General features: G+C 48.0%; 2 protein-coding genes across 2 annotated transcripts in view; one reads left to right on the top strand and one right to left on the bottom strand.

Moving 5' to 3' along the window:
- Positions 1-5,344: 5,344 nt before the first annotated feature.
- On the bottom strand, positions 5,345-34,929 carry LOC119114738 (ATP-dependent translocase ABCB1-like). Its single transcript, XM_037238753.1, is given in 27 exon segments — positions 5,345-6,623; positions 7,856-7,983; positions 8,293-8,490; positions 8,736-8,892; positions 9,437-9,548; positions 10,124-10,253; positions 12,484-12,687; positions 12,889-13,050; positions 13,292-13,396; positions 14,861-15,022; positions 15,735-15,910; positions 16,571-16,660; positions 16,663-16,756; positions 16,758-16,790; positions 17,316-17,534; positions 17,965-18,120; positions 18,981-19,106; positions 20,148-20,263; positions 20,969-21,077; positions 23,339-23,528; positions 25,076-25,200; positions 26,500-26,671; positions 30,450-30,550; positions 30,976-31,090; positions 31,196-31,423; positions 32,162-32,306; positions 34,861-34,929. Coding segments are annotated over 26 exon segments (3,936 nt in total). The 5' UTR covers positions 32,269-32,306; positions 34,861-34,929; the 3' UTR covers positions 5,345-6,202.
- Positions 34,930-46,302: 11,373 nt separating this feature from the next.
- Positions 46,303-52,500, top strand: part of LOC119114896 (ATP-dependent translocase ABCB1) — a 37,014-nt gene continuing 30,816 nt past the window's right edge. Inside the window, exon 1 of the mRNA XM_037238953.1 lies at positions 46,303-46,400. The gene's annotated coding sequence lies outside the window, so the exon portion shown is untranslated. The remainder of the gene's footprint in view (positions 46,401-52,500) is intronic.

The raw sequence follows: 52,500 nt of genomic DNA, 5'->3' as shown, positions 1-52,500 counted from the left end.
GATCGCTGTCTGGGTCGGGCTGCTGGGACACGGGAAGCGAGATCAGAGCAGCGGAGGCGGATGGGTGCTGGCGTGCCTTACCCAGACGCCCAGCGGAGCGTGGAGCTGAGGGCTCAAGTGTCAACACATCACCAGACATGCATCGCGGCCGACTTTGGCCACGGATACATGTGTTTTGAGCCCGGGACCCCTTCATCCGAATACAAGATTCAAGGACGTCTCACGCCCAACAACGTTGCACCAGTGATTCTGCCCCTGATTAGAACCGCATAAATATACATGAAAGGGTGATTCAAAGCCTTTTAGGTGCCCGTAGTATGGAATGCACATCAACTATGCCTTATTTTACGTATTCCAGACAGGGCCCAGTCCGACATTCCGACATGGGCTCCCTACCATGAGCAGGGGATCTTGTTTCTGTTATTTCAGAAAGGAGTGCGATGCGCGGCACGCCCCGGTTATGGGACGCCAGCGACTACGTTGGCCATATTAATGCTCGGGGGCCATGACGTGGCCGGTATTCGAACCTGAGTTCCCATGCGGAAGTCCGACGCGCTTAACCACTCGGCCATTATTATTATTTTATTATCATTACGCCTCTGAGCAGTGAATCTCCGTCCGTGCGCGTCCACAGCAAACAAGCATCATTTGGTCAGTGTGCTGCGCTATGAGTTGGTTGGTGAACACACGCATCTCGTCTCATACGCAGACTGTGTCAGAGCAATATCCACCGATGTCAGAGCATCCGATCCACCAGCCCTTCGCGTATTGCTGCCCTGCTGTACTGCCCATCTTCTTTGCCACGACATCCCTTTTACAACGCTGTGGCCCATGACCTATCGCAGAAACATACAACTCTTGCGACAGACTGATGCACTGTTGCTACATGTATCCCAACGAAATCCTTAAACACTACTTTGAGTCCAAACCGAACAATTTTTTTTCGGAACACGTCCGCACAAAATAGACTTTTCCTCCTTCAAAGATGCTTGAAAACACCCTAAAGCACGCGCTTAGGGCTTTTGCGATTCAGTGATTTTTGCATGGTTTGTTATTTCCTTCATCTTCCAACTAATTCCAGTGATTTGGTGCCGTGCTATTAAAGCCACTCGGTCTCTGCATGCCCATCGTTTGAACTCCGCTACGTGGCTAAAACTGTCCTTCCCTGGCCCGGAGTGCGATGCATGTGCAGGGGCGGAGATCGCTCTCGGGTGGTGGGTCTCCAGGATCCTGGGCTCCAGACCCCAGCTCTCACGCCGAGGGGTGACGGAGCGCGCGTCCTGTCGCAGGTCAGACTCGCAGGCTTGCTGTGAGCCGGCGGCGCCCCTCTCGCATGACCGGGTTACATGGCCACTACCTGCTGTTTTCCGTCGTTCTTCCCAGGAAAAGCTTTTCATTTCTTTGACCAGTTGCGCTGTAAACCGTCCGGTTTTCTAAGAACTCACGGAATCCCTGTCCCTGGACGCTGTCACGGTGTCATTCCGTAGATCCGCTGTAGGACGAGGAGTGTCAGCCGCTGTCTAATCTGACACCGCCTGTACTTTCAGGAGAGCGAACGTGCAGTTACAGAACAGCGATATGTGGGACGTTTGGCTCCTTCTTGGAGGTTTATCGTCCCCAGCCCTTGCAGCGGGGAGGGTGATGGGAGTGTTTATTCATCATGCTCGGTGACGGTGGCGCTCCGGAAGTTCACAGGTCAGCACTGCCGTACACAAACTGAGCTCGAGACGGCGGAGGAGGAGGCCTGCGTGAATGCTAGCTCGCTGACCTTTGTTGGTGACTCAGTATAGTGCCCGCCCCGCTGACACCTAACCGCTTCTTGTCTGGCGACAGTGGAGGACTCCAGTCCAGGGTCAGTGGTGATCCGACCCACAAATAGCAGACTCGTCTCGAATGTTGTTGTGTTGTCTTGAATGTTGCTAAAAAGGGACTTCCTTCTACTTCGTTTACCCACGCACTCCAGTAGCTCATTACTCTTTGACTAAATGACTTTGCCTCTTCATAGTTCTACTCCTACCTTTTGCTAAATGACACTGATATCTTCTGATCTGATATGTCCCAGGCTAATTTCAAGCGCTCCAAGTAGATTTATCTTATCTATCCCTTTCATAATCTTATATACCTCGATGAGATCCCCTCTAAGCATACGATATTGCAGTGAATACAAATTCAAGCCCCTAAGTCTATCTTTGTATTCTGAGTCGCCAGTTCCATTAATCATTTTAGTTGCTTTTCGCTGCTAGTTGCCCTTTCCAGTCGATCTATATCTTTTTGAGAACATTGGGACCAAACCTGTGCATTAAACTCTAGGTGTGGTTTGACGCATGCTATGTAAAACGTTTTGAAAACATCCCTACTCTTGTAATGGACATTCCTGTTAACAAGTCCCAGCATCCGAGGTGCTTTGCTCCTAGCAGCCCCTCCCCCAAAAAACTGCTTTCATTCAGATTTTGCCTACCTTCAGGGAGATCGCACACAGTCTCCTTTGTAAAAGCTGAAGACAACTGCCTACGAAAAGCATCTACAATGTCCAGGTCCTCCACTAACGGCTGTCCATCTTCCTCGAGGGGGCCGGCAGAGGATCCCCTAGATTTCAATCCGTAATAACCATAATTTTTAACGTCTCCAAAGCAAATGTCTGCTAGCCGTATTTCTGACAATCTTTTGGCTGCCCTGATTCCTTGCTTACGCTTTTTTTGTTGAAATCCTATAGACTGTCTTGTTGCTTTCCGTGTCCTGCACTTGTTGCCAATCATATGCCCCCTTCACCGCCATCAAACTGCGCACTGTCTGCGTCAGTCATGGGAGCTTCCTACAAATATTTTGTCGCATTTTCCTTCAGGGAACAAACCTTTTCTATCCTTTTAAACTATCTTTGAACACCTTCCACATCCGATGTTCCGTGAGACCAGTTAGAATATCTTCCCACTGGATGCTAGCAAGAAAGACTGTATGTTCTTCAAATCTACCTCAAGGAAAATTCAGAATAAGAGCATGATTAGCCTACATCTGAATGTACTGGCTAATGGAAATGTGATTACATACACCTGGTAGCATGTGGCTTGCACTTGACAGGTGCAAACTGCCATATGCCAGCTTAAGCGTAACCTCGTCCACATTGCAAGCTATAGAACTATTGGGCCTGGGTCGTAGGTACCAGGCAGAATATGCTAGCCTTAAAGGTAAGACTTGAGAGCTGGTTGATAGCAGGTCACAGGAAATGTATTGTTTGCTGCAATGTATTTTGTACGCTCAAACTGGATCATTTGTACCTATTTCTCATGCTATTTCCCATGTTATATATATATATATATATATATATATATATATATATACACATATATATATATATATATATATATATGTATGTATGTGTGCGTGTGTGTGTATATATATAAACGAGCCAGACCTAAATCGGGTCATTGATGTGCAAGCTGTGTGGGTCGCGAGTCAAATGACTCAATACAAGCAACTAGTCTGAAGTGAGTCGAAAAAAGTGGAACGGTTTGAGTTATGGGCCGAATCAGATTCCAAAAACTGTGAGCCAGTCCTGGGCCGGCTAACAAAATGAATCGAACACAAGTCCGGCGTTAAGAGAGTGCGGATGTCACTGACCGCAGGGCCAGACAGGTTAATCTTTAAAGGAAGTGTTCCATATTTGTATGGGGTTTCGAACTGAAATGGCCGTCTTGAAGATAATTCGGTGCAGTTCACAGTCCTACCCTTCTAAACGAACAAGGCGAGGCAGGGCCTTCTCTTTGGGAATGCTTTACATTCGAAGATATTGAGGCGAGCATCAGATATGATCAAAACAAGCTCACTTGTAACTACTGGAATAATTTTTAAGTGGAAAGACTGCTCCAGACGGCACAGTTGTCTGTTTAGTCGATATGCTCCTCAACGCGTCAAGGTTTGATTACGTCATCGTACCCTGCACAACACTGATTGAAAGCCAATTGACGGTCGTTGTATTTGAATTTTGTTTGCGAACGTCAGATGTGAACGTCTCGACAATTGTATTTTTCTTAGCCTTGGTCACCGCATGGTATATAGAATAGCAGGGTTTGAATGACATTATCATGACGTCATGAATGCCAAGTGAATTTGGGATGATCTCCCCGATATACCCCTCCCCATTTTTGCGGGCGTGTAGATCAGAAACTAGAGGAGCTTAGATATTAAGAAGGGCAGGATTGTGAACAGCACCGAAAGGCCTTCAAGATGGCTGGTTCAGTTCAAACCCCCACATAACTGTGAACACTCCCTTTAAGAACTAAACTCCTCTAGTTTCTGAACTAAATTCCCTTAAAAATGTGCAGGCTATTTCGGGGAGACTATTTAAATATTACCCAGGCATCCATGATGCCAAAATAACGTCATGAAAATCCCGCCATTCCACTAGTCATGCGGTAATCCCGGCCAAAAGGCATAATTGTCGAATCGCTCATACCTGGCGTTGTGATCATGATGTCCAGATAAAACGGACGTCAGTATGGCTCTCAATCAATGCTGTGCAAGGTACGATAACGCAATCAAACAATGACGTGTTGAGAAACATCTTTACTAAGTAAGGAACTTATGTCGTCTAAAGCAACCTATTCCACTTCAAAGTGCATTAATAGCTATAAGTTAGCTTATTTCATCATACATTGTGGTTGCTTCAACATCCTCAAATGGGGAAGATTCCTGAAATAAGCTTATTACCGCATCAATAGCCCCCTGAATAGGCATTCTTCCATACAGGTTACGAACTTCTGGGGGGAATATGATGCTGCCCTCGCGAAGTTTGGTGAAAAGCATTTATTTGATTCACGCTCAACAGGACTCCATATTAGGCAGACGTGCGGCAACGAAAGCGAGAATCTGCACCGGGACATATTTCAAGATCTCAGCAAAAAACTTATCGGGCTGGCAGCCACAAACCGATGCAATGAGGCTTAATGGACTGTCCAGTTTGTAAGCCTTATTGGGTCCGTCACACTTAGCTGTTGTGAAAGGAGACGAGTTTGGTGATTCTCATAATTCTTGTCTTTCCGGGTGGTTTTCATAAGCTTTCATGAGTCCTTCCTTCTAGCTACGAAGTGGGTTTTTTTCTGCTTTTTATTGGTGCTGGTATTTCAAGCCTTGAGGGCGAATTCTACCCTGTCCATAAGCATCAGGTTCTTGTATTTGCCCGATGCCTTCACAATGACCGTCTCATCCTTTTTAAAACCCGTCCATTCGTGATTCTGGATAGTGAAGATGTTGGGCGCGTTTTCTACCCCCCAACCTCTGGAAATAGCCACACTCTATAGTTCATCCCTTCGGGCTTTCTGTCTGATTCACGAGACACTTCAGATGGCTTTCATGATTGAAATATATTGGACGTCAAAATCATGTGCAACACGAGACCGTTAAACACTACTACAGACAGATGGACCACTTTGCAGGAACAAACCCCGACACGGTAGATATTACACTAGGATCACTTAGCTAAGGCACGACAAAGGACAGAGCAAGATACGAACGAGCGGTATTGCTCTGTGACACAATTCCTCGCGCCAGTAAGGCAATCTTCCATCACGTCCGCTTCATTTGAGCTCCGTTACAAGCGCCTCGGCTTGTTTGGAGCTGAGGATGGGAGGAACATTGAGAAATGGGGTGACCCTGTCGCCAGCACAATAAACTTCAGACTCGGGACAACACACTCGGGAGACATCGCGCTGTAAGCTGTGAGTCAGTGCTTGTGCTCAGCTGGGCTGAGAGCAGGGCAGGTTCAACGCCGCTCCCCGCCAGAAGCTGCTGAAGAAAAACTCCGCTTCCGCGAGGCGCGCAGCAACGCAGAACGCTACACTAAGATCATAATAGACTAACAACGTACGCTGGTCGGACGACGCATCATGGCAATTCAGTCCTGTCTTGTTGAATTGCGGCCCCCTCGGCCAGCCCCGACCACTGTGCAGTTATGGCATTTGACAACATATGCTAAGACATGAACAGAGACGATACTGCAGCCATACAGACACGAATGCAGAACCCACAACGTCCTCTACGCTGAGCTCCGTTGCACAGCAGGCAGGACTGTGCGTGCTCTCCGGTACATGGCTGTTCTAAGCTTGGTGTCGGGATGCGTGCAAAAATCAACACATGACAGCAACACGACGGGAGAGCTGAATTCGACAACACCTTGATTCGAAAATCGAGAATAGGGAACAACGCAAAGCTACGCCATCGTCTTATACAGTTTATAATACATGCCCTTTTTCGTCAACAGCTCCTGGTGCGTTCCCTGTTCCACTACCCTCCCGTGGTGAATCACAGCTATCTTGTCAGCGCCTTGAATCGTCGACAGCCTGTGGGCTATCACCAGACACGTTCGGCCACTGGCCGCGTGCTCTAACGCCTCCTGCACGCACTTCTCACTCTCCGCGTCAAGCGCAGATGTCGCTTCGTCGAGCAGTAGTATGGCCGGTCGCCGAACGAGGGCGCGCGCAATGGCGATGCGCTGCTTCTGGCCGCCACTGAGCTGTGTGCTGCTGCTGTTGCCCAGCTGAGTCTCGTAGCCGGCGGGAAGGCTGGTCACGAAGCTGTGTATGTTGGCGTCCCGGGCGGCTGCCATGACCTCCTCCATCGGCACCTCTCGGCTGCAGCAGCGTAACGACGGTGTCGGGCCACACGGAAAGAAAAAGCAGTATGGCGCAACGCATCTACACTTTTTCCTCATTCTCGCTTTATCCTACATCCCCCGTTTCCACAACATGGCCATTGAACACCTCACCATGAAATAATACGGGAGCGCACTGTGTCTACGCGGTTGCATATATTGAAATGGACAGTGATGCACGCAAAACATCTCATGTCATCTTCATCTCATACCGCTGGAAATGTCATTGCTGGACAAAAACCTCCAAATGGAAAAACGGACTATACGGTTTTTTCAAGGATCTTTAAGCTCCTGAGCACTTCGCCATGCAAAGCGGCGTTAGCTGTATAGTCGAACGTATAGTATAGTCGAACGTATTGAAATAAGCACCGATCCAACTAAAGCGTTTTATGTGGCGTTCTGTCGACGCGCACACAAAAAAGGTTCGTCTTGCACACGTCATTTCACAATCCGATGTACCGACGCTCTTATGACCATATGACCGATAATGACCAATGACCACTTGATCGATGATGACCAATGACCAAATGACCGATAAAGATAAATGGTCAATGACCATCAGGTAGGTACAGTTGTTTGCACACGACAGTCATTCCGAACATCATTTAAAAAACGACTCGAAATGAGTAACTGTCAAACACGCTCCAGTAGGGTCAACAAAAAATTCCATTCGCTGACAGCACGGTAGTATAAAACATCCAGGTCCTAAAATCTAGGTGCAGAGATGTTGGTATACGAGGTACGTATTCGTCTTCCTGTTGAAGCTATGAAACCTGTACGATAATACCGCGGGCACGATCATCGCTTCCACCCTACGGAAGTTGCATAATCTTTGGAGAAAACATCTTCAAATTTCATGGGCAAACGTGGCGTGGCCCTTCGACTTAGTGCTGTCACTGCAGTGAGACGGTCCTTTCACTGAACAAGTCAATCACAAATACGCGTTTTTGATCATAAGTCATTTTGACGTTGCTGAAACTTGGTGAAGATTTGACACGTGACAAGTCGATGTTTGGAAAATGTCAGCGCGTGAGCAAAACAGGGTGGGTTTATAGTCACCCCAAACTATGGAATGCATTACCAAGCGCGACGAAAACAGGTTATGTGAGTGACAAGCGGAACGCTGCGACGTCCGCACCGGTCCACACCGGTCCCATCCGCACCGGTCCACACCGGTCCCATCCGCACCGGTCCACCAAGAGCGAGACTGACCTGTTGTCGCCGTACGCTATGTTTTCGCGGATGGTCTTGTCGAACAGCACGGGCTCTTGCGAGACGATACCGATGTTGGAGCGGAGCCAGCTCAGGTTAAGAGCAGACACGCTCTGGCCGTCCACCGTCTGCGGGCCACGACACAGAGCTTGACGCCGGCATCGACGGACAGAAGGACATTGCCAAAGCTGTGCTGCATTGCCACCACTGCGCTGTCCTCACACTAAGTCAGGCAATGAGGATGTGGTCTGAGACTTACCAATAGCAGAGCCCTTCAAGGAGCAATGGTCACGCCATTTCCTAACATCGTAAGTGCTGATGAACACAGCATGTCATAATACGCATATTGACGGATCTGCAAAAGATATCCGACTTCGTAACATTCACAATCGTCGAAGATCTTTGACTAGTCCCATGCAGCTGTCTGCGTATCTCACCACATCGCCTCCCTCAGGGTCGTAGAACCTCTCCAGCAGCTGGATACAGGTGGACTTGCCGCAGCCGGAGGAGCCGACCAGAGCCACCTGCTGACCTGGACTGATCTCCAAACTAAGGTCACGCAGAACGGTGACCTCCGGTCGCGTCGGGTAACGGAACCTAACCCGTTGCAGGCTAATCGTGCCAGTGACCTTCGGCTGAAAAGCATGACTTCGAGTTAGACAGCACGTGTCCATATTATTCATCGCCCACTGAACGGCATACCACGCACTACACATTCCAATACATTGCCACCATTCACGCGGTCGTCATCTTTTCTGCTGGATAAAAACGGAAACCTATACTACACGACTACCTGAATACGTATGCCTCGCAACTGAACACAACGATGAACCGAACAACCTGTCATGGTGACAACACTATCACAGCTTTCGATCAGTACCAGCTTCAGTCCTGCAGCGTGCGAACTGTCGATGGCCGGCTTTCTCTCCAGCAGGGCGAAGATTCGCTTGGCGGCGACGAACGCCTTGTTCATGTCGGGTGAGAAGGCGACCGCCGCTCCCACCACCATCGTGCCGTAGATGAGGCTCTCGGTCACCCTGCGCGGCGTAAGGGTCACCTCAACGCAGACCATATGGCAAGCGATGAGGTCCGTGGACACCAGCCAACAGCCTCGGCTCGAAACCTGGAAAGATTCTTTCAGGCGATGTCACCGACAGATTACGCAAAATAACCCATGGGAGCAAAATAGTGCCACAATTACGCAAGCTGTTCAGGGCATTCGCGAGGAGCATCATTCATATAGATAAAACAGTACCGATAGTATTACGCCTTGGAGAAAACCAGGAGAATGGAGAAATAGATTGGTTGATATTTCGGCAGCATGTCTTTATCGAAACAAGAGCCAAAGTGCCACTTCTGCCTACCTTGTACCTACCCATGGCAGGCTACCTACATTGCGTACCCACCCGGTGCGCAACCAGTTTGTTTACAAAAAAGGTTGGGTATTCACTATGCCTGATTTCTATTCCCTCACAGCATGGACTTCCGAAGTTTATACATTCACCTACCAACAAATAAAGGCCCGGCCATCACAAGACAGGCACGCGTTAAACCCACCACCTGAGACGCACGGACACTCACATGAACAGCTTAGCGTAAGGCAGGGACCCGTCGAGAACCATGGGCTTCCCAATGCCGAAGACAGCTGCGTACGCCAATGTGGGTACACACTGGGCCGCTCCAAACACCAGACCTGCAACAGAAAACAGCTGGGATGCGCACGGATTTCCCGAAGCCACAGCGGCCCATTCGGCCGTCCTTCGAACTGCGGCGAGATATAACAGCGGAACGACATACATACCATCTCTAAACGAGACACCGTCCTTTAAACATCTTAACGTGTCCTTATAACAATATGTGAGCTCCGTTTCATTTGACTTGCCCGTCTCATCACATGTTTTTGTCACTGAATAATGCCATAAGTATGATAATTGAAAAAGCAATATGCTGAAAATATGCTGAGCCCTTGCGAGTAAAACCGAAATCCATTATCATTACGATGATTGTTGGTTTGTAATACACGATCAAGTATTGTTCATTTTTTCACGACCCAATACGACCAAGAATACAGGCATGGCATTGGGGTGCTTCAACAACATGTTTATGATATGACCCAACTCGTCGCGGAAATTGTGAAATTTTGTAATTTCAAGGCAAACCTAAGAGCAATATGGCAACACTTACGGCAATTTTCTATGTCCCCAGATTTCGTTATTCGTGAATACTAATCAAGAAGCGAATATTGTTTTTAATGTATGCACTGGGTACCTCTGAGGAAAGCCTTCTTGATGTACTTGCGATGAGTACTCAGCAGGCGTTTTTCGTACTGATCAGCAAACATTTCTTCCAGACCAAGACTGGCAACAGTTCGAATGTTTGAGATTGCCTCCACAGCGATCTGAAAAATACACATTCGTGACAAATAACACACCAAAATCACTGGTAAGAAGACAGGAAAAGCCACAAACTTGGTCGTGAAGTCGCAACCAACCAGCGCTGTTAAATCGTTTCATCTGAACACTTCATAGCGCCCCAGCCTTGCGGATCTATCATTACGTGACCTGAGATTAGCTGATGCTCCCGTGCATATGGCGGCGCCCATTGCACATTTGCGCTAGCGCCGCCCATTGGCAGCCTTGCCATTTCACCCCGAGACCGTGCTAAAATCTCAGATGAAACGCACCACGCTGCCAAGTCGTTCCACCGCCAAAACGCCCATCAGCCGTGCTTGGACCGTCTCCACCGACGGATCGCCCAAATTTGTAGGCTCATGCAAAACTTTATTTTGATGAAAAGTAATTAAACGTTAGCAGGTCAATTTTTAAAGCCAAACATCCATGCCCGGTAAAACGACACATTTTTAACCATTCACTTAACCACCGTTACCAGTGCTCGACTGTGAAGACGTGTGTATAAAAATTTTGAAAACCCGATATATATATATATATATATACATATATGTATGTATATATACGTACACACATGCATATATATCTACATATCTATATATACATACATGTATGTATATATACGTACACACATGCATATATATCTACATATCTATATACACATAAATATATACACATATACATACAGTGTATGTGCCGTACAGCCTGTGCGTGCTCCCATCACAAAAAGAAAGCTAATATGGCGCTAAAAAAAAAATCATGAAGAAATAATCTTCATAAGATTGCATCTTAAAAACAGCAAATTTACATTAAATGTCGCTCAAAAAACAAAAAAGAGAAATATTTACCCGTTTCAAACTGCAAATAGTCACTCATGCAATTCTTGGGAGCTCACATTTCGTGACGTGCAATCCGCATATAAGACAAGACGACCTTGCCACTACTGCTGTTGATTTTATAAAGCATCGGCAATAGCATGCTTACAATAGTTCAAGTAGTGAATGCGAGGTCAGGTACGTTTAGCTCATTATTATGAAATTTGGCAAAGGAAAATATGACATGGCCTTGATTTTATAGGTAGCAGGCAACATTTCACCGATTTTGCCACAGGATTTAGAAACGTAAGATGCAAGTACCATGTAATATCCCCTGCTTCCTGGATAACATATGACAAACTTAAGATCCGGATCTACGAAAGTTACAGTTACAGTTACTTTATTTAAGGCACGTCCACGTGGTGGTTGGTCTGCACCTAGTCGTACGAGAAAAAATACATACACAGTACAGAGATACACACATACGCATGAACACACAGCTCAGTCAATGGGTCAGCAATTTAAAAGTCAAGAATGCTTGGCGCGAGGGGGCGCGGACGGCCGCCGCAAGCAGCCGGTTCCACGCGCCGAAAGCTTGGGGGGGAGGCGACCAAAAACTTGGGGGGCAAGTCGGATATATCGAAGAGAAACCTTTAGAAAATCTTAGAGGGGTCATCAATCCACTTATCAGGGCGAGGGTCAGTGCTTCAGATTTTATTCTGCAATAGGAATGCTGAGCAAAATTCAGTTCCTTTGGGACTTGAGTTGAGACTAGATTGACTTTTGCAGTATTTTCGACCCCATACATCTCTCACGCACAGTACCATGTCGACATCAGTCGCGCTCCTACAATGCTGAGGTTGTTTATTCACATGACTTCTGCTAAGCTCTGACATTAATCTGCAGCGATGTGCCACACCATGCAGCTTTATTTTTGACCACTGTGAGCCATCAGCCACGTGTTCAAAATATATACTTAGGTCACATGACCGGCTGGATGCAGTTGGAAGACTGCTAAGCGTTCTACGTAAGTTCTATATAAGCACACGAAGTTATAAGGTGATTGGCTCACAACGCCTTGAACAAACTTCAAATTAACATTTTAACATTTTTTCTCCGCACTTTTACAAACTTTCATTTCAAAATATTCTAAACGGCCGCAGATTTGACCAATGATCAACTGAAAATAGATTTGGTCTACAGAGGGTTTCGGTTGAAAAAAGTGCGTCCGAATGACATCACTAGCATGCACACACACCTCAGAGGGGAGCAAAAGGCTGTTTCAATATTCCATCGTGGCACTCCGTTCCGCTGGGGGCCATCTCCACCCTGTCCACTGCTAACCAAGCTATGCAGTGCCTGAGCTCTGGTCATCCGGCCGTGTTGCCCAGCCGCGCCCAGTTACCTGGTTGCCGCTCTCCTGGTCCGACTGATCTTTCACTATGTTGCCCTGTGCCTGGCGGCTCTCCACGTACGTGGCCAGCGCACAGAGCGGCACGAACGGCACCGTAGCCAGCGCGATCTTCCAGTTCACCACGAACGCCAGCACCATGCCCAGCAGCACCGTAAACAGCGCCTGTGTTATGTTGCCCAGCCGCGTGCCGGTGGCCTGGAAAAATCCCAGCGGCGAATGGTGAGCTGGGGCTTGAAGCAGTCACAAATAATATGCAACTTCGCTGCTACATACCGATAAAAGGCTGTTGAGCTACGCACTTGCGCTACGTTCTTCTATCACCATCTAGTCAGCAACAACGCCGTGGCAAACTCAGCAATGGAGTGGACACATAGGCAGGGAATTCCCTGCACTCACCCCCTGGAGGCTTGAGGCGTCGCCGGATAATCTGGCGCACAGCGCTCCCACTGTATTTTTCGCTTTATCAAAGAACGAGACCTCCTGCCGCAGCAGTGCTGCAAACGTCAGCTTCCGCACGCGCGTCGTAAGCCGCTCCCCGGCTATGCCGAACATGAAAACCTGAAACGTTTGATATTTGATAAAGACATTCTCTTAGCTTACAAATCAGACACTAGCATCAATATAACTGTCAGATATCAGGCAGCAGATGGACTCTCTAAAATCTGGGAAAACCAAATCCTCTGGGAATTTGAAAACCAACCACACCAATATAAGCCAGATTTCAAGAAAAGGAACAATCTGTGACGTTCAGGTACGTACCAAAGCTAGGCCGTACAGTCTATGGAACCCAAAGGATTACCTGACAGAAAGATGCGATGAAGGAAACAACGCCAACCGCAATGAATAGTAGGCTATAGAGACGGGCGTTACTCATTGCTTTATCCGGATCCTCAACAGCCAGGTTCTGAAAAGAAAACAAAGGGACTGGTTTGTCAAAAGCTGCCAGCGTTACTATTGGAATGGTTAGGATGCGTGTCAATGAGCACAATTTCATCGTTTACTAATGTACTAGAAACTAGGATGGAGCCGATACAGTGCTTGTGTTATCAACACTCCTTCATTAAACAGCATGCTCCACAGTTGAGAATATCGAAGCAAACATCATAAATGATGAAATAAGCTCGCTTGTAACTATTGTCACACTTTTAAGTGGAACAGACTGTAAAAGACAACATAGCTTCTCTATGTAGTAGCTATAATCCCACACTACATCACTGATCGTGTAGTGAAATGTTTGTAAGATATTGCGGTGCTGCCAACCTATCCGTACGAAATTGACATCCTTGTAATCGCTATCAGCATTGCAAATTCACAGGGAGAAGGTAAGTGCGGTGCCGAACTGATGTTTTCTGGCCTAAACATCGTCGTGTTCATGCCCCGGCACTTACCCGCGGTGCTCTTGCGTATCAATCGCGAATTGAGAACACTGTTTTCATTGCCACGCCCGGACACAGCGCTAATCGTGACCTTTCCGACCACGAATGTTACTTTCGTAATACATCAATACTGTCCGCATCCCTGCACCACTGAATTCCCACCACGACCCGAGAAGGAACCGCACGGCTTGTGCAGAATTTTGAACGGAAGTTGAACACACTTGCTAGTTATTGCGGAAGTAAGACTTGTGATCGGATAGCTCAAAAATAGCGCTATAATAAAGGGTGTGAATGCAAGTAAGCTTATTAAACTCACGGGCAAATATGAAAGAGCACCAAGAAAAAAGGGTCAAAACACGACCACATAATGATGCTTAACATAGCGAACACTTCCAGCATCGCACTGCCATCTCTCGGCGGATTTGAGGTACTGCATGTGATTGCAAGGGTACCAATTTCGCACAGCTGGTTTGAGGGCACCCTAACGTCATGCACACGTTGCATAAGGCAATCAAGGGACATGATTACTAAATAAATTGTATTGTATATGGCAGAATGACGTTGCAGAATGCAGAATGGCGTTATGCATGCCTGAATAGTCTTGAAAGTCTGCATTCTGCGCACCTAATATTTTTATAATTCTGCACATCTGCCATCAGAGCAGAATCATCAAACCCATAAAGTTCGTTTTTTTTTGGCCGTCAGACACTTTGTAAAACGAATCTCCTGACCAGAGGTTTCGTTCAAATTTAAGTTATCACTTTAAAATGCATCGAGCAGTTATACCATACCGAATCTCGCTTATAGAAACATCCTTCCCTGCCTTTTTAGCAAGCAGTTCAAAGTAACAGGTTTCCGCAAATGGCATGAAAACGGACCAGTCACAACTGCTACCTTTATACTAAAACTTGGCCCCGTATCTGTCATGCCCGCTCTTATCCCATGTTCCACATTGCCGAGCCGGGCACGTCGCCTGGCACCCCTGCACTTACTCCCAGCACGGATCCGAACACGATGGCGTATCCGGGCAGCGAGGCGCCCATGATGGCGGCGCCCAGCACTCCTAGCAGCAGGTACGGCCATTCCTTGGAGTTCAGAGTCAGGATACGCCAGCCAGACACAGGCGCCAGCTTGTCCTCCTCGTCATCTGACAGCTGCGGGGGTGACACGCGGTGTCGGTCAGAGACGCTATCATGACAGAACAGGATTGGGAAACGGAACGCGTTACATTGACGACAGCGGTGGTGACACAAGCTGCTGGCCACGGACGTTGTCGTGACATAGGGGAATCACGGAGCAGAGCACGTGGACATGCTACATGTAGGAGCCATACGCCTGCAATCGAGACGCGACATCAAGGTTATCAGCATCCCGCTTATCTGGGTCCTAAAACACGGCGGTGGCCTGAAAGCATCGCCCGTATCAGGTAAAGCAAATAGGCAATGGAAGACGCACACAGGGGCGTCACCTGGTCTCGGATGGTGGAAACCAATGTCTGGGGAAAATTCGTGCCCTGGACTCAGGCGTTATTGACTAGCATGTTAACCTATTAAAATGCTCTCGCCAGTCCGAGCTGTGGTAAGACGGAGGGCACACAACATCCCAGAGGGCAGGTGGCAACACCTGGGGACCAGCAGGAGTCCTCTCAAGGTCAAACGCGCCCATCCAATGAAGATAAGCTGTCGGCAAATTACACCGATAAGAAGACAACAGTTTGAGTCGTTCTCCTAGCGACGGCACCGCACATACACAAGATGTGCACCGCACCGAACAAAAATGGGTACCAAGCCACCGCAAAACGGGAATTAAAAGCATGTCGTGAATCCGAACAGTACGCTGTACCGTCGTGTGAGTTCGTATGCGTACCGCAGTCAGCGATTCGTGCCTGCCCTTGCCGCTGGCGGGACGGAAGGCCAGCGCCGCTCCGTTGATCTCCACACTGTCGGCGACGCCGTCTGTGTGGTCCGATGCCGAAGACGACATGGTCCGCAGCCTGACGCGGCCGGCAGCGGACGGCTGGCGCGCCGACTGCAGGTCACCCACTGGCAACACACCGGCTGGTGAGTTACCGGCGCCGAATTACGGCAGGATCACGTGGACCAGGCGCATCAGGAGCGCAAGGTGCACAGGACCAGGTCCGAACTGATACGGGGCGACAAACGGCCACACAGTTGGTGACTACACAAATACTGACATTCCTTTCACTAACCTCAGACATACAGACAAGCATACAACATGCAAGCATGCCACAAGCATTCCCGTCCCAAAGTAATGGGTTATCAAGATGTAAAGACATGAGCAACTAAATCACAATCCAGTGAAGTCGAGTATGATTACCCCATGGCTGATCTCTTACGTGATCCGTGTCAGAGATCCTTACCCGTGCAGTACGGGCGTAGTTTCGCAAGAGTTGAAAGGGGGAAACTGAGCAGTGAAAAATAACGCAACTTACCCCCCCCCCCCAAAAGACGACAACAAAAGGGCTTCTCCCCATATTCAGGACTATTTTCTTCTCAAGGCTTGGACGGTCTGGAGCCCCAATTCAGGGGAGGGGAGATGGAGGTTGCTGGTACCATGTCAACTGACTAAGAAACTACACTCCCTGCCGTGTATTATTTTCTACGGGAGGTGACACACTCCGCTCTGTTCCCAGCAGACAAATTTGTCAAACTAAGACCGCACAGAAGCGGGCCTCGTCATACCCATTTCCTCCCCGGGCTCATCCCCTTCCTCGTCGTCGTTGTCCGCTTTGATGCCGGTCTGCCTGGTAACCAGATCATAATAGACGCCCGCTGCTGCATCAGCTGCTCGTGGGAGCCCATCTCGACTACCTTGCCGTCCTTCAGGGTGCAGATGAGGTCAGCCGTCCTCACCGTCGAGAGGCGGTGAGGCCACAACGATGGTGGTCCGGCCGGAGCGCGCCTGCGCAGACAGCAGAATGTTAGCGGCGCGTTCACAGCCCGCAGCAGACCGGCGCTACAGGCAACAGATAAACGAAGTGCCCCTACCATTTGACGAGGCCGGAACGGACACCACACGCAACTACCAACTGCTGTCAGCACCAATCGTGGGAGGATGACAGAAAACGGCTAGTTGGCCACCCAGTACTTATGTTTTTAGAAAATGGGAGGTTATATTTTTATGGAAGGATTGGAAACGAGGTATTGGTATCACGAATGGAAGGTTATTGGGACCATCATCCCTGTCTCATGCGTTGGTAAGCGACGTTTCGATCAGTTAACCCTCGGACCGTCGTCAGGTGCCATTGAAGCCTGAAAAGGCCCTGCATCAAAGTCGCTGCCCTTGAGTTGTGGGTCCGAATTCCAGCACGACGACAGTCCACACAGTTATTGCATCTGTTGAGGGCATGCTAATATTGCTCAGTTCGTTTGCCATCCCTACAAAATAGATTATGCATGGAGATATTGCGGTCGCAGTGCGTCGTACCCGGTCCAGGGCCGACTGCACGAGCGCCTCGCTTTGGAGGTCCAACGCCGACGTGGCCTCATCCAGCAGGAACACCTTCGGGTTACGGACCAGGGCGCGAGCGATAGCGATCCGCTGCTTCTGACCGCCGCTCAGCTGCGCTCCCTTCTGGCCCACCATGGTGTCGAACTTTTGTGGCAGGTCCTGGATAAAATCGAAGGCGTTCGCCTCCTTCGCCGCCTACGACCCAACAGTGACGTCAGACGGCGGCCAGTGTTGCGCTTGACAACGTACCACAAAAACGACCGTTGAAAAACAGGCGACGGTAGCACATTTACGGAGTAGTACCAAAGCCGGTCATCCTCGGTTCTGAACTGATCCGTATCTCGTGAACATATTGCCGGCCGGTGCATGCGGCGATGAGTATATTCAGCATTACGAGTTGAAAGTTTCAATGGCTAGTAAGCGACCTGGAATGTGCCATAAGTACTGGTTAAACAACGATTACATTGGCCGTGCTCAATATATTTTTTGATTGATTTCAACGTCGTTTAACCGATACCTTCTGTTATGTTAAAGGTCGCGTACTAAACAGGAGAACTTTTAACTCATAATGCCCCAAAACAGGAGTTACAGGCCTTATTTTTTATATCAAGATGGGTGTACCCACCTGCTCAATGTCCCGCATGGTGCAGTGGGGTGCGCCGTATCGAATGTTCTCGGCAATCGTGGTACCGAAGAGAACGGGCTCCTGGGAGACGACGCCGATCTGCTGCCTCAGCCAGGAGACGTTCAGCTCGCTCAAGCTCCGTCCGTCCAACAACACCTGACCGCAAACGGGCAACCGCTTCAAGTTTTGCGCGAGCTGCTGCAGTTGGATGTGACCAGAACATTTAGATCACGGGTCCCTCACGAGCGATGCTGCAGGTCGAATGCACCGTGCTCGAACATCGAGAATGATTTTAACTTGATCGGTCCGACCTGACCCAGCCCGCCTCAGCCGTCTCATTTTCCATATTCGTGTCAGACTTCAGCAGCCAGTGCGGACGAGCATGTGAAGCCAGCTGCATGGTATAAGAGAAAGTACTGGCTACAGCTAACTAATATATCCTAAAGCTGTCTTATCTCTGGGTCCGCCAGTGGGGGACCGGAGACCGGCCGTCATTGCCATGTCCGAAACCAATATCAAATAAAAGGTCATTTGGCAGAAAGCCGGGATGGAGATAGGGGAATGATAACCATGCCTGCCTTAAGCCCGGTTTATTATGGCCAATATCAATGAACTGATGTGATCAGTAAACCATAAAATCGCAAACCGCCAAGACCGTAAGACATCGGTAATTCATATCATTAATTAAAATTCCCAGATAAAGCCAGATTCACCGCAGGCGTACTTTCGAGCGATGTTGTTCAGGACAATTAATGCACATACGTTAAATAGTGAAACTCAGCCTGTCACATTCTATGAAATGTATATTTTCTATTGCATGGATCAAACCATGCGAATTGTATGGGTCTCCCGGCTCCGTATGTTTAGTTCTTTGGCATTATCCACATCACCGACAATTATCACGGCTGTAATCGTCTTGCTTGGACCAGATGTCAGTGTGCTCCATTCAAAACGGCAAGCAAATCTCACAAAATGGATCACTGTGTGTCACACCTCACTTTACAGTTTCCACAAACCTGTCCTTGCAGCGGGTCATAAAACCTCTGTATCAGCTGAACACAGGTGGACTTGCCGCAGCCAGAGCTGCCCACTAGTGCCACTGTCTGTCCCGGTCGAACGGTGAAGCTCATGCCACGCAGAACCTGTACAGCACAACACGAGAGCGCATCGTCAGCACGTGTTTGAAACCCTCAGCACTCAGATTTTTTTAAAGTGCCTGCAGCAGATATACACTTATACATCTATTTGGCGCGGGTGCAGGACGATCGTCACGTTAAACTCGGTGTGGTTGTTTGAGGGAGTTGAAATCGCGGAGAGAAGATGAGAAGGAATACGTTGCAAGAATGATGCTTTCCTTCTTCACTCCCACGCTCAAACAGTGTATGTATGCTGTTACGTTAAAGCTAGTTCAGATGGCCCCGCTGATGTGCACCGTAAACTAGGTCCACCAGGGAGCCGAAGCACGTTCTCCCGCAGACGTGACGGAAGCTTTCCCATGAGTTAGATAGGACCCAGCTGCCGTGGCAACAGGAGAACGGGGTTCGGCTTCAAGCCGCAACTCTAAAATGGAACTCGGCTGCACCCGACTATCATTCATCTCGGACAGTGTCCTTTAACTCACCCAGTGCCCACTTCTGCACACTCCTCCTTTTTAGAAGTTCTTCCAAACATTTTGTATCGATGGCGGTGGGATCGGGTTCCTCGCTACGTAAACTTTACTGACAGGAGTCTGAGCAACGGAAAAAGCAGCATTTCCACGGTAAACTAAATTCAAAACATGCTCGCTGTGAAAAATTTCGGAGATGTCCTCGCAGTGCCACTGCACGTAGTGCCACAGTATATCATCTACGTGTTTACACAGGATCCCTTCAAATGAGCCAGATCACTGGCTGCAATGTGCTAGCACAGCACTGTCCTCCATCGCCAAAAAGCGGATAACATCATGAACGCTTGAGTTTCAAAGTTTCGAAGCTGAGCAATCTTAAGTGCAAGCCTTTGACAACATCAACCTTCAGGGTCCCCTCTATCTGAAAACTTGAACAAGGGGGGGGGGGAGCAGTTCCCGAAGTGCTAACAGGTGTCTGGTTTCTGCTTTTCGGTTGTCCCAAGAGATAGAAAACGAAGGAGAGCAAAGGTTGTTTTTGCGGCGTACAGAAAAATAACGTTTGATGCATACTGCTGACCTGCGTGTCTGGTCGGCTTGGGTAGTTAAAGTGCACATCCTTCAGCTCGATCAGGCCGGTCACTTTGTCAGGCTTTGCGCCATCCTGATTGCTGGGGTCAATCTCCGACTTGCGCTCTGTCGAAGGAGGAGAGCGCTTATAGACATTGCAGGCGCCGATGACATCACAAGAATTCGTAGCACTGGATCACCAGTAAATTTTTATGTTTAGCAACTGTCGTAAAAATTTAATTCACTTTATTTCCCGCATATGAAACATCGGATAAAGCTCTGAAGAACGCAGAGGACACACTTGCCGAAGGTACGTAACTATGCCAGTAACGAACCGTGTTATTTCCTGGAACGGCAACAGAAATAAATGTAATCTCGATTTCTGTCCCAATACCAAACGCAAGTTTGGTTTAATGCACTCATAATCTAGTAAGAGCCAACTAACTATGAGGACAAACTGAAAAGAAAAGCGCAAGCAGTCTTAGCTGCGAGGAAGCTGTTATCCCCAGCCTGCCCCCACCCACACTTTACCCCACCATGCAATCATTACCACGGCACGCGATTTCAACTAAACGGACACGTTTCGCCCATGAACATAACGTGTAGGAGAGTCATCACGTGGCCGTCGCGTGCCAGACGGGCCGCTGGCTTATGCGCGAGTAGTTTGTGAGACGCAACCGCCCGTTCGTTACACACGGGTTCAGAAGGTTGGAGCCCTACCATCTGCTCCCCCCCCCCTCCCCACTCAGCCTACCTGCCTACCCGACTATGAGGACTAATGGCGTGGCAACGACATATGGGAGCTTCCACAGAAGCCGTTGCATGGCTCACCGATCACAGTGTAGACAGTGGCAGCGGCTCCTCGTGCCGCCGACAGTGCCTCCGCGTGCGGCGCCGCCTGTCCAATAGTCATCGCTCCAACCAGGATGCTGAAGAATATCTGCAAATGATGTATATGACGGCTAATGGCAGGGTGTGGACTTAAACGCATATTTGGACATAGTTGAACTAGCGGCCTGTAATTTTGACGTGGTTTGATCAACAATGATGTGTGTTAAAAGCAGGCACGTAGCCAAAGTTTTCCTCGGCGGAGGGGCAGATGTCAAATTGTCTCCAAATTGCTGCGGATATCACCCTGCATCTGGTGTTAACCTCTTGGCCCAGGAATGGGGAAGGACAAGGCCCTCCTGGCCCTCCCCCTAGGTACGTCCCTGGTTAGGCTGAAACCTCAAAAGAGTAAGGACTTGCCTTACGCATTGAACTCCAATGGCAACAGGTCAGTTTGTACAGGTCGTCCAGCTTGTTTCTCCAGCTTTGTACATATGCAAGTGGCGTGCCGGACGAGGTCATGCCCATGGTTCGGAGCGGACCATGCAGACCGCCACCACATCGATCTCATGTATCGAACGCACCTACACCGCTGGCCTTTCATCTGTCTGTTTTCGCACGCAGTGTCGTCGACCGTGCGCCAGCAGCGGCCATTGACATTGAACGCTGGAAAGCGCCCCGCTGCCTGGGCCAAATCGATCATACGCTTTGGAAACGGAGCTACGTCAGCGACCTTTCATGCTCTGCTTTTGCACTGCGGTGCTATCGACCAAGCGTCAGCAGCGGGCACAATCGCCAATGCAAAGCATTAACACCCGCTCGGGTGGGGGTCAAATTGACCCCCACGAAGGTTTTCCGGGATAGTTACCGAACGGCGCGGCGTAGCCGCACCAACTTTTGCATGGCCGTAGAAAACTGAAAAGCAGATCTTTTGATTTAAAAAATTAGGTGTACCGTGTAAGGTCGCTTTGCATGGCAGGTCAAAGACAGGCCACGATTTCAGCGAAGTAAATTTCTAGGGAATCGTTCAATCCTATGCAACAACGGAGTGTTAGACGAAGTCATACATCTCTGAGATGCTCTCTCAGGCAACACAAAGATTGAATGAGCGAATTACGTCCACCTAAGGTCAGGTATGAAGGTCAGACCAAGGTCAAAACCAACCTGTTTTATCATTCTAGGGCTTGCTGTATAAGATAGTTTTGGTGCCCATTTCGAATTTATCGATAGCAGGATCTGCATTATGCATCTTCCATGCACTTCTTAGAGGTCAAAATAGGTCACTGACCCTAAAATGACCCGGGTCAACATACTTTTTTAGGAACATGCTGCATAGCGTAGTCTTTGTCGCTTATTCAAATGCAAAACTCAGAGCAGTCCTGTGTGATTTTGGTCACCATGACCTTGCAAAGGTCAAACAAAAGCACTGACCTTAAATGAGAATGTGACCTTTTGCTTAAAAACGGTTATCTAGGTTTTGGAGGCACTATGGAGACCAACCTGGAATTTGACCTCGTGACTTTATTTGATCCGAAGGTCATGACCTAGAAATCTTAAGCTTTTAACCTAAGTGAGTTCACGAACAGGTCAACACACTCTGTGAATTTGACGTCTCTAGCTTTCTTAGTTCCCGAGATCTCAGGAGGGTCAAACTGACCCCTCCACCCGAACGAAGGGTGTCTAGCCGGCCACCCGGGTGCGTGTTAAGATTTGAAATTCTCCTCCCCCGCCCCCCCCCCCCCCCCTCCTTCCGTTCACAGAAACACCCCAAGAGTTTTTTTTCTCCAGTTCTTCCAATCGCTTCGTGTGTAGGCATTTGGGCACATTCGCCCCAGGTGTCGGCGCCTAGCCACACTCGCTCCGTGTGTGCGCGTCTGGCGACACTCGCTCCGTTTGTAGGCGTCTGGCCATCGGACAGCTCAGATCTTCGCTGTGAAAATCTGAGTAAGCACCTGCTGACCACCTGGCTTCCAAAGATCTGATATAAATAGGTCATTTGTCACATGGACCGTTGAGTGTTTACAGTCCAGCTGAAAAGCGCCTTGGTATGTGTGCAGCGAACATGGCCATAAAACAGTGGTGTGTGCCTGGGTGTGGTCTAACCTCACCGGGAAAGCCACGACCAAACCTCGCCGAAGGCCCAATGGCAAAGGCAGTAGATGCGGAAACCAGAAGCGTTGGGAAACATGGGGGCGGGGGTGGGGGGTTGAACACCCCATGTCTGGAGGGCTTCTGGTGAACTTGAAGCTCAGTGCTCACGATAGTGAGACCGGGAGATGACCAGCCTGGTGCTCACAACATTGAGGCTGTGATCGCTGACGTCTAGCCCAAATGACAAATGACAAACACAGGCTGTGCCACTGACATACTCACAATGGTGAGATTTCCGGGCGTGTATAGTCCGTCGCCCGTCTCGCGAGACTCCAGCACCAGCTTGGTGCCGTACCAGAAGGCCAGCGCGAAAGAACTGAACTGTACCAGCCACACCATACCGACACCCAGACCGATGACGGCGCTGCGCCGCACCATTGCCTGGCGGGCGCCCTGCAGACGTTCAGAGTACCTGCAACGAGCGACAACGCCGGGCGTCATTACCATTACAATAGACGATGATAGCATGCTGTGGCGCCGACACCGCATTAATGCTCCATTGTCTTGTAGCACGGAACATAATGTAATGTGTAGACATGGTGGAAGGACCGACTGCGAGCTCAGTTAGCAGTGGTGAAATACAAACAACATGAGATGACCTGAGTGTTTGTCCTTTGGCTCGATCACTACAAAAGTACGCATGAGGAATTTTTTCCTACGGGATGCATATGTATCTTCCTGCTATTTCGCCTAAAGATTGGACAAAGTTGGCGATTTTCTCTTGCTTTAATGAAAAAAAATATTGCTTTGGGCTTTGTTCTGTTGATCGCAAGAGTGCCCAGGCAAATTTGGTGCCCCCAAGAGGCTGTTCGTTTTCTTCAACTTACTTGATCAACTTCTTCATTCAAACTTATAACGTTCTTAGGAAATAGATCATTAGGTTGAATAGCCGGGAGCGTAAAGTCATGTGTTGCTATAAGGTCGGGTATGAGCAAGGTACATTATCAGATCTCAGCCATCATAAAGTCATGCAAAAATTTCGCCATAAAACATATTATCGCCTTTCCGTCACTGTTTCTTGAAAGAGCTGGTTGTTTGTCGGTGAGCCCATGTTCTTTTGATGAGTGATTTGTGCAACTGACAGTATAAACTGCAAGTCTGAAATGACGACGTAACAGGTATTTTGGATATATTTGTGATATCCTTGGTGATCTACCAAACCCTTTGCGCACAGCATCGTTAGTGTAAAACGTGTGAAAACGATGTTGGCGAACATATGAGCCAAACTGGGCTTTTCAGGAGTTTGTAAATATGAGCAGACATATGTGTTTCTTAAAGGGACTGTCCCGCATTTGAAAATATTGATGAAAGCGTCATACGTGGTAAGCAAAGCTCTAAATAACTATTGGTATGGTTTTAAGTGCTAAAGCCTGCCCTAACCAGCACAATTTTACTAACAAGGCAATGTGGTTCTTATCACGTTATCGTTTGATAATGTTATGGAACATTAATATGACGTCACAGCTACTACCAAATTTGCCGCGTCAGGATGCTCGCTGTGCTGGACGGTGTGACTCACTTGCGGTACTTCTAAGCGCCTCGAGGTAGCGCTGCAGACTCAGGCGTCTAATTTCTACAACTTTTCGTACATTCGTATGTTATGGCCTGTTTTCATGGCGAAGGTAGTGCTAAAAATGCAACTTCCCATTTCTTGTTTTTAATTGAAACAGACCGGCACCTGTTCTTACAGGCAGGCGGGTAGAATAATATATCTTATTTTGATAAAAGCTATAACTGCTTTGTATGTGTCAACACGAAGAGAAATATTTCACTTTCCCCCAAAACACGTAGTTTTTTGCACTTTCATGTACAGTTGCAAGCAGGGCTTCTCTCGGCCTGCAATGATATATGCGTGCAGCACACCTAGGCCAGTTTCTAGTTACCGCTATATGGTTTGTTCCATGGACTGTACACCACCCCATGTTTTTACAGGGAACTGAAGTCTCAATCGCTACTGACCTTTGTGCTTCTTTTTGTTCGCCGCCGAAGGCCATGACAGTTCGGATTGCAGCTATGACCTCCTCAGCCACCGATCCCGCTTTGCTGTACGCATCTGCCTCTTTCTTCGCGAAGTCGGCCATGAGCTAAACAGGGTCAGCACATGGCATTGTTAGCTCACGCTGCAGTACATTGCAGGCACCTGTCACAACAAGGTACGAACAATCCGTCCGGAAGAGATTGGATTCACTGAAATATTGTGGCATTCTAATGTGTAGAAAGTTGCTACTTAATTTACCGGTACATTTGGCATATAGCATTTTGGCACGAACTTCCTCCTCATGCCTGTAATAATTCGGCAACGTTTTGAACGGGCCCACACTGATCTCATGGAAAAGGCAGATGCTCATCTTCCATAATACTCCCATTATATATTTAAGCCACTGGCGTTACAGCGGAAGCAGGGTGCATAAGTCGCAAAACTGGGGGATACATGCTGTTCTCGGAATAAGACGCCTCTCTTCGTTCTAACGAGGGAAAATTTGGCGAAAGCTCCATATCTCAACAAAACTGCATCGAATCAACTACCACTTACGACGAGCAAACGGTTCCCTGACAATGTAACGATCACACGCAACCTTCCTTGACTGTTCAACTTGATATTTCATATCATCCACGTTTAACACACATCTGACGAAAACTTTGCGGTCGGCTTCTTTGCAAATACCACTGTTTCCTATCGGTAAAACATAATACAAAAAATTCCAAAAGAAGCTTTAAATTATTTCAGGTCTTAAGTCTTCTGCCTAACATTACGAAACCGATATCTAATGTGGTAAGAAAGATTAAATGGATGAAACATAGTATAAGCAGGGCGGACACCTACCGGTTGTTGCCCGGACTATCGAAATAGCCGTAATCTACTCCAGAGCTGCTTTCATCAGTTCACATATTTGCCATTTTATCTTAACGGCATTTCATCATCCGCTCCCGCGGGAAGAAATCCACAGACATGAGGCATTGCTGCATGACAATGAAACAAAAAAGGTTCCGGTTTAAAATGTCCTGGGTATTTTGGATATACCTCGCGATTACCGATGGTTATGTCCCTGTTTGTATTCCTTTCGTGCATTTTAATTATGATTCCATATTGCGTTTTTGTCCGATGCTACTAGAGCGAAGAGGACAACCAAGCAGTGATGAAGATGGGATATTGCGAAAGCACTCATAACTTGATCATATCGAAACCAGGAAAGCAATGCAAACGGAATTAAAACACTACGTTTACAACTGCCGGGTGGAAGTTAGTTACGATGACTTGCATTTTGCCGCTGAAATTGCATAAGAAGTACGCGCAAACGGATTTTCTACCATGCATGCCGTACAGTGAACAGTTCAGAACATAGTGGAGACACAGCTGTTAAAACAAGCAAATAAAAAGTTACCTTGGCAATGAATCCTCCAGTGATGACCATCAACGGAATAAAAGATGATATCACTAAGGTCAGTTTCCAGCCGTTGTAGAATGCCAGCCCCATGCCAAGAAGGAAGAGCATGATGAAGGTCATCATGATTCCAATCTTCTCTCCGATTCCGTCCTCAAATTTCTTCAGGTCGCTGCAAAGGGAGCACATTATAGCTGTTACGCAAAGACCTCACAGTGCGACTGCGACTGGTGGAATTAACTCGAGCGAAATGAAAAGCTGAGGCGTGGGTCTTACCTGAGGTCTTCGGACACGTTACTGTTAGTGAGGTCACTGCTAGCAATGTGACTGCTAGCGAGAATACTCTAAAGGGAGTGTTACACATTTGCATGAAGTTCTGAGCTGAGATGGCCACTTTGAATATTATTCAGGGCAGTTCATAGCCATGCCCTTTCTAAAAACAGGAATTCAGGAATTACAGGAATATGGCCATTGGTACTAGTGATGACACGCATGAGATGGGAATCAAATAACTTAAGAGGGCGCCGTACCGACTAAGTAAATACAAGCGAAAAATCTAAAATCATGAACAGATACACCAGAGGCCCACGAGAAGCGGCCACGCGACAAAGCGTGCAGAGCGATATTTGGGTTCTGCAAACATGCACCGATTGACACGAGACACGCGCTGATTGACACGCCGCCTCTCGACAAATTGAAACACTGCAAGTGTGTCAGCCAGTCCGCTACGGTTGCACTTATGCACAACCAGTCTGGCGGCGTCTCGGATGTCACACACAAGTTCAATGCCGCAATTAAACGATGACGCATGAAAGAGCATATCTCATAAATCGGGAAATTTTGTCTCAAAGAGCAGATTTTGCACTTTGACACATGCTTGAAGTGACGAGTGATCTTACTTTATCATACCTAATGCTTGCCTGAATACGTCTAGATTCAGGACATTCCATTTAATAACGAGCGACGCAGAAGGTCGAAAAGGGAATGGTTCGCCATTTGAAGGTATTGAAGCAAGCACCATATGATGAAAGCAGCTTACTTATAACTCTTGCTATAGTTTTGTGTAATAGTAAAATGTAATAGTTTTGTGTAAAAAGGACCGCTCCAAACGACACGCATTTCTCTATTTGTTAAATATACTCATCAATATGTCACTGCTTGCCTGAGTCGTGGAGCGTTTGCATGACAGCACTCATCAGTAGTTGTTCAATCCCCCGAGAGATGCGAGTGGCGGCGTTGCATGTGTGCTGAATCCGCTATCATTAGGTCCTCATGTTTACATATTTACATCCTCGGCTTTGGTGTTATTCATTTTTCTTCTTTATTCAGCTACTCCACCTTTTATGTACCAGAACTGCCCGACCGCTTTGCAGCTTGACGATATCGTTAGCCTAATAATGCGGAAATCTTAGGTCCATCCACTGGGAACACTTGGGTTTAAGCTAGCATTTTTTTAAAATAAAATTTGGAATGCCCACACCGCCCCGCAGCCAAATTTGAAAACTAGCACCCGCCCTGCAGGGCACGTGTCCTCCAAAAAGTCCGCGTGAGCTCGCAACCTTATTTTTCATTCAAGTTACACATACCCAAGCATATACACCCTTTGTCCTAAAAGACGAAGCTGTGAGAAACCTGGAGCATATCCATCACATCTTTTATGTTTTCGTCATGGCTGGTATCAAGGGGCTTTATAACAAATACAGGTAAGCATACTTAGCTTGATCATAATATAAGGGGCATCACAATAATCCCCATATACACGAACAGTTATCTCTACACCTGCTTCTCTCAAAGTAACGCTGAGTGAACCTGCTAAATTGCATTCACCTCGAGATCTGGAACTAGGTCTCATTTTGAAGAGATTACTGAAAAATCAACACATGCAATGCCGTTGGTTTCAGGTATAAATCATCTCTGTCCAACACAAAGTCCTCTTGGCCCTTCAGCATGCTCTTCAAAAGAAACCAACAAGATGCACATTGAAAGGCAAGAAATGAGACAACTTAACCCAGGATAAGAATGAAAAAACAACACCGACTTTACATTTACGTGCATGCCTTCTGTAACCACAATTTGGCCATACAAGGCCAAAGTTAGAAGGTACTTGAAAATAGCCAAGTTTTCAATTTCCAAAGAAACACTGGCATACAGGGCGAAAGATGGATAGCCTCTCACATAAACACATGCAGTGGAGCGAAGATCCAGAGCACAGTCCATGGTCATCAGGCACCACAATGACGCCATTTCCAGTTCCATAGAGAGCAGCGGCTATCTGAATGATAGCTGATTTTGCTTACCTGCACCCAGTAACGAGGCTTTGAGTTTAACTACAAGATTGTTCTTTTAATGTAGGATGCATACTCCAAGTGTTTTCAATACCGGTGAACCCATCATGTCTTACGCCGACTGGCCTCGGCACCGTCGTGTCACATGGCAGATAACAGAAGGTAAGCGTAGTATTAGGTGAAAGATGATTGGGCCATAAATGACCCGAATCCCATATATTGCCTCCGGACAGCTGATGACCATTGAAACGTGGCGCGACAATTCGAGCTCGTCCATACGCGACCTAAAGGCAATGTCCCGCATCCACGGGCCATCAACAGTTGCTGACCAACCTTTTGAGCCGATTTCGTCCTTCGATGCTTTTATTTTGAAAGTTTGCTTGGGTCGATGGAATGGATTGGTAATCAAAGTCTTCTGCGGTTTTCCTTCCTACTAAATACCAAATTAGTGTATGCATATCACAAAATGCACTGTCATACGCAGCTGCATAGTTTTGAGATGACGTCTGAGCTGCAGAAAACTGGATTGGTTTGCTGCCTTGGATTTCACAGACGCATCAGAGTTTCAATGTCGGACCACGCTTTCAATTCAATTCAGGCACGGCATGGTGTTTTCTGTTTGCACATGTCCTGCATAGGCGCATCCATCAGACGTGCCGTCAAGCCATTGAGTGTTTGCATGTGAAATGTGTTCCTTGTGGCTGATGATTTATTTAACAAATGGTGTGCAAGATTCAGGCAAGCAGTCTTGCAAACCCTTGATATGCTTGGGGTGGGCTGATCAGGGATACATGGCTTAGGTTATTAAATTGTTGGGGGCCGCAGCTGGAGCACAGTAACTCAATGTGAAGCAACGCCCATGACAGTATCTGTCACTAATGTGGGATTATTTCGGAGCGGTTCTTGCAATTGTATCGAAATTTCACCCTCTCCAGATGCACCCGTAGGTTTGACAGCCATTAAGGCATGGTAGTCTATGCTTGAACCCGTCAGATATCATGAATGTTATCTTAATAAAAATCATGCATTGCACAGGTCAAACACTTTGTGATAAAACCAACTTCCCTACTTTATCATTCATGTGTAAATAAATACTTTTCTCCATTGACATTTATTACCAACGCTGACTAGTCAGTCAGGTATAGACATTGGGTAAAAAACAACACAAAAGGGGATAATTTCACACGAAGAATACTCACCAATACCCAGAATGTGGTAAGCAATAACGGCTAACAGCTCGCGGGCTTGTTAAGCCCTCGCCAGGCGGCCCTACTGTCTCTAAGTGGCAGCACTAACTTGGGTCCATCCAATTTAGGACCCGGTGGGCAGACCCAATTTCCCGCACTATCTGGCGAACAATATCGTCAAGCTGCAAATCGGCGACGGAATTCTGGCCCATGAAAGCTTGAGTAGCTGGATTAGAAATAGTCGCATGCAAACAGTAGTGCCCCCAGCAAAAAGAGTCCCTTGAACAATATTTTGTACTTTTCCCAACAGGCAGAGACTCCAGTCACCTCGCAGCACTGAATTTGATAGCCTGCCAAAAGATATGTAAAATATCTCAAGCTGAGTCAACCACTGCAAAAGTCAGTCCGCTAACCATGCTAGTAACAGACACTCATGACACAACTGACCCACAGTGGTGCACATTGAAATGTAACTTACTCCGTAACACGGGTGGTGAAATCGCCCATCTGCTTGGTGTCGTACCACGACATGTCTTGCCGCAGAGCAGAACGGAAGAAAAGCTGTTTGACGCGGCGAGCCTGCCAATCAAAATGTCGTATATCCATATTTGCAATACCTTCCAAATTCATGGTTTTGCCTTGTCGGTCTTTGCTGAGCAAGAGCCGTGAAAATCGGGCGCCTGGCGAACGAAACCATGCGTAATTCAGTTCAATTGATCGATTAACAAATTTATAACAGCAATATAATCAATAAATCGTTACTTTTATCAATTACTCGTCACAATCCCCCACTTGTTGAAGCGTTGGAACGCTGTGATGTTTCCCAGGCGCGATCTCCAGCAGTAGTACCGATAAATCACAACTTGGACAGGTCTTCGACAAGCAGGGAACCAACACGCTGCTCTATGGGTGCAAAATGACCACTGCAGTCAACGCGCCCTAAAACACGCGTAAAAACAAACGAAAAACAACATACTGCCACCGACACAACATTACGATCTCACCTGCCTCGATGCCGCGTAGTACAAGCAGAACACAAAAGTAAGAGATGTCAGCTGCTGAAACGCAGCCGTGCCGATGATCCCAAACACGAACTGGTCCATGGACTTGCTCAGCTTCCTAGCAGACAATATGACCATGTTAGAAAACAGTTAAAATGACATGTTTATAATAGTGCAATCAGCAAGAGTACAGAAAAAGAGCAAACGTGGTTCGAGCACTCACTCTGCGCTGCCGTCGGCCGTCATGTTGAGGGTGAAGATCGCCATGTCGTTCGTGACGTTGCCGAAGAGCACGATGGTGATAGGCATGACGAACGAAGCCATCAACGAGGTGAGCAGGCCCAGGGTAATCAGGCACTTGTCCTTGCAGTCGGCGTATCGGAACAGCTGCGTGACCGACACCGGCTTCGACGTCGCCGGCTCCACCGGCGGTTCGGAGCTCGCAGGCTCGCTGTGGCATCAAACGTAGCATGACGTCAGACAGACTCGCTGTGACGTCAAACGTGACATGACGTCAGACAGGCTCGCGACAGAGAATGCCAGATAACTGGGGATTAAACAGAGCTGATTGACCAACTCACGCCATAGATTGTTTAGCAATACATGCGTTCGGAGGAAAATGTCCATTCATCCGTTTCACTTGCCGACTAATTTTCACGCCCCCAAAAATCATGCTCATCAGCGACATGAGACGACTTGATGCTATAAATGATGAGGCACGATTAGTACCGAGCTTGACGTTCAGTCCAGACAGCACAATGAAACGTTTTGTTCATTTTTAATCTCGGCTCAAGGATATAAAACCGAATTTGGGAATCTCATCAGGTGGCGCAGATTACGAAACTAAGAGTTTGGTACATTAACCGGTATGACTTCAGACAACCATAATTATCAGATTTATCGGATACAATCACGGTTACAAATTATCTTAAACATTTGGTATGTCACGGCATAAAGACCATCCGGCGAAGGACATGACCTGTTACTCACATTTTTATTTGAGTTGACTCACCGATGATATGGCAACTCAAATCCAAACCTCACTGGCAGAAATATGCTAGGGAATTCGATCCAATTCTCAGCAAAAAATCTCCTTTATTCTTGACACACAGTCTGACTGCCCGCAGTGAAACACTAGCCACCGTAAATTAGTAGTGCCTCAGCGAGATATATCCACAACTTTGCTTACTTGAGAGTGACTTCACTGATTGTAGCCCTCGCGAGTTGGGCGCTGTTCACGTCCACTGGAGGGTCGACGTCTTCCGCTTTGCCCACAATATTCACATTTGGCGCCATGGTGCTGCACGTCACGTGTGCACCTCGATGGTCAGAACCTGTCCAGAACGTGCACGGATTCGATTAAGGCTGGGGTCCAGAGACGAGGCCGGTACAATGCCAGTAATCAAGTGTTCGCCGGCAGCAATATATGATTGATTTAAGCAAATATTTCATCCAGCGCACCATGCTCCCTTCCATGCTCATCCCACGCCATCGTCATCCATCGCCGTCCAGATTATGACTCCAAACCCGGTATCGACTTGAAGACATCACTAAAGACACAGCGAAGTGTCAGAAAAGTGGATAATTTTATTTTTGTACTTAATAGCATGACTGACAGAAAAAATGGCATCACGTGCACAACTGCCTGGTCAACAATATGTGGGGTGCGTATAGCTTTGAATGCGGTAGAATACTGAATACCTATATTCTGAACATTTGTTCGGCCACTATATGAAGACGTTCACTTCACTGCAGCCAACACTTGACAGTAAAATGTCAACATCAGGCCTCAGCATCGGTACCACATGATTGTGAAACTCGTATACTTTTCTTCCGAAAAGGCACTGCAAATCGGCCAGTTTTGACGATATTTTGTTTTGGAGATCACCTGAGCAAATTTCCTCGAGGGATTGGTTTCAGTATTTTTGGGGATAGACTTGGCATATGAAGGAAAAGTGAAGTCCAGTAATATTGCCATTTTTTTAAAACCCTTGCATGACAAATAGTACCACAAATAAATCAAGAGAGTGCTGCCCTTGGAGCAAGATTCTGGCTGGCCCAGACATCCCATCGACATCTTTGCCACGCTCTGCCAATTTGGAAAAGCTAATGCCAGAAACCTAGAACTGTTTCAAATCAAAATGGCTTTGAACATATGTCTGATATATTCAAGTGTGCGCATTTGGAAATGTCCTTGAAAAAATGCCCTGAAAAGTGATCTGAGGAACCCAACTGCAGCAATAATGTTGTGTCCAGGCATTGGGAAATTTGGTGGATGTGTTCCAAGTGGACCAAATTTTGAGATACATCATATGCTGAAACATGCTGGGCAAAGCAGAACCCAAAATTAGGACGTACCCATTTGATACAGGACTCAGGATGTCTTCAGGGTTATTATCTGGCTGACATCTTTGCCATAGTTTGTGGGCTGGTTTATTGCTTGAAAGTAATTTCCACGAGGTATATTGAATTGATGTCCCATGAAAAGCCAGCCATATCATGTGTGGTTACGTGGTGTCTTGACTTATGCCGGTAGTGCCTCTTTGGTAAGCTTTTTTGTACAATATGGATACCCAAAGCATATCACATCAATATACTATTGGAACATTGTGCACATCAGGCAAAGGATGGGGGACTGCCATACCCGCGTTTTCAGCGGCACAAACAATGAGAAATTGATGACGCCGTTCCTTTGTTTGGTAATATCATAAGATTGGGCCTGAGCGGAAGGAAATACAGCTATATTCCCAAAAAGGTTATAGTGCGTAGGACGTACTTGACTACGGTAAGCAACAACCTACACGATCGGGATTTGGCTTCTATTCTCTGGCTGCAAATTACGCTAATCCCCCCCCCCCCCCCGTGATAGAGGGGATCCAACCTCCTAATTATTTAATAATTATTATTATATATAATATATATATATATATATATATATATATAAACCTAAATATTTAAAGAACATTTCTGGCATGTTTTGCAGTCGCGCCCAAATGTTTTGTCACTGCCGCGCCCGCGGGTGTCGGTGCCGCCAGCGGGCGGCGGCCGGCAGCTGGCGATGCCGCAGAACGCGCGCGGCCGGCCGGCACTGCTACACCGACACAACCATGTATCATATTTTATCCCAAAACACATACAAACACACACCATTCTACTACGAAATGAAAAAGGAACAACGCTGTTCAATGTTTGTGTCTCCACACGACACAGTCTCGTGATGCAATGCTGGAAGTGTAATTTTCTGGAAAAAATTCAACATTTAACCTGCCATGACGGGGTCCACTAATCAACTAACAGCACGAGAGCTAGTGCAGATCACGAAATCTCGCTGAGGCAAATCCATTAGTGTTTTTCACTTAGCTCTATCTCCCTTTGTCTGAAAACGCCACGGGGTGGGGATCGCATCATCCCCCTACTCTTTATCAGTCCGCACCATAAAAAGCGGCCAATCAGGGCGACGGTTGAAGACAAAGATCAGACCATTTGTATTTTGAGGGAGACGGGCTATCCTTTTTTGACCTTCGACCGATGGCCTCGGCCCGAGAACCTGAGAACTCGCGTTCGCCCGATAATGCAGGCGCAAGCACTGATCTTCAGAGCACGTGGAAATATCCCAGACCGTGCCAAAAAAATGCTCCGCATATTTTGGCGCACCTTACATACAGCTACAATTCAGCGCAAATCAGCATGATCCGAGCTCTACGCGCACTTGCGCCAGGTTCAGGACATCGTTGTAGCTGGTCATCAAGTGGAAGTGGCACGGTTTTTTGTACACTGCCCCCCCCCCCCCCCCCCCGACACTGCAGCAGCATCCCTCGGCGCAGCTCTGACTCCCGCACAGTCACACAATCCCGACGTTGGCACGGTCCGCACCAAGCGGCAACTTACCTACCGGCCGGAGTGCTGGCGCCCACCTCCCCTCTCCGGCACCCTCCCGCCGACTGACGGCGTCGGCGTGCTGAGCGTGCTCGGTGGGCGGGTGACTTATCGTGACATGCGTGCCGCCGGCTATCCCTCCCCCTCCCCGCCCCAGACTGCGGTCGATGGGCACACGGCCACGGCTTGGCGACGTCCATTGGCCGGCGCCCGGCGCTTGCACCACGTCGCGAAGCGCCTGCGCGGGCGGCTGCCAGCTGATCCCTCCTTGAACGGGGCGGGCCGCGGCAGAGGCCTCGAGTCGCGCGCCCGAGAGGGCGAGGCCGCGCGCTCCCCGCGTGGGAAGGCACATGCTTGGTAATGGAGACCGTGGAGGCTGCGGCCCTCCCCCGTTCACAGAGATGACGCCGGGAGCAGCAACAGCCCCCTCCCCCTCTTCCCACCACCACTACCACCCTCTGCCTCTTGGCAGAGCGCAGCTAGTTTGCGACAACAGGATCATTGTTTCCTGCGCGGTCCAGCCAAACGCCCTGACAGACGAACAGACGAACAGACCTCACAGACGCCAATGGGTACTATGAATAGAGTATCAGCGAGCTATCGATGTTGGTTACCCTGGTGCCATAATCAGTTCATTCAACCGCGTATCGCGCATGGTCGCTCGCTTCTCTTGTTACTAAGTTGCAGCTGTTGGGATCTACATTTCGCTGTCCACGGCAGTATCTGTGAGATTTAAAACCAAAATAGTTCCCTAAATTCCTAAATGGTATTCAGTGGCATCGTGGTGAAGAAAACATCTAATACTGACGTGAAAGCGGTAAAGCCTTGTGAGCACTGCCCTCCCCTTATCAGTTACACCATTGCCTCCTGGTTATCCCAGTGCAAAGCAAAGTCAAATAATACGGAGGTGCAGGCTGTCATCTGGGAACAGTTGTTGACCTCTCAGCAGTCCTCCGTCTACCCAGTCAAATAATACGGAGGTGCAGGCTGTCATCTGGGAACGGTTGTTGATCTCTCAGCAGTCCTCCGTCTACCCAGTCTTGAGTGCGACCTTTCTTAAGCATGGAAGACCAGCGCTTCGGTTACCAATGTGCACCTCAGCTGCAGCGCCCTATACCTATGAAGGGCATGACAAAGAGTACATCGTATCCTGTGAGTGACAAAGATGAACTGATGTAGGAACGTATCGTTTGTAATTATCACGCAAGCGTGGTCTTGTTGCAATGTATTTTGCTCATTTTAAACACTAAGTGCGTGCATTCCAATGTTTTGCCCCACAGCTTAGCATAGCTTTGGTGTTACGAGGGTTTGAATCGTTGACGCGTCAGATTCAGACCCTGTTCCTGAGCGGTGATGAGGCAGGCCTAGTAGATAACGACCGCGTTTACTACACATGCCGAGGATAACACTTGTAATTCCTCCTCCGCTTAAGCTGATTGCTCCACATTTGCGTAGAGTTTTGTACTGGAATAGCCACCTTGAAGATAATGTGGTGCAGCTAAAAGCCCTGTCCTAGGTTAGGTCCAGCCCCTGTAGTTTTTTTTTACCTAAACGCCCACCAAGGAGCAAACTATCTCGTGCGGGCTTTTTCAACGTTGCCCAGACATTCATCACGTCATAGCAATATCATTAAAATCCCGCCATTCCATTGGTCATGCGGCAACCAAGGCTAATGAAAACATAATGGTCAACTCGTTCATATTTGGCGTTTGTGAGCACGCTTTCCAGATATACCTGATGTCAGGAGGCCCCCAATCAATGTTGTGCAGGCTATGATGACATCAAACAATGTCGTATTGAGGAGCGTATCTACTGAATAGAGAGATTAGGCTGTACGGAGCAGCCTTTTCACGTTAAAAATACACTAGTACTTATAGGGTGAGGTTATTTCGTTACATCTGGTAATAGTCTGGAAATAGTATCTTGAGGCTTATATTAAAATCAGCTGGAAATAGTATCTTGAAGATTATTTGATGCGCCAAGGTAATACCCTACAGCTTCTGAGTTACACGCTTATGGTTCTTTTAGATACATTTCGGCATCAAGCGTCAACTGGCTAATTTTTCCACTGCTGAAGTTAATCCTAGGTCCTATTAGTCCCTCCTTTGGTGACTAACTGCTCCAAGGTTGGATCCGAATGGCAATGGCACTGTCGACAGCTTCACAGCCCATGAGTTTTGACTGTTACCGTACTCCATGCACAAGTAGCCCGGCTTTTCCCACTCTACTTGTGAGGCTGTGAAGACTCCCTGCATAGCTGAAGGCTGCAACTGACAGCACTGTCTCTTTGGTTCGAGCCAAGGCTTACTTACGCCATAGGAGGAGTTTTCCATGGAATACTAAGATCTTAAACTGACAATTCAGCTAAAAGTCATTTTTACACAGATGGAATAGTGTGACCTTAGAACAGTCACCAGGGAACGCTATTCATCTTGAGCTTACCATTGTATCAAATATTAGCCCAGCTAGTGCAACAGGCAGCAGTGGACCTCACTTCCTTTTTATCTTCCCCTCACCCCACGTCCCAGCTTTGTAGCGAAAATTGGGTGAAATCCGGAAGAATCAATAAGATGACGTACATCTGTGGATAGTTTTAGTTTTTCATCTGCTCTATTGCAACTCATATTGTTTGGCGAAACTGTACCCCTGACGAGTGCCGTCATAATATACAAAGTTGTAACCCAAGGTGAGGCCAACGTGGGCATGGCAGCGCCATTTTGTCTTAATAAACGCTCTTGCTGGATTGCTGTGGGGCTGCAAAATATCATGTAACAAGCGCTACTTATCAAAACGCGGTACGAGCCGGTGAATCTGCATCTGCTCTTACTCCAGTGCACTGGAGTCCACTGCAGTGGAGTGGTGCTGTCACGAACACGCGGACCGTATCAGCACGTATGCAACTGCATATGAGGTTAAAATGGAGCAGCTAGCAAAAAATCCTCCAGCTCTGGCATTTAATTGATTGCTCGACATCACTATTTTCACGCGTTATTTTATTCGAACGCGGTACCACCCATCCAACACCAAAATTTGTTCAACTGTACTTACAAGCGGAAAATATAACAGAGGCACGGAATGACTGGCGTGGAAACAGCGAAAAGTACTACAGTTTCAAGATGATGTCAGTTCGCTTCGGCCAGCAATGGCTCACATTCATTTGTATTTTATCAGCGTAGATGAGCCCTACCAGGACACCAAAAAACAACATAGCGGGCCAGCCCGATCATGTCCACAGCCGGCAGGGTCAGCTCGCCCGGCGCGTCGGCACAGAAGTCTCAGCGTGATGGCCATCTTGGACAATTGACACTGCAGTCAGCGCACCCGAAATCTCCAGTAAACAGCAGCAACAACACAACGGTTGGGCGCGCTACTCGACGAAATAAAGCCACCGAGCACAGCCACAGGCGGCATCGGCGGCGGGAATGACGTGTTTCTCGTGCAGAGGGGCAGGCATGGCCAGACGCGCAGCCAAAACTTTGGCAAGGGGGGGGGGGCACAGAGTAGACAAAATATCACTTGATAGTGAAAGTCTCTCCCCAAAACAACCGCCTTAAGTGGCCCGTTTCTTAATCAAGCAAGATTTATCTTTCATTTTTACCACTTATAACTGGAATAGAAGCCAAAAGCTACTGCGAGATAAATTCTGCCCGAGTTTTGTAGTTAATAAACTGGCGAACGGCTTTAAACATATGCAACTGTTTCAAGCGACTGCATGAAATATATCGCCGGCACTGTTCATTTAGTGATGGTCCAGTGAGCTCTTTCTAATTCGATAGAACTCAGCTTTGTCAGAAATTCTGTCTGAGTTACAGACATGTTAAGGACCCCCCAATGCAGATTTTGAATCGAAATGGATCAACAATTTGTTTTAACATAGCCAAGTCATGTTTGGAGGGAAATGTCGAACACTCATTCAGAACTGATTAATGCTACAAATCATGTAACATAGTTTTGAACATGTGTGTTAGTAAATCTTAACAAAGACCTCGACGCCAGGCGTTGCAGTCTCCAGGGGCCACACGGGGTTGGTTCGGAGCCTGTTATTGGGCCGTGGTTGACGGGCGGACAAAAATGAAAACACTTCTGGAAGAAGTACCATTACACGCTTTATGATATCAAATCTTACACACAGAGCGTAGTCCGCGTACATTTCATTGAGCGCATTGTCCGGGCATGTTGTTCCCCTCCCTGACGGGGCAGGCTCGCTGACCCACGCGGTTGGCCCCGGATCGACACAGGAACCTCCATTGACACAACAACATCCCTGGTTGCAGCATGTGATCCAATAGTTGTCACATAGATTCCAGTGCTGGAAGTGGATTGAAGGACCCACCCTTCGATACTGGGGCCCTGGCTAACACGGAACCCTTCTATTGTCTCAACATGAACACTCATAAGTTCTCAGGTTTCATCGCATTTTCGGAGGACCAACGCGAGAGGTCGTCTGTCATCCGGATTTCCGTCGTCATCCTTGTTCAGCGAATGTTTTCCGACAGACTCGAGTAATCTTATCGACACAGACCGCACCTTGTTAGGCACTTTGCGCCCCTGACCGATACAGGGGCCCTGCACTGTTGCAGGAAATGCAATGTAAATCGCGGCCCGGCTTTGTCGCAGCTTGGAGAACGCCCCTTCCCCCAGGGCTCCGACCTGGAGTCAACTGTCTGGTGCTGGTAATCCTGACCAAAATAGAGAAACGCTCACTGAAAAGAAGCAATCGTCACTTGAGACGACGGCCCTACGAGCGGGGTCCTTAGTGTGACCTACAGTCGGTCGTTCAGACCCTTCAGCCATCCAATTGATCCCTTGATCTTTGGTCCCGAAGGACCCTTCAGCCCATCTTCGGAACTCCTCAAAGTCCGTGAAAGACTAGGGGCCACTAGCCGACGCATGACCCCCTGGTAGGCAATGCGGCCCCCGACCGACGCAGGGACCCTAACCATTGCTTCAGCGACCCCGACCAATGCCGATCGTGGCCCCCACCCTGCTCCTGCTTAGGAAATGGGCCCGCAGGGTTCAGGGTGACAGGGAGCCAACTGTTCGGTGTCCATAGTCTCCGGCCGACTTAGACACCTGCGTTGCCTCACAAGTCTTCAGACGGTCCAAGAGGACATCCGACTGATACTTGGGTGACGACCCAACGGACTGCGATTACTGATGTGACCTGCAGCCGGTCCCTCCGGCCCTTGTGCCCTCCAATCGCCCCTTGATCGTTGTTCCGGGGGCCGCCCGGGTCCCTCTTCGGGCCTTAGCAGCTGACAATTCCCGTGCAGCTACGAGGCAGCGAGCAGCGAGCAGCTAACGAGGCAGCGAGCAGCGAATAGCTGACCAGGCAGCGAGCGCCGCCACGTGACGTGCGTCGGGAGTACAAGACATCCAGGAGGTAAGACGTCCGGAGGGTTCACACACGGCAGCAAAGCGACTGGCACAGGCGCTGGTTGCTCCTCTTTAATATGGCACAGCGGTAGCAGCGTAGTGTGAGTGGGCTGGCGCCTAGCTCGGAATGCTGTTGTCCGAAACAGAATGAGAACTCAACATATTACCCTTAGTTTTGGAACCGTGATCAGGAATACAAACACATAGTGATGGCGGAAATGGCGAAGAAGACTTCACTACTTGTTCCAAACTCTTGCACCCAATTTCAACAAATGAACACCTAATACACTACAACATAGTATGTTTGTTTGAGGCTAAATATGTGCACAGTATATAACCAGGTGTCGATTCGTGTCCTTTTGACTAGGGCATTGCCCCCCCCCCCCCTAACCAAAGTCCAAGCTGGTCCTCCAACGGTGAGTTTGCTCCATCCAACCTTCTAGAAGCGAGGTACAGGTACAAGCAGAACAAGACAAATGATAGCTTAACGACTATTGCAATTTTAAAGAATGGCTCCACTACTTATTCCACAGATAAAAGGAAAAAGAAAATGCTGGGTGCAATGTCATGTTCGGTTAAATGCAGCTTATAGAGCTGATCACGCTTCTGAGGCTCTACGTTCGTACTCTGTTTACTTCAATGTTTTCTGCTTTGTTAGCCGTATACGCCGCGAAGAAGCCTTAAAATTGGCCGACCTTCATTAATTTAATTTCAAAATATTTCCCGCTAAACAGATAAACGGCAAAAACAAAACGAAAATAAAGACTCCTCTTGTACTTGACGGATTTCATCACTAAATGTTAGGCCGGCTTGCGGTGCTGCCATTGCTTATCCGTTCCCGTTGAAAATATTGAAAAGTTGCGCAGGTGAAGCACACCCCTGACTTTTTTCCAAAATACGAATTGACATCCTAAAACGTATAAAGACACTCCTCCCAGAGACTGCCATCTTTTCACCCGCCCGCTGACCACGGCCTTGCGTTAAGGCCGACGACGCGCGGCGTACGGAGACAGGAACGTCAGACGTCGGGTTCTTATTGGAAGAATCGCGAGCCGGCATAGTCAAACATGCCATTTAAATTTCTACCTCTCAGTACCGAACAGAGGTTCAACATTTCCGGACGAACACGGATTGGCCATATTTCAATAAACGTTATGACCCTATTTCGATCTGTAATCTACGTTTACCCTCATCTGCGTTCACAGCGCTCTACACAACCCAGGGTAAATTTAGAGGCAGTCTCTGAGTGCCATCGGGCTAGAAAAAAGCTAACGGCCATTGCAAAATGAATAGCTGCGGTGGTTTATTCCATCCAATCATTTAACATCAGGTTCCTACAGTTTATTGACTTGACAATGCGAACAGCACTGCATCTTTCGGTGCCCTCTGGCTTCTGTTTCAGTACAAAGAGGTGCATAGTAAAATAAACGAAGAAAATTGTGCTCATCACAATCAGATGGGTAACATCTGATCATTTTGGTGGGGTTTTGGGGTTCTATATATATATATATATATATATATATATATATATATATATATATATATATATATGTGTGTGTGTGTGTGTGTGTGTGTGTGTGTGTGTGTGTGTGTGTGTGTGTGTGTGTGTGTGTGTGTTTGTGTGTGTGTGTGTGTGTGTATGCGTACATATTGGGCGCTCTGTTCTTGTGAAAACATTCATTAATATAGAACAAATACCCTGGCACATATGACGAATTATGGGCAGGCTCCACTTTTCAGAATGCTAGGGTGCTAGAATGCTAATGCAAGTGCACCCCTTCAGATTCACAAAACAGGTGCGTTTGTAAGAAACTGATTCAAACTGCCAGGTGTTCATACGTGGTTACTGTGGCTACACACATCGTATTTGTAAAAGGGTGTACATGTAATTAACAATCAGACCAGAATGGCACGAAATCCAATAAAAATTTGCACCAGTTCCCTTCTGGCAACTTAAAAGAATCTGCCCTCTAATTACTTTAAAAATGATGCGTTTTGATAACAAAATAGGATCGGAGCACGGTATAATGACGCAAATCCCATGATGCAAGCCAATTAGCAAAATATTTATGAACATCAGCCACTTAACTTAAGGTAAGTGTTCCACATTTGCATGGAATTCTGAACTGACTTAACCGCCTTAGAGTTCACAACCCTATCCTTATTACCTAAGCCACTCTGATTTCTGAGCTGTGCGCCCGGAAAGATGCTCAAGCTTTTTCGTGCAGACTATTTCAAGGTCAGGAAAGCACCCATGACTTCATAATAACGCCATTGAAAACCTGTCATTTCATTAGCCAAGCGAGATCAAGGCCAGGACAAGCATAGCTATTAAGAAAGTGAGCCCTTCCTAAGATCTAAACCCCTCTAGCGCCATGCGACGATCAAGGCCAAGAGAAACATTATTGTTGAGAGAGTGAGCCCTTCTTAAGGCCTAAACCCCTCTAGTTTCTGAGCTACACGCCCGCGAAGATGTGGAGACTATTTCGGGGAGAGTATTTCAAGGTCACCTTGACAGTCATGACGCCATAACGTCATTCAAATCCTATTATTCCATGAGCCATACGGCGATCAAGGTAAAGCAAAATATGATAGTCTAGTTTTTCATATCTAGCGTTTGTGAACATGATTTCCAGATGCAATGGCCGTCCACATTCCCTTTAAGTAGTAGTTTGTTCTGAGGCATCGAAACGACTGGACTTGCCAGTTGCGATACAATACTGACATGGCACCAAGGAAGTCAACGTGCCGCACATAACACGATTAACCTCAGGACTTGGAACCGAGCCGTCGGGTGTTACACACGGCATCAAACACTCCGAGGTCCCATACAGTCGGTTGAACCGACGCCGCATGACACTGGGGTGACTGCGCGCTAGGTTACATGGTTGCGTCAGGCAGCAGTGCGCGTGGCTGTGCCTGGTCGCGAGAGTGAGTGATGTCATCAAGAGGGTCTCTGGACAAGGGGAGGGGCAGCTGCAGTAGTGGTGCCGTGTATGCTGCACACAGTAGTGCTGCTATGCTTCACGTATGGTAGGTGCCGTGCTGCCATGTTGCACATGGCATCAGACACTCCGTGGTTCCCCAGAGTCGGTTGACCTAACAGCACGTAACACCGGGCTGCACAAGATTGCGTCAGGGTGATGCGGCAGAAATGCAATCGACAACCGGTTTGCGCGAATGAATGACATCATCCGTAGTGCTGCGGGAGAGAAGAGGGGTAGCTGCACTGGTGGAGCCGCGATAGCTGTTGAGAAATCGTCGCCATCTTTAATGTCGCAGCGCAAACTGACCTCATATGGTTTATCGACGTGGACGGGGAAGGGGTGAATATGAGATATGTGTAAAAATACAGGTTTGCATCGCCGTTTCCCCTTTAGGGACGCTTATGGACAGGCACGTCCGGGGGAACAACATAGTTTGCTCCCAACATGTGATTAAATTTCGCAATTCGGCTGCTTTATTTTGATGTTTCATGAGTGTTGGCGTCGTGCTAAGATTGTACCCGATCTTGGTTCTTGCTGAATAGTTTGGCATAATTGATGACTGCGAGATTTTGGGTTTTGTTTGGATGCATAAGATCTTTGTGAGCTGAATCCAAGCCCTCGCTGGTTTGCAAATAGGATTCAGGGCTAAATCCTGGCTGACACGGGATCCTTTGGAGTGATTTCAGGGTGATTTCTGCGCTCTTTCTAGTTCTGGAATCGGGGAGTGAGGTGAAGTCTGGGAAGCCAGGCATACGTTTGCTCCGGAGCGTTTCATGGCTATTTAAGGCGAATTTGGTGCCAAGCTACGCCGGAAGAGCGGGACCTCCCTGATGCGATATGATAAAGGGTTCCTCAGTCCTATGAACGAGGATGTTGTAATGCATTTGTTCCATACTGTTTTCGTCTTGATGACAGGAATGATCTTGAATTCGATGTCTAGAAAGTTATATTGACCTTCCTTAAAGGGATATTCCACACTTCTAAACTAAATGTGGAAGCTTAACTCAAGGGTACTTAACTGATATAACCATTTTGAAAATAATTCAGTTCAGTTCACATTCATGCCCCCCTTAAGACCTGAACCTCTCTAGTTTGTGGGCTACCGAAATAGGCTTTCCGCTGAGATGGGGATACTTTTTCGGGAAGAGCATTTCGACGTCACCATGACATTCATGACGTCATTCAAACGTCATCCAAATCCCTGCTATTCCATGAGCCATGCGTCGATCAAGGCAGATATGCATAATGGCCGAGCCGTTCATATCTGGCTTCATGAGCACGATTTTCCTCATATAACAGCCGTCAGCCGGCGCTCAATCAATGTTGTGCAAGGTGTGATAACGTGACGAAACAATGACGTATCGGGGAGCATATTTACTATACAAAAAAGTTGTGTTGTCTAGGGTAATCTTCTCTACTTAGAAGTGTACCATAGTTAAAGGTGAGCTTGTCTCATCACATCTGACGATTACTTCACTATCTTAAAATGTGGAACGTTCCCTTTAATGTTAACGTAAACTGTCTAAAGTCTAAGTGGGTTCAGGTTGGACTGTCTCCACTGAGTTGTCTCCCAGGCGTGTATAGTTCCTGGCACCATGTGTGTGGACCTGCAGTGCAAATGACGGTTCCCTCTGTGCAGCCAGTCTGTGTGGCGTATTGCCTAGTTTGGCTGCTTGTGTGAGAACCCCGCACAGCCGGACTTTTCCGCCCCGAGGCTATGAAACGAAGGAAGGAGAAAAGATAACAGTAGGGCAAATAACATGCACCTGGGGACATACTACCTGCTATCACGGGTAAGTAGTGACCCAGGGGTTCCTGCACTGGCTTCTGGCCGCGCAGGGACCCCTGTGCGGGGCGTTTGCTCGGGGACCCCTGTGCTCGGACGGTGGCTACCACCACCAGGGGTCACTCCGGCCAGCTCATGGCTGGCGCTAACAGCCTGCCCTGCGAGGATACAGGATATTACGAGCAAGGTTATTCGTCCTGCCCTGGTTCACAGGGGGCGGGGGGGGGGAGGGGGAGTCGATGCGACCCGGCCCTAGTGTTTCCAATCTAAGAACGATGCATCCTGCTGAAAAAAAGACCAACGGATTGATCTCCACAAGATCTTGCGATTGGTAGCTCATTCCGCTGTGCTTGGTCAACTATTGACACTATTATGCCAGATTATAGACCAGTTTGTCCCGAAAATAGTACTTTTCAGCTTTACATGTTCACATTTACGAAACCACGCCACGTAGCGACATGGAGCTAACAGGCGTGCTCTGAGCTCATCGATGTGTATTGGCATGTGCTTCAGTGTTACGTCAATGCTGTCGGACTGCGTCGACAGCGTCGGCCCGGCGCGCGCGATCGGCGGATTCGTCGGTTGCCACCTGCCTCCCGCGCCGGCCGCCTATCTCCGTGCAGGTCACCGCTCGGTGCTCCGTGCTTAACAGGTCACTGCTTGGTGCTCCGTGCTTAACAGGTCACCGCTCAGTGCTCCGTGCTTAACAGGTCACTGCCCAGAAAGACGAAAAGTCAGGCGCGTCTATAGCGTCAAATCGCGTGCAATGAATGCTCCAAATGCCACTGAAAATTTGAGCGCGATCACATACCGGAGAGATATCCTCAAAAGATCTCAGCGTGGGGGGCATCATGGGGGGCATCCCCCTGGGATGCATATTATCTGGTACAGTTTAGTTGTGTTCTGCGTCCCAGGGACGTATCTGCGCAAAGTGAACTGGGGGTAGGGGGGGGGGGGGGCGGCACCATTGAAATTTATGAAACTACCAACAAAATTTGCCAACAAACGGACTTCTCCCCGGATTTGGCCCACTTTTCTCCCACAGTTTGGCGTGTGGGGGGGCTGAAGGCTCGAACTGAACAAGGAGCTTCACTCCTGACGCGTCCGATTCCGGCCATGTCAGGTCCGTTGACCGCTGCGCGTTTTAACTCGCCCCCTGCGCAGGCGCTACGCGGTGTGGTGCAAACGTCGGCGGTAGCCAATCAGCGCCCGGTCCTGACGGCGGTCAGCTGAGCATTTGCCCACGGTGGGGATGGGCGGCCGGCGTGCGAGTCTGGTACCGGGCTCAGGCTGGGGGGCGTCGATCCCGCCCGGTGGTTGCACGTCGGCTGGCGTCCCGGGAGGTGCAGGTGTGGAGTGCGGGCGCAGGAGAACATCGGAGGGGTCACCGGCGCGGCCAGCTGGTCAGTCTCTGCGGCGCGCGTGGGGTTCAACGTTGTGTGCGCCACAGTGGTGAAGCTTGTTAGCTTAGTTCATGGTTGCTTCACGTTTCGTTTCAGTGGCTACAGTAATTCACTGCCTTGGTCCACTGTCATGTAATCCCTCAGCAACTGCTGAGCACTGATGGATCCAGCATGGACCAGTCAGGGCATCGCCTGAGTAACTAAGTGTAGCGGGCAGTACGAGCTAACAACTTTCGGAAGCGCATATTTCGGGCACACGTTTTGATGGTTGTGCTTTTAGCACGACCTTAGGTGCCACTTTTTGTAGATCACGGGGGGAAGGGACCAAACCACAGGCCTGACAACCTAACCCCCCCACCACATTTTGTTCTTATCGGATTAAGCCCACTTTATTTTTATTAAACGCAATATATGTCTTTAATTTTTGTATAATTTATAAGTCTTCAATTTCAGCGGCATAGTCACGTGGGGTTGGATCCAGGCATCAGGCACTGGACGCGCGCGTCTCTTCTGGTCGGCAGGTGAAGGCTCCCCTTTGGACGCCACCGTGGGATGCCGAGGGCGCTGTTCTATGGCGGTCATGGTAGGCGGCACGCATTTTGGTTGTGGGGAACTGGACGGGGTTAGACATGAAGGACTTGGTCATCCCCATATTCCAGAACTTTTCAGTTTTACCTCGCAAGCCATTGCGTGTCTTCTGGTGCATAAGACACGCAATGGAGCTGGTGCAAGGTATGTGAAGTTAATTGCATCGTTTATCCACTCAGCTGTTACGGTTTGTATCTCGTGGTGAGAGCAACAATGACTTTTTATTACGAGAGTGGTTCGGGACGCCACTACACAGAAAGATCAAAGAAGCTAGCCTTTATGTTATGCTCATCTTTTACCCACGTTATTTGTAGTGTTCCAGCCAAAAATATTGAGGAGGGGGCAAGCCAACATTGGGGAAGGGGGGAGGGGTGCAACTCAACATGAGGGGCAGGGCCCTCACAAAATAACACGAATCGGTACCCGTGAGCACGATCAATGAACAGTATTTCCTTTGACCTCAATTACAAAATTCAGGGCATTTTAACTTACTGCAGTGTTGCAATCATGCGCATGCATGGTGTCACCACTACGCACGGACAGTTTTGCATTTCATGTGCACAAGTCCTGATTTCTGCCTCACCGAGGCATTGGAGGGGGGGGGGGGGGGGAGCGCCGCAGAGGCGCGTTCCACTCCCTTAGTTCCTGAGGGCCCTTGGGGCGCTCGGAACCTACGTCCTTGAGCTCGAAGGCTAGCCAGACAGCTTTTTGTCTGGCCCGGGCCCAAAGACTACCCTTGCGCCCATCCGGGGCCAAGTGCCCCGGTTAGAGGGCCTCCTGCGTCAGGGAGGGTGCCGATGCATGATGTACCGCTCTGGGACTAACTAGGAGCCCGGGCCGTGTGACGTTAGAGTGGTGGCCGGTAAGCACCCCTGGTTGGGACAGAAGGCCCTCCGAGCCATGGCCGAGAAGAGTGATGGTCAATGTGCGCGCCCATCGGTATGACTGGTTAACAAGTGAAGCAAACTGAACATATTCCAAACTAAGAGGGACCTCTCGTGATGTTCGGGGAGGGGTCCCTGGGACCCTTCATTGAGCCTCCCCCGCCTTCCAAAGCGCTGGTGACGCTCCTCAAGCCTCCCATCAATCCTCAATGCGATTGCATCAGTGTCCTCCTCAACAGCATGGAGGACGATGGGCTCTGTCTCTAGAAAAGAAGAATCACATTATACATGTAATAACAACAACATTATAGATCTGCGAATTAGCCAACACCTCGGGATATCATAGCACAGCAACAGCGAAATTCTTAGCACCTGCCCTCTTCACAGTATCTAATTTTCACATTTCACTCCATATAGGTTTTTCAGCACGGATATATAGGGGCGATCATCGCTAAGTGATTAATTTAATGTTAACATATATGATATTTATTTAGTTACAAATGAAAGCTCCTTTTACAAAAATGCAGTACATATAAATATTCACGCGCGTTGGCCACGACGAATATGGCTCGGGTGCTGGAACTAGCAAACGTGGTTAAGTACGATCCCTTCTGGAATCAGATCTTAGTATTGATTTGTCTTAAGAATGTTTGAGACGCATACCCATTATATCTATTCACATAGCATTCTTTTGGAATCAGATCTCAGTATTGATTCGTCTTAAGAATGTTTGAGACGCATACCCATTATATCTATTCACATAGCATTGAAATAAAGATATAAAACAGGGTCATCATCCAGTTTATTGACTGAGTCTCCATTTTTAATCATGCGACTAGTATTTACCAACCATTTCGTAGTATCAACCAAAAACCATACTGCGGGCTACTAAACTTTAATCCCAGGGTGACGTCATGTCTGCGTAGCCTTTTGCACTAGTAGCCTTGGGATGTCGTTGACACGGTCGGTATCCCGAGTCGGTCTGTAGATCTCTAGGAAATAAACTCCAGCAGGTTATGAACCTCAAGCGTATTTCTGTGATGATGTTGTCTTGTCAAAACATTGACCGCCGGGGTTCCCATAAAACCGTCATCTGACCTTTTAGAAGATATTGAGTTCAAACTGCCCATGACATCCCAATCAGTAAGCGTCCAAAGTTTTTCCTTGCAAGCTGCGCTACGCGATTACTGGTTCAGGGGTTCTCGCGTTTACCGTCCTGTGCAAAGGAAGCGGTACGATTTTTGCGTATCTGTCCATTTCGGATTTAAATATGCATACTTAGTGTCCTGTCTTCCATGCACATCGACCCTGGGATGGGCCCTTAAAGGTCGTTCACCGCAAGTTTTCCTTGATGCGGCGGGTGCACCATCATGCGGTGCCTCTGGGAACTGACCTGGCACTTCTACGTGTTGGCTATGGTCAGCACTGGACACGCACTCTCAATTCGCCGCTCAGGAGCCGTCGGGTGTATCGTTAAGACCCAGTGACGACGACAGCGTAGCTATCAGCCGGACTCAGACACCAGCAAATGCCGCCTGATATTCGCGGATACTGCGACGCCCGAAGCTTCATTGAAGGTTTCTAAAAGTTATATTTTAGCTCTCAGCTGAGCTGAGATTCCGTTTCCGGCTATTGTAAGGTGGCATATCTGTACATTCTCAGGGATAAATACATAGGCCTAGGAAGCTTTGTGTCGACCCGCACTGCAACATGAAAAATGGATCATTCCACGACAAATCGACGGGAGGGTAACACGCACCTTCTTAGGATTTGACGAAAAGACGCATGTTCGGCAAGAACCCATTCAGTAAGTTGTAGAGTTGTACAGCGTACCGAAAAGGAACTAGGAGCAAATAAGAATACGCGAGGAAGTCGCCGTTTTTCAACTCGCTGCACCGAAAACGGTTTGTGGTGCATCAAATTTGGAACAAGTGCTTCGAAAAGTTAAAGACGTATTTCTTTTCTGAAACACGGGTTAATACGACATTTAAGGTCAACTAGGTACATAAAGTGACCCAGTTTGACCGTTGTCCTCATTTTCGGAAAAAACACGGTCCCTTCGACTTTCTTCAAACTGATGTGCGACTGCAAACCAAGTTACTGCCGTTCAGGCAACACAAGATCAATGGAATTTTTTCTACATCGGTCGCAGGATCGAATTTGAACATCGGGGGATTACGCACGGTAAAACGCCAAAAGCTGACCGGCTGGTATCGAGACGACTCGTGCGATATGTCGTCATGGCATATGTCGGCACCAATGATAAGTTCGATAGCTTCGTTATTCTGTTTTTGCCCAAAATATGCAAGTTGGTTTAGTTTGAAATAGCTATATTTCGGTGTCTCTTGCTTCTTTCCTTTTCCTCTACCCCTCCAGCAAAATGCAACGAGTGTTCTTGTGACGAAAACAAACAACAATGCTAAAGTCAAAGACATGCCGCTTTATTAGCATACGTTCTGATATCATTCGACCAACGCAATGCGTGTGTCATTGGGGCTTTACGACGCATTCAGCTGCTGGGGCTATATGGCGTCGCCTGCCTCTCACCCTGGCGGGAAGGGCGGGCACCGCGGGGAATCGAACCCCGTACCTCTGGTTTCCCTGACGCGCAGTGGTGAACGCGGACGCGTTAGCCACTGCACTACCGGCACCCCACCGTGAGGCTCAGTTTGGATTGTTGTAGCTAGGTGGTGTATCCTCACTCACTGACAATGCTGGTGACAATTATTCGCAGTCTTCCAAGGGATATGACAACGCTTGAAGGACTGTCTCGCCTTTGGGGCATGCTTCAAAAACGTACTGTGGTGTAACGTCAGGACTATTTACGTCTTATAATAGCGCTGGGCGATGCCACTGCATCACCGTCAATGCAGAACTTTTAATTGCTTTCCAGTCCAGATTACGCTGCCAGCGCTTTGTTACACCACTACGCCTCTTCCCTGCTGTCGCGAGAACCGTCGATATGACAACCACCGTGCGCATCCCTACTGCTGCGAATAAAGGAATGTTGTGATTGCTCCAGTGGGCAAGGGCATGTTGCCGAGAAGCGTGTTGGTGAAAGTTTAAACCAGCTTGTCACATGGATCATGTGATACTCTATCCCCAAAGCCAAAGTGCGCCTCGAAAAGAGCCACTCGAATTCACGCCACAGGGGGAAATATTGAAGCCATATAGTGTCTCGTTAAATCCGTGAGCTAATAGCTTCATGTTCGCGAATATTTTTACCTAAATAGAGTGTTTCAAGATTTCGTAGTATTTATTACACAAACACCTTGGCACATTGGTGTGCTGCAAACACAGCAGAACACATGCACTGGAAAAGCAACGCAAATTAAATGTATGACCTTAATAGTGGTGAGCAGGGAGTCAAATGAGATTTCTCCCTCTGGGTCGCTTACTCCAAATCGGAATGCTGAGCTTTTCGGAAGGATGTCGAGACAACTGGTATGTCTAATCAAATCTTGCGCGTCTGATATAACCATACGTGGAAATTACAGCAAAGGTGAGACACACCTGTTAAAATACGCGCTCGGGGAAGGGGGGTCAGTTCGACCACCGCTCCGAATGTTTTTTAAAGTGATTTTCAAACGGCGTGGTGGAACCACGCCAAACTTTGCATGTCTGTAGACAATCACATAGCGAGGCTTGTGGTGCAAGAAAATTGGACTACCGTGTATGATTACTGACCTATGGCAGCTCAAAGTCAGGCCTTGGCTGTCAGCGAAGGCCATCTCTAGGCAATCGTTCAACCTGATGCGACAACGGAGGATTGGAACAAAGCTATAAATGTCCGAAATAGTTTCTCAGGGAATACGCTAGCTGCACTTACAATTAGAACAAATCCATTGACGTACGGTGAGGTATGAATGTCAGAGTGAGGTCAGAACTGACCTGCTTTTTCTCTTTAGCTTGCTTTATGAGGTAATTTCCGGGCTCATTTCAACTGTTAAAGACAGTGACCGTAACATACGTATTCCATTAGATCTATAATGGTTAGATTAGGTCACTGACCTAAAATGACCCGGCCAACATTTTTTTTTATGAGCATACTGCCTGGCGTAATAAATATCTGAATATCTAGATATCTGATGCTTATTTGAATGACAAATACCTGCAATCTCGTAGTTTTTTTTTGTTCGGTTGGCCCTTCTAAAGGTCAAACAATGTCACTAACTTTAAATAATCACAACTGATTTTTTCCTTAGAGTAGGTATTTAGGTTCACGGCGGTCGCATGGAAGGTCTGGGAGCACTTTTGAACCTGTCTGGAGTTAAACCTTGTTTGACCTTATTTGACCTTAAGGGCATGACCGAGGAAGTCCAAATATTGACATAAGTGAGTTCATAAACCCCCAACCTCACCGTGGGTTAGACATTTCTAACTGTCTTGTTTCCGAGATTTCAGCGGGGTCCAGTTGGCTCCCACCGGAGCCAACGGTATGCAACTGGCCATCCGGGCGCATGTTAATTGGTGACGTTTAAGAGTTCCAAACAGTTCCTGTTCCATAGCATAATGCCACTTTATCAGTGCGCTAGAAATGTCAGTTAAATATTGGCTGAACGCATCTAAATACTCTGGTGATCATTTGAACAGGGAATGGGGATCACAAGGTACCCAACCTAACACTA

The sequence above is a fragment of the Pollicipes pollicipes genome, unplaced genomic scaffold, assembly GCF_011947565.3.
Source record: "Pollicipes pollicipes isolate AB1234 unplaced genomic scaffold, Ppol_2.1 Scaffold_3087;HRSCAF=3621_pilon_pilon_pilon, whole genome shotgun sequence".
NCBI lineage: Eukaryota > Metazoa > Arthropoda > Thecostraca > Pollicipedomorpha > Pollicipedidae > Pollicipes > Pollicipes pollicipes.
This window is presented reverse-complemented; position numbering and strand designations above follow the sequence as displayed.